Source organism: Callorhinchus milii, unplaced genomic scaffold (assembly GCF_018977255.1).
Source record: "Callorhinchus milii isolate IMCB2004 unplaced genomic scaffold, IMCB_Cmil_1.0 Scaffold9, whole genome shotgun sequence".
Classification (NCBI taxonomy): Eukaryota; Metazoa; Chordata; class Chondrichthyes; order Chimaeriformes; family Callorhinchidae; genus Callorhinchus; species Callorhinchus milii.
In genome coordinates, this window is record NW_024704750.1 from 17,135,326 (window position 1) to 17,207,414 (window position 72,089).

The 72,089-nt window shown below is 44.8% G+C and overlaps 1 protein-coding gene across 5 annotated transcripts; it reads left to right on the forward strand.

Annotated features, from left to right (window-relative positions):
• Positions 1-18,716: 18,716 nt before the first annotated feature.
• rgs6 (regulator of G protein signaling 6) lies at positions 18,717-58,306 on the forward strand. Of its 5 annotated transcripts, XM_007893251.2 has the most exons (17): positions 18,717-18,725; positions 21,237-21,336; positions 29,084-29,134; positions 30,027-30,133; positions 31,410-31,461; positions 32,528-32,592; positions 32,746-32,822; positions 33,339-33,420; positions 34,461-34,535; positions 35,864-35,962; positions 36,717-36,778; positions 37,973-38,083; positions 39,044-39,169; positions 44,296-44,482; positions 55,719-55,808; positions 56,505-56,558; positions 57,933-58,306. In XM_007893251.2, exons 2-17 carry the CDS (start codon positions 21,258-21,260, stop codon positions 57,981-57,983), a joined length of 1,368 nt encoding a protein of 455 aa, XP_007891442.1. In that variant the 5' UTR covers positions 18,717-18,725; positions 21,237-21,257; the 3' UTR covers positions 57,984-58,306. The 5 variants fall into 5 exon arrangements, with proteins under 5 accessions (XP_007891442.1, XP_007891443.1, XP_042193957.1 ...); XM_007893252.2 differs by lacking the exon at positions 56,505-56,558; XM_042338023.1 differs by lacking the exons at positions 18,717-18,725; positions 34,461-34,535; positions 56,505-56,558 and having other exon boundaries at positions 21,252-21,336.
• The last annotated feature ends 13,783 nt before the right edge of the window (positions 58,307-72,089 follow it).

Consider the following 72,089-nt stretch of genomic DNA (forward strand, 5'->3'; position numbering starts at 1 on the left):
CTGCCACCGTGGAGTCCTGTAGCATAGTGGTTAGAGCACTCGCCTCGCGAGCGAGAGGACCCGGGTTCCATTCCCGGGCAAGGCTAAACCTTAGACTTATTCCACACACCTTACTCCTTACTCCACACATGTCTGTCTACCTAGCAGTGAGCAGGAACCCGGTTGTTAGTCACCGGGGTTTGGAGGCTAGGTCTTATATTGTTCTATTGAAGTGATGTACGTGTGGCTCCCTGAAGGAGGCACAGTCAGACTTCTGCTGTTCTGAGAGGTATGTCACATTTTGAATAGGATTGAAACAGTAAACTCAGTACAATAGTTTAGAGTGCAGCTGGACAGCAGAACAAAAGGTTTAAAATTAGAAAAGGGCAGGACAGACACCAAAATGTATTTTCATTTATTTACCCTGAGGATATTGAAAGCCTAGAAAAGGTTGCCAGGAAGGGTGGTTGAGGCCAGGACACTGGACTCATTTAAGAAGTAGCTTGATGCTGGGATGGGAGGGCAGTAGGGTGGTGCTCTGGAGGGATAATAAGAATAAGAATAATCCTTACATTTGGTATAGCACCTTATCACATCATTGAGATGTCTCAAAGCACTTCACAGGATGTACTCTAAAATGGATTGACTGTATTTTGTGGGTGAATTTGCACACAGCAATGTGCCACAAACAGCCATGGAGTGAAACATTAATTCTAATTGGTGATTTTGTTGGCCAGGACTTCGGAAGAAGCTCTTTTCTTTTTGAATTGTGCCATGGGATCTTTAATGTCCACCTGAACAGGCAGACAAGATTTTGGTTTAACGTCTCATCCAAAGGACTGATGAGATCAGATGAAGAAGAAGGGCTTTCTCCAACCAAACCAACCTTGCGATCTTAGGAATACATTGATTGTCAATCCTATTGCTGTTTATTGACCTGTTTGCTCAATAATTATTGACCTTTTACAGTAAGTAATACTAAAGCAGTTCTTGACTGGTGGACAGTGCTGTAGTTTTTCATTGATTTTTTGGGTGTTTGTTGTTTACAGTGTTTCTTCCAATTGTTTTTTAACAAAGACCTCAACTGTAAGTTGTTTTACTAACAAGTCCTAGGTTTTGCTGCTACAAAAGTGATTTATTATTGAGGTCAAAGAGGATTGCTAGATCATTTGTACAGTCCAAATAAGTGCATTGTAATCCAGCAAAAATAAATATCCATACTATTGGGATTTATTTGTGGTACTTAACCAGTTTCATAAGGATTTTAATAATAATAATCCTTGCATTTGATATAGCGCCTTATCATGCCGTTGAGATGTCTCAATGTGCATAATATACTGTATTGTAAAGTGAATTGGCTATGATTTTACTTAAATTTACACAGATTGCAAAGCATAGAAACAGGCCGTTCAACCCAACTAGCCCGTGCTGGTGTTTATACTCCATGAGTCTTCACCCATTCCTTTATTCTCTCTAATTCCCCTCTATCCTTTCACCTTCATGTGAAGGTCTAGGTTCCTCTTAAATGCATCTTTACTATTTAATTCAACCACCCCTTCGGGCAGCGAGTTCCACACTACACTCTACGTGAAGTAGTTCCTACCAAATTCTCTTTTGGATCCCCTGGTCACTATCTTATACTTATACTGTCAATTCACTTTACAGTGTGTTCTGTGAAGCGCTTTGGGACGTCCTCCCGACGTGAAAAGCGCTATATCAAATGCAAGGATTATTATTATTATTATTATTACTTGTGTCCCCTGGTTACAGACTCTCCAACAAGTGAGAACAGCCAATTAATGTGAAGGAATCCTGTTGAAATTCCTGGTGATCTGTGGAAAACCCAATTAGGAAAGGGGTCTGAGACTTAGGAACTCATGATATCTATGGCATTTACCTATAATTATGCTTTATATCTTGTGAAGCACTTTGAGATGTCCTCCCAGTATGGCTGCTTCAAATGGCAGGATTACAGTATTTATTTATAGCCTCTTTAATAGTCTCCATTTTTATTTATTCAGTCATGACTTTCGTATCAGGAGGAGTTCTGCAAGGTTTTTTCATTCCATTTAAATACACATTTTCAACCTGATATTTGTAGATTTCATTGACGCCACTTGACTCTGGTATAACAAGGACAGTTACTCAGAGATTACCCGCGTACGGACCCTTTTATAAATCTGCAATTTGCATGGAGTTACTGGCACTCGAATAGACTGGAACATCATTGAGGTAAATGGGGTAGAAATTGGGAATTTTGCACACAAACAGACTTTGCATATAATCCAAATTGCGTGTAAAGCGGATTTCACTGTAGAGACTTTGAAACCAGTGGCGGATCCTCACACGTGAATTATTGGATGATTTGTCGTTTGGATTCCACACATTTCATCTTTATGTTAATTCTCAATCTTTCTCTCCCCCAGCCACCTCACCCCTCATTGTTGTTACCCGATGTGAGATTCACAGCTGTGCCTTATAGCCCCCCCAATAATAATCTGTAAAATACTCCTTGAATCTGTTTTAGGAACTGCAAGTTAATGTAAATCAAAATCTGCTCAGATACTTGGTGAGAGGGGTGCAGGTCAATGTGTTATCTTATTATTTCTCCCCTTGAATTGCTTTCTATGTGATCCCTTCCCCCTCCTTCACCCCCTCTCCCCCTCCATCACCCTTTCTCCTCCTCCTTCATCCCCTCTCCACCATCCTCAGCCACTCTCCCCCTCATTTGACCCTCACTCCCTCCTTCATCCCCTCGCCCCCTCCATCACCCATTCTCCCCCTCCTTCATCCCCTCTCCACCACCCTCAGCCACTCTCCCCCTCATTCGACCCTCACTCCCTCCATCCCCTCACCCACTCGCCCCTCCTTCACCCCCTCCTTCACCCCCCTCCTTCATCCCCTCTCCCCCTCCTTCACCCACTCATCCCCTTCTTCACCCCCTCTCACCCTCCCTCACCCCTCTCCCCCTCCATTGTGATCTTTGTCTCAGAGATACTCTTGACTCTAAGGGCTCCTGCTGTGTGGTTGCTTGGCCAGGTGTTACAGTAAAATATGCAATGTGTATATTCAACGTGGCTCACTCAGAGCCCAAACTCTATTTCCGCTCTAAAGATTTAATCTCGTTGCGCGTGAATCACCCATTACAGTTATCTAGCTGTCCAGACAGCTATAATGTATAGCCCAAGTATTCCACTGTATAAATTATAGGATACAAGACGAGCAGTGTTCCACCTTGGAACATGTTACAATGGGAAGATTGGTGTGAGCGTAAGCCTGGCCAAGCACCCTTTTCCCTCGAGCCCTGGCTTGTTAACGTGTACAAAGCTGCTACATTTCACACCCTATTGTAGACCCTACATCTCCACCCCTGAGAAGATTTATTACTGGTTGGAAGAGGCGTGTACACAGTGAAGTGAGTGTACATGCCAAAACTGGATCTAAGAAATAGATTATAATCCCTACATTTGGTACAGCACCTTTCACGTCAGAACATCTCAAAGCTTTTCACAGGATATACTGTGATGTGACACAGCAATGTCCCACAAACAGCCATGAAACGAGTGTCCAGTTTTATTTGGGGAGCTGTTGGCCAGGACGCTGGGAAAGAGGAACTCCCTTCTCTTTTAAATGCCAGATGTAGACAAAATCTGAGCATTATCCTAATTATTTTGGTGTGCTTGATATGCCATTATATTATTATTAGTAGTAATAGTAGTAGTAGTGTTATAAATCTTGCAGCTTTAAAAGCATTGCAAATAATTAGGCTGACTGTGTTCAGCAATTATTGAGCGCATTTACTAGCTTGTTTGTACACAGCCTTACTGGCGGTTTCTGCAGTGTGTTGAGTGCCTATCAGTATGTGTCTGTGTATGCGTTTATGTCTGTATGTGTGTGTGTGTGTGTGTGTCTGTGTGTGTGTGTGTATGTCTGTGCATGTGTATGTCTCTGCATGTGTGTGTGTCTGTGTGTCTGTCTGTGTGTATGTGTCTGTCTGTCTGTGTATGTCTGTGTGTCTGTGTCTGTGTGTGTGTGTCTGTCTGTCTGTGTATGTCTGTGCATGTGTATGTCTCTCCGTGTGTGTGTGTCTGTGCCTCTGTGTGTGTGTGTGACTGTGTCTGTGTAAGTGTGTGCCTGTGTGTGTGTGCCTGTTTGTGTATTGGCCTGTGTGTACTTCTTTGAATGGTGTGTGTGTGTGTGTGCGTATGCCTGTATGTCTGTGTATGTCTGTCTGTGTGTGTGTGTGTGAGTGTGGTGAGCTGCAATTTCTTTCTGCCTGTCTGAGTGCAGCACAGCTGTCAGTTACAATCTCAGCAGCTTCCTCACGCATGATAGATTGATATGTTGTCCGTGCAATGTGCATGTGCTGGATTGTACGTCCTATGGTTGCCTGGCATGACCGGTCCTGATGTGTCTCGGAGCTCTCATGTGTAAAACTGCATTGACCTGATCCAAACTCCTCCTCTGTCAATTGGCAAACCCCAAGAGATTCCTGGCCTCAGAGGCCATTAACTTTGAGACCGATGAGATTGTTTTCGAAAGCATCATGTGCGTGTGGCTTTGAAAGACAGATTTTTTAAATTAAAAATGCAAAGATTTTGAACTGAGCAAATGAACCTCCATGAGGGAACAGCACCAAGGTCCAACCACAAAACCGCAGTCACTGCATTTGACAGTAAATCCCGTGGAATCCCGTGGACTCAGGTTCGGGTCTCAGGTTCGATTCTCGGGCAGGATGAAACCTTAGGCATGTTTCCTTACTCTTTTAGAAGATGACACTATTGTAAAATTGGGAAACCTTAGCCCTGCCACACACTTAATGTTTCCAACCCTGGGATTCAGATAACCTGCAGTTAGTTGTTTCAGATAGTGGAATTCACGCCGAGGTTTCCATAGCGATTGAAGCTCTGATAAATAAGTACACAGCAGATTGCATCTCAAAGCTATTCCTGCAACTGTGTTCCCTCAGAGGAGCATTATACATGCTTCCTGTGGTACAAGCGTTGAATGAGTGGAATGGAGCATATATAATAATTAATAATAATTAATAGCAAATAAACTTCACAACTGATACAATATTTTCATGTCAGGAGGATGCCTCAAAACACTTCAAAGGACTTACTGTAAAGTGCAGTGTCTGTGTAATTTGTGGGTGAACACGGCAGCCAGTTTGTGCAGAGCAGTGTCTCACAAACTGCCCTGAACGTCAATTTTATCTGGTGGATTGCAGGACAGAACTACCGAGACTGCCACAGAGGGCTGGCTTCACTCCAACATTCCTTTGCCAAACACGTCACCTTGGAGCCAGTTCAACTCCAAGGAGACCCTCGCAATTGTGAGCGTGGGGCCCACACCCTGGGGTCCCCAAACCTTGGCTCTTGCCAACCTGCGCCTAATACTTCCCGGAATTAGGTAAGCAGGATGCGTTCCTCCAGGGAGAGAGTGCGCATCCAGTTCCAACAATCTACCTCTGGGATTTCCATGTGGAGGTGGGACGCGTGGAATTCTCAGTTGGGTTTGGAGACCCCCAAAAGACATAATTGTGAAGCAGGGAGTTTTCAGCTGCTGCTTAGGATCTCACCTCACCGTTTGCCAGTAAGCTCCTCTGTACTAGCGCTGCGGAGTGCACAGGAATGCTGACGCTTGCCAAGAGCAGATGGAACCTGTTTGAGGACACCTGGGCCCTTTTATTATCCTTCATTTGATAAAGAAATAAACCAGATGGGCACACTCCAGATTACCTTGATTATTCTACGCAACTAATGCAATAGTCTTGTTCCTGGAGGGGATGGAACGGAGATAACCAGGGCGAGAGCGATACACGACTCCAGTGGAGATTGCGTGCTGGCTGCTGTGCTCTATAAGAGCTTCATTGGAGGGTTCTCTCTCTCTACCTCCCTCCTCCCCTCCACTGCTCTTCAAAGTAGACCAGCAAATAAACCGCTTGTGGGGTTCCTGCTGAAATTGGAACCAAAAAAAATCACTCTTTGGCTGTATTGTATCAGTGATATTATTCCTGTAGGTTTTTAAAGTAAGTTCCACGCAGAGCAAGAGTGCACATGAACACATGTGTCTGTGCGTGTGTGTTCAGTGTATTCGTTGTGCGTGTGTGTCTGCGTGTGTTGCGTTTATGTCTGTGTGATAGTTCACCCACAACACACAGAGTCACTCCACTCTACACCATATCTTGTGAAGCGCTTTGGGTGTCCTTCGGTTGTGAAAGACTCTGGACCAAATGCAAGGATTATTAAGTAGTTGTGGATTGTGTCTATGCCATTGCTGTGAGTGGTGTGTGTGTGTGTCGTGCATACATGTGTATTTATGTTTGTGTGGTGCTTGTGTGTGGTGTGTCTATGTGTGTTTGTGTGTCGTGCATTTATATCTTTGAGGTAGTTGTGTGTGTAAGTGTGTGCATGCGTGTCTGTGTGGTGTTTGTATTACAGAGCATTTTACATTAATTCCCCAAGAAGGACTTTTGTTGCATTAGAGGCAATACATCAAATGCAAGCATCATTATTATTAATTATTCTTCATAATAATTACTGTAATTTATTATTGCTATTAATTGCCATTATTATTATTGTTTATTATTATTATATTGGTCTATTCAATTGCAACAATCAGCAAAGCGCAAATGGCTTTGAAAGAGATTGGCTGTTGTGTCACCTTCTGAGGTAGATTTCCTCCTTGGATATTTTGCTTCAATTGCTGTGAACCCGTGCAAGTGTCATTTCAGGGAATGGGGGGATGCAGCCAACATCTGGAAATCATCATCCAGATGTGATAGGCCATGATGAGACCGGTGTATGTGTATGTGCGGAGTGGGGGGGAAGGTTGAGTGTGTGTGTGTATGTGTGTGTGTGATTTCTATCTCTGTCCTCACTTGACTCCTGAGTTGCTTTCTGTAAATAGCCCTTGTTAAATGCTGACCGACCCTCTGTGCAGGACTTATATAATCAGCAATTAAAAGCAGAAGAGGACTGTATTGGTTGGAATATTTTTATACTCCAGCGTAAGCAGACCGCAGCATGAGATCGAAAGCCGAAACAAACAAGCTGATTTTTTTCTGTAGGTTTCCGAAGCAGCCTGACGAAAACATCAATAAAATGACAGCCAATTGAATAGATCCACGACTGTTTGTGGGACATTGCTGTGTGCAATTAGCTACCACCTTTCCGCCACAAAATATACAGTTATTCCACTTTACAATATATTCTGTGAAGTGTTGTGAGATGTCTCAACGACGTAATAAGGTGGCATATCAAATGCAAGGATTATTATTATTATCTCAGTTTATATAAATTGAACCATGGTTGACTGACATGTATTCTATTCACAGAATATCAGGTTATTATTTTTAATAATTATTATTAACAATCACCCCCAGATTCCTAGCTTCTAACTGATCCATGTTCCAACCTTTCCAAAACCCTCGCGCTTTGCATAGCCGCTACTCATTCCTGTCACTCCCCTTAATAACCGTCTTGTCAGCTCTGTGCACACCCCACGTAATTCACGTCTGCTAACGACTTTTATTTTATAATAATCATAATAATCCTTGCATCTGGTATATCTCAGTTTCACATTCGTCTCAATGTGCCTCACGGGAATCATTGTGAAGTGCTTTGACTGCATTTGTTTTGTGGGCGAACACAGCAGCCAATTTGCGCACAGCAATGCCATACAAACAGCCAGTGAAATGATGGTCAAATTGTATCTGTTAGCCAGGAGACCGGGAGAGAGAAATTCTCTTCTCTCGACTGCTTAACCGTTGGCATCCCAGAGTTTCGAACTGGGGGTGTATTGATTTAACATGAGAACATTTATCAATGACTGTGGGAATGAGTCATCCCAGTCAGCTCAGGCATGGCAACATTGATGTCATAGAAACACACTCTTTTGTGCAGACAGAGAAGATAGGACAGAGTGGTTTTAAAACACATCCTGAGCAAATATCTCAGGGCACAGCAAGTTTCCTTACTCCACGCACCTCTGTTTACCTAGCAGTAACTAGGAACCCGGTTGTTAAGTCGATTGGCAGATCGCTTTTCCGGGGGTAATAATCCCTTCCAAAAAAAATGTGGTCACTCAATCCACTACTGTTTGTATTTGGCGTTTCGCCCACAAAGTATACAATCAATTCACTCTACAATTTATACTGTGAAGCACTTTGAAACACCTCAATGACATGATAAGGCGCTAGTGTTATTATATATTATCAACGTGTTCGGTGCCTGCTGCATTACATGGTGTATATCGAGAGAAACATCACTGGAGTAACAGGCATCTCACAGCAACCTGCAGCGACTCTGCCCCTTCTCCTCCTCCACTCCTCGTGGGAGATTTATTGGCGTAGAAGGAGGCAGCGAGGCCCGTCGTATCTCAGGGTCCGTGGGAACAAAGAGGCACCTTTGACCTAGAAATGTTCTGCCGCAGCACGACATGTTCCCCATAGCCTGGTATCACCAATCTGCAGCACAGGACCCAGCGTCTCAATGCATTATTTATCAGCTTTACACTGAAAGAACTTGCTCTGCTGAACCCGAGAGAGAAAGGGAGAGAGAGAGAGAGAGAGAGCACAGTAATGGCTATGAGGAGTGGGTCAGTGAATTGTTAAAGCCTCCTCTCTCTCTCTCTCTCTCTCTTTCTCTCTCTCTATCTGTTACCTGTTACCAAAGGATAAGGGCTCTGTGCTATTCCAATACACCCCTTATCGTGTTCGTTTTACGTCTGTCAGCAATTTGACTTTGCATGTCAGAACTCTGTGGCAACCCAACCCATTTAGATGCCTCGCCTCCACTCACAGAGCAATGAATCAATGAGAGAAGTTCAGGCTAAGAGTTTAATCCCAAATGGAACTTTGATTTTCATACTCTGCCGGTGCGTGCACAGAAAACATATCCTCGAGCATAAAGGAGTAGATGCACCAAAGATTTAGCACAGAATGACAGCATTTAGCCCACTGGGGCTCTACTCTCTAATCCCATTGCTCTGCTCTTTCTCAATACCCTTTGATGTTATTCTTTTTCAATATCTCATTAGTTATTTTCCCTTTTAATTTGCTCGGGTTTTATCAAGCAGTACTGGGAACCCAGTTGTTAGCCTGATTGATGGATTGTTTTCCGACGTAATAATCCGTTCAAAAATAAATAAATATTTGGTCACTCAATCCAGGGCACTTTGTGGGACACTGCTATGCATATTTGGCTGCCGGGTTTCGCTCACGAAATAGACAGTTTACTTTACAGTATATTCTGTGAAGAACTTTGAGACGTCTCAACAACCTGATAAGGCGCTATATCAAATGCAACGATTGTTAATATTCTGGGAACTGTGACTGACATCTTCATATATAGAACATGGTACTTTATGTACTTTATCTGCTGAAGGCAGCCGGAGAAAAATAATAAACCAGTTGGGGATTGATTCATCATAATTCTTGCATTTGGTGTTGGGTCTATAACATGGAAATGAATTAGCACTTCACCGGGAATAGCTGTTACGTTGGGGTCACTGTATGTCTCTGGCAGAGCGAGGGAGCAAGGGAGGGAGTGAGGTGAGAACAAAGTGCAGCGAGTGTCTGAAGACATACTAATAATAATCGTTGCATTTGATATAGCGCTTTCCACATCTTCTCAACGTCACAAAGCACTTCACAGAATATACTGTAAGGTGAATTGACCGTATATTTGTGGGCGAACTTGATCAAATTTGATTCAGAACTCGGACCCATTAGGGATCCACTTAATGCAGTAATCATAATAATAATAATCCTTGAATTTGATATGATGCCTTTTATGTCAACAGGACATCCTTAAGTGCTTCACAGGATTTACTGTAAATGTCTTTGCAGACAAACGGCATTTGCACACAGCAATGTCGCACAAACAGCCATGGCGTGCCAATTTTATCTGTCGGGATTGTTGGCCAGGATGCTGGGAGAAACTCCCTTTTCTTTTCCCATCGTGCCATGGGATCTTCAACGTCCACCTGGACAGGCAGACAGGACCTCGAGATTTGGACCCGAGCTGGGGGTTGGGATCAGGAGGGGTGGAGGGCAGGGAGGGTAAGGATAAGAGGGTGACCAAAGGCAGGATTGAAGAGCCTTGAAGGAGGCAAGGGAGGAAGCATGGTGAAGGGATTGTGGGATGGAGTTCCAAAGGGTGGGGGCAGAAAGACTGAAGGCTCGACCGCCGATGGTGGGGCAGGCCAGAGCCTTAAGCCCTTCACTGCCCGCATTGTGAACAACTTGCAATTTAAAGGCTGTGCTATCTGCATTCTGAGTAAATAATCCTATTGCAATTACCAATTACCTCTCAGATCTCAGAGCACGTCTGATTTGTATAGTTTTCAAATGCAAATATATTATTATAAATAATCACAGCGGGATTTCTCGAGCATTGCAGACGAATTTGTTGAACTTTGCTCAAAATCTACAAGCAAAACAGCAGTCTGTCACTCACCTTTTACTCAGGTAAGGCCTGAATTGATTTTTTTTCAGTTGAAAATAATCAATTCTTACAAGAGTAAGACCAAGAACATTGATCACTGAAATGTGTAACTCTAGCGTGCAAAGAGCTGCAAAAAGGTGGACCCTCAAGCCTTGCTTCCTTCAAGACCTGTCTCAAGACCCTCCTCTTCGACCGTGCCTTCAGTCACTCTCCTTCCCCCTCTGTCCTTCACCCTCCTCGATCCTGACCCCCAGCTCAGGTCCGAAACACAGACGGACCGCTGTCCAGCGCCTTGGGACGGACGCCCTCCCGACGTGAAAGGCGCTATACAAACGTAATTTTGTTGTTGACTCGCCAGAATGCGCCTGCCCTTTGAGACGTCTTCCTGGTGTGAAAGGCATTGTATCAATGTAAACTGTATTGAATGAAGAAATACAATATGTTTTGTGGACGAACGAGACAGCCAGTTGGCACACAGTAATGTCCCACAAACAGCCTTGAAGTGAATGACCAGTTTTATTTGGAGGATCTTTTAGGACACTGGGAGAAACTGTCTTCTCTTTTCAAATAGTTCCATGGGATCTTTACGTCAAGTTGAACAGGTTAAAAATCTCACCCGAAGGTCGGCACCCCCAACAATGTAATGAGAGCTCCACCAGTACTGAACCGGACTGTCAGCCTAGACGATGTGGTGTTTGAGGTTCTGACATGGGGCTTGAACCCACAACCTTCTGACTCAGAGACGAGAGTGCTACCAACTGAGCCAGGCTGGCTCACTGAATATGAACTGACAGTTCTTTTTCCAGTCAGCCAAGCATCTTGTGATTACAGCTGCGCTTTCAGACCGAGAAAGATGATGAGGAAAAGAAGACAATGAATGATTTATCTACACTCGGTTAGTTCATGGCTCAGTGAGTCTGGGCTGCTGTGTGTCATGTCATATTAGACTTGATTGCTGTGCTAGTTATTAGCCAGTCATTTATTTATTTAATCTAAAACCAAGCAGAGAGTCTGAGCGAGACGGAGTGCGTGAACAAGCTTCCAAATCTATCAGAGCGCAATTTGTTACCTTGAACGTCTTGTCTCCAGCTGCGAAAGGGGAGAAGATTGGAATTTATGGCAGTAATGCTTTTTTTTATATTAAAGTCAAACTTCTGTACATTTACTATGTTCCAAATTGGTTGGGAGCAAGACGACAATTGGAAGAAGCGTGAGCAGGCTTAAGTGTTGCCTTGAGCAATAAGCTCTCAGTCTCCTAGGGAGACATCTATCTGGTCCCATTGTACCATGCTCACTGTGCTGGGAGGAATTGAGGTGAGAGACTAGAGTTTTAGATGAGACGTTAAACTAAAGTCCTGACTGCTTGTTCAGGGGGGATTTAAAGATCCCATGGCACTATTCAAAAAGAGAAGTGTGTCCTGGTGTCTTGGCCAACAATTCCCCAATGTAGAATTGGTCACTCATCCATGGCTGTTTATGCGGCATTGCTGTATGCAAATTATCTGCCGCATTCTCCCACAAAATACAGACACTACAGGACAGTATATTCCTGTGAGATGCTTGGAATGTTTCATCGACCTGCTGAGGCGCTCTATCGAATGTAAGGATTATTAGTAGTAATATTCATTCCTTACTTGTTGTTAATGGCAGCGGCGGGAGGAGTGGGTGGTGAGGGGAGCTTGAAGGGTCAGATTATCCGAACAGTACTTATATTTAGATACTATGGTACAAATGTCTCAAAGCATGTACCAATGGGAGTGCTGGATACCAAATGGTAGTGGCAGTGGTTTAGAGATGTAGGGGGTTTGGTGGTCACAGAGGTAGCAAGGCCATGGGAGGGCTTTGAAGGTGAGGACCAGGATCTGGAACTGTATCTGCTGTCTAATGGGAAGCCAGTGAAGGCGAGGATGGGGGTGATAGGGTCATGGAGCCTGGTGCAGGAGAGGACACCAGCTGCAGAGTTCTGGATGATCTGCAGCCTATGGAGGGAGGATTTGGGGAGGCCAACAAGCAGGAAGTTTGTATAGTCAAGCCTGGATGTTATGAATGCGTGTATAAGGGTCTCAGCAGCCTGCGGTGTGAGACAGCGGCAGAGCCGGGCGATGTTTCGGAGGTGGAAGAAGGCAGAACGGGTCATGGCATAGATGTGGGGTAGAAAGAATAGTTGAGGGTCAAACAAGACACCGAGGTTCTAGACTGGCTCAGTGAGGTGGAGTGTGCATCCTTGAATGGTGATGCTGTCAGCGGCTGAGGTGTGGAGGCGCTAACAGGAGCCAATCAGGAGGGCCTCAGTCTTATTGACGTTCCACTGAAGAAAGCTACCTCTCATCCAGGACTTGACAGACACTCTGTCAGAACAGCAGTGTCTTGGAGTCAAGGGTGGAGGCAAAGAAGTACAGTTAGGTGTCATCCGCATACATGTGAAAGTCCATGCCTGCGGATCATGTCATCAAGAGGCAGCATATAGATATTGAAGAGGAGGGCACCAAGGACAGAGCCCTGAGGAACACCGAACAAGACAGAGATGAAGTGGATACAGCAATATCCCACAAACAGCCATGAGGTGAAAGACCAATTTTATTTGAGTGATTGTTGGCCAGGACAAGGAATGGAAACAGCACACATTGGCTGTGAGAGAAAATAGTCCCATTTACCTACAATTGCACAATCCCTACATTTTACAGAAGCTCCTGTGAAGCACTCGACGTGATAAGGCTTTGTATCAAATGAAAGGATATTATCATTATATTATTGTTAGCATATTTTGTTTTGCTCTGCTGGAATCTTGCTCGGAAAATTTTTGCTTTTGTATGTAGCTTGTGGGTTCCCTGGAGTGACAGGCTGAACATTGGAGTGAGGACTTCTTCTTTCTCTCTTCTGGTGTCTTGACCAACAATCCCCCAAATAAAATGGATCACACACTGCATGGCTGTTTGTGAGGCATTGCTCTGCGTTAATTGATGCTACTTTTACCCACAAAAATACACGGTATCTACACTTCACAGTAAATCACTCTAAATCAAGCGTTCGGAGACACTAACCTGCATGAGGGGCGGGATATAAATGCAAGTTGTTGTTTTAAATCCTGTAAGGGACTTTGAGATGTCTGGACAAAGTGATAAGGCACTATGTTAAATGCAAGGATTATCATTATTTTTAATATATGTTGTGCATACAGTCCAGGGTCCAGGGGGAAGTGCACAGCGAGTGAGCATTTTAATGTATTGCACTGCGCTGGGAGACAGCTTCCTTTTACAGAGGAAGGTTTGAGAAATATCAAGGTGCAGCATCTGGCTTTCACTAATGGATGAACATGAGAGGATAGGGCACTCTACCCAGACCCCGTGTTGTATGAACCTAAGCTAATCTCCAAAGGCCAATGGAAACAATAACAATTCCCGGGAGAGCTACAGATTCAGGAGGAAAAGCAGAATCGAGGAGAATGAATTCATTCGTACACAAAATGAATTCACCCTTCCTATCGACTGGCCACAAACACGTGTGATCTGCACTGTCTGTTGTAAAGCGTTTCACAATTTTATCGTGTTTCACAAATGCACAGTTTTTTTCACGCTCTGTGTTTTGTAAGAGAAGTGTTCTGCAAACAGCGACGTCCCATAAACAGGCATGAAGTGATTTACCAATTTTACCTGGGGAATCGAGTGAGTCAGAAGGTTGTGAGTTCAAACCCCACGTCCGGACTTGGAATTGATATAGTCTATGCTGACTTTTCAACGCAGTGATGGGTGTGTGCTGCATTGTTTCCTTACACCACACACTTCTGTTTACCGAATTGTGAGAAGCAACTCGGTGCTCAGGCGATTGGTGGATCGCTTTCCAGGGGTAATAATCCCACCCAAAAAAAATCCACGGCTGTTTGTGGGTCACTGCTGCCATGCTTCGCTCGCCAAATACACAGTCAATTCACTTTACAGTGTATTTTGTGAAGCACTTTGAGATGCCTCAATGATGTAATATCAAAAACAAGCATTATTATTGTTGGAAGTGTTGTCCTTCGGATGAGACATTAAACTGAGATCCCATCTGATTGTCAGGTTGGATGTTGAAGTTCTCGGGCACTGTCTGAAAAAGAGAAGGGAGTTTCTGTCAGGGCCAACAATCTCCCAAATAAAATTGTTTGTTCACTTCATTGCTGTTTTGGCCCACATTGCCGTGCTCAAATTGGTTGCCGCATTCTCCCACAACATGCACAGTCACTATAGTAATAATAATCCTTGCATTTGATATAGCGCTTTTCACATCTTCTAGACGTTTCAAAGTGCTTCACAGAATATACTGTAAAGTACATTGACTGTACATTTGTGGGCGAAATTATTATTATCATTCCGTAAAGCTGTTTGAGACGTCCTCCTGTTGTGAATATAAGTTTTATTATTTTATTATCGTTGTTCCTGACATTGTACCTGTGCCTTTGACTGTCAGATGATGTTCTAACATTAAGCTATGAATAGACAATAGAGTGAATCCATAAAAAACATCCTTTCAAGTGGTGCGGGTGATACAGACCTGACCATAAGAGTATAGTGTACCCTGGCACATAGTTGCTGAAGATATTGCTGTCGAACTTAATTGAACTAGCATGTGTGCCTCCTCTATAGCGCTCGATTGCAGCAGTGAAGTAAGTGGACGATAATCAGATGTTCTGAGACACCCACACTATCTAGTGAAACACGGAGTCAAGACGTGTTAGGTTGGTGTTGTTTTTAGAGGCAGCGATGAGCAATTCGTTTGACCTTGACCCAAGGCTCCCGCGTTAGATGAGGACCTGGATCCCACCGAGTCTTTACAAAGATCCCAGGGTCCCTCAGCAAAGGAAATTTTTGGAGACAGATAACAATAATAATAATTTTGCTTGAGGCTGGTTAATTTTATATTCCTGTCCTGCAGCTCCAAGCTGAGTGGCGGGTCTGTATCTACACAACCAATCTTCAAAACCCGCGTCAGCTTTTCTTCTGATGAAAACAACTTGAATGCTGAGTATGTCTTTGTTATTATAGATCAAGGAGACCCATAGCGTAGTGGTTAGTGTCTCGCCTCGCAAGCGAGAAGATCCAGGTTCATTTCCCAGGTAGAACAAAGCCTCAGGCAAGTTTGCTTACTCCACACACTTCTGTATACACTTCAGCACCTTGGGACGCCCTCCCGATGTGAAAGGCCCTATACAAATGTAATTTTGTTGCATACCTAGCAGTAAGTAGGAACTCGGTTGTTAGTCGATTGGCGGATTGCTTTCTAGGGGCAATGGTTTCTGCCAGTGCGGTTAGCAAGTGGTCTGGTATTCTCAGCTATTCCCTGACACCAGGTTACACTGCTTGCTATCTAAGTATACAACTATAAACAAGTTCACCCACCCAGGTGTTCACATTGTGTGAACAGCCATCTTCGGATAAGAAGGACAACCGTTATTATCGAGTACTTACGGTCACCCTGTCAATCTGCTTTCAATCTCCAATGTCCTAATATCCTTTCAAAGTTATTATTTCTTCAGACATTGGGAGAAACTCCATTCTCTTTTCGAATAGTGCTACTTATCATCCACCTGAACAGGTGGTCAAGACCATGGTTTAACATCTCATCCGAGCTACAGCATCTCCGACAATGCAGCGCTCCACACCGTGGCTCTGGAGTATCGACCCAGACTGTGAGCCCAATGTCTTGACGGGGATTTGACCCCTTATCCCGCCCCCCCTCCCCTATACACGCACACGTGCACACACAGTTATAACATAGGGAGTGAAGATGGCGTGGTGTGACAATGCACAGGCAGTGGTTGTGGCAATATAGTGAGAGCAGCCCTGTATGTAATCAAGTGATCGAGGACCAAAAGGGCTGAGCCACCCTGAGTAATTTCCATTTGGCAGATTGTATATGAAATAAATCCACTTACCCAAAAAGTCAATTTCCACACAGAAACTAGCTTCTAATTGTTCCCATTTCCGAACGTTAAAGTAGGATTCAATTCCAATCTAACACTTCACAGTGATACTGATGGTCTTTCTCTCACACACACCATGCTTGGAGTGGCTATCCGGTTTGTTATCTCTCTCTCTTGCTCTCTCACATTAACTCTCTTCCTGTGTGAATCCAAGACAAACGGAGAAACTGTGTTTTTAGAGCAGGGGTGACGGTGGAGGCCAATTCTAAAGAGTTTCAAGCTGGGTTTTGAGTGCTGCTGTGTTATTATTTCGGAGGTATCTTTAATTCATTGCTGCTCTCAGAGAGAGCACAGCAAGAAAAGGAAAACATTAGACAAATACCCATCGCAAATTAAGCTCATTAACTCCAGTACAGTCCTGGGTCTTGCTGCACTGTTGGAGGTGCTGACTTTTGGATGAGACGTCAAACCAAAGTCCTGTCTGCCTGTTTAGGTGGTTAAATGGCACGATTCGGAAAGAGAAGGGAGTTTCTCCTGTTGTCCTGTACCTAGAATCCCCAAATAAAGTCAGCCATTGACCTCTTGTAGGATATTGCTCTGCACAAATTGGCTGTCATGTTTGTCCACAAATGCACATGTTCACTTCACACCACTTTACATGTAAATCCTGTGAAATGCTTTGAGATGATAAGGCACTAAATCAAATGTAGGGTGTATTATCCATCATAACAGAGGACATCCCTTTTTACATCATAATAATAATAATCTTTACATTTAGTACAGTGCCTTTCACATGAGGAGGATGTCCACAGGATATACTGTAAAGTGTAGTGACTATGGGTTGTAGGCGAATGTGGCAACCAATTATGCACACAGCTATGTCCCATGAACAACCATGAAGTGAATGACCAATTTAATCTGGGCAAGTTTCCTTACTCCTTTCTCCATAGATGCTGAGTGTTCCCAGCGACTTCTGTTTTTGTTTTCACTTTACAGTATATTCTGTGAAGCGCTTTGAGATATCTAGAAGATGTGATGAGGCGCTGTATCAAATGCAAGGATTATTATTATTATAGATCTATATATATATATATATATACAAAATGACCCTCACACTTAAATAATTAATTAAAATGAAGGGAGCAGGTAAGAAGGACGTTTGAGTTAGTGATTCTTTCCAAATGTTTGCCTTTCGAAAGGGTTTTGGGTGGTGCAACCCTCTTTTCTCTATCAGTTGCTAATGAAGTTCTTTAGCTGTTTGCACAACTGTTTGATTTGCCAAGATTGGAGATAATTAACTCAGTCTTCATCTGGCAGACACCCACTGCTACTGAAGCCTGTCGGGTAAGTAAATCAAAGCCCTGAGGATCAAAGACTCCCATTCATTTGCCAATCGATATCTTGCTGGGGGACTCTTGAGAGTTTCCCAGTGGACAAGAACTCACCAATTCAAAGCTTATGTTTTGAAGATAGGCTTGAAACAGGAGCTGAGTGGAACGATTTCCTGCTCCCAGTGACTGGTCTGCCTGTTCATGTCCTGCTGATGAGCCAGGCTGGCTGTGCTGTCATTTGAAATCAGATGTTTCAAGCACATCTTCAAAACATGCAACTTTTTCACATGCTATCCCTATAAGGAGGGCTGATATGGATAAACAACAATAATATTCATTCTCGCATTTGAAGCAGCGCCTTGGAGAGAAAGGGAATTTCTCCCAGCATCCTGGCCAACAGTCCTCCAAATAAAATTGGTCATTCACTTCATGGTTGTTTGTGAGACATCGCTGTGTGCAAATTTGGCTGCTATGTTTGCTCCACGTACCTTGTGGAGCACTTTCAGATGTCCTCCTGATGTGAAAGGTGCTAGCCCAAATGTTAGGATGACCTTTATAACTTAGTCACAAAAACAGAAGTCCCTGGAAACACTCAGCAGGTCAGGCAGCATCTATGAAGAAAGAAAGTGAGTCAAAGTTTTGGGTCCACTTCGTCAGAACTGGGGCATATTGGGAGGGATAGGCTTTTAAGGGATAACAGAGAGGGGGAAGGCAGGGTACGGAAGACAAGGGAGAAAATGGGATAGAGGATGGGATGATGAGTTAAAGAGGTGCTAATGATGCAAAACAATGTGGTGGGGGGGAAAATTGCAACAAAACAGGTAGACCAGAGAGAGAAAAAATGTGTCTGGGACCCACCTGATGTGGTAATGAACTTAATGCCAAGTGCACACACATGCCAGTAGCAGACTTTTAATATGTACAGCTACATAGCCACAGCTAAGTGCGCCACCTTTTGGACAAAGGCTCGTCTACATAATAATAATAATAATCCTTGCATTTGATGCAGCGCCTTATCACATCATTGAGACATCTCAAAGCGCTTCACAGAATATACTGTACTGTAAAGTGAATTGACTGTATATTTTGTGGGTGAAACGCGACAGCCAATTGCACACAGCAATGTCCCACAAACAGCCGTGGATTGAGAGACCAGATTATTATCTAAAATAAACACTTTGAAGGAATTATTACCCATGGAATGCAATCTGCCAAATGATTCATAACCGGGATCCTACTTACTGCCAGGTAAACAGAAGGGTGTGGAGTAAGGAAACTGGCCTAAGGTTTCACTCCACCCGGAGATCAAACCCGGGTCTCGCTTGCGAGGTGAGCGTGCTAACCATTACGCCACAGGACTCCACGGTTTGGTTGTTCTCTGCTCTGCACAGGGCGAAAAATCTTCAGAACCATTCAGGGCAACAATAGCAATTTTACTTTGTTCGAATAATTGAGGAAAAGGAAGGATCTGGATTGTTTCGAGATTATTTTTATTCTTAGCGGGAGAGGAAAAGGAGATAGAACCTTGATTAAAATAATAAAGTCAGAGCCACATAGCGGCTCTACGGAGGAGAAGACAATTAAAGCGAGGAGGATTTAAAGCTGAAAGAGAGTGAAAGGAAGCCCTTCCCGTGAGCATGGGTCAGAGCGAATCTACATAAACACTAGTTCAGTGAACGAACAGTGAACCTGTGGAACAGGCTCCCGAGGGAGATGGTTGAAGCCAGGAAGTGTTGATTCTTTCTTACACAGATTAGATAGTTTTCTTTTGGGAAATAACGTTATGGGATGCAGTACGTAGGTAATTTGGGACATATGTGCATGCGACTGCCAGGAAGGTGGAAGGCAAACTAGATAGACCTTGATCTTTCTTCGTCTAGCATTTCTTATGTTCTTAATGTGAATTACTGATGCAAAGGTTTTCCTGTCTGCGCCCGTTCAGGTGGATGTTAAAGATCTTATAGCACAATTTGACAGGAGAAGGGAGCTTCTCCTGGTATCCTGGACAACAATCCCCCAAATAAAATTGGTCACTCACTCACTTCATGATTGTGGAATATTGCTGTGCACAAATTGGCTGCTGCATTTGCCCCAAAAATACACAGACACTCCACTTTACAGTAAATGTTGTGTTCTACCAAATGCAAGGATTGTTAACAGCCGAGTGGGTTTAATAATAATAATAATAATCCTTGCATTTGATATAGCGCTTTTCACGTCGGGAGGACGTCCCAAAGTGCTTCACACAACACACTGTAAAGTGAATTGACTGTATTTATGGGCGAACGCGGCAGTCAATTGCGCACAGCAATGTCCCCCAAACAGTCGTAGATTGAAAATGACCAATTTATTATTGTTTTTTGCTCTTGGAGGGATTATTATTAGGCGGTGGAGTAAGGAAACTTGCCCAAGGTTTGATACTGAGTTGAGAAGGGAGGTGAGGTGACTGAAGACACGGTCAAAGAAGAAATTCTTCAGGTGTGATTTGAAGACGGGTAAAGATAGGGCAAGACAGAGATATTGAGGCAATCTCAACTCTTTACTCTGCATCTCACCCAGCTCTGCTAAACCTTGGAGTGTTTAATGCTCCCGAGATTAGAAAAAAAAGGGTTTCTCAATGACACTCTTCCTGTGCCTCCATACATAACAATAATATCCACTGGCTCCCCATCATTAAGAGGATAAAATTCAAAATCCTCGTCCTCACTTTCAAGGCCCTCCACTCCCTTGCCCCCTCCTACCTCCCTGACGTGCTAACCCCTTATCAACCTGTCCACACACTCTGTTTAGCGAGCTCCAGCCTGCTCCATGTCTCCCGCCCAACCCGTCCTTCCATCAGCAGCCGGGCTTTCAGCCTCTCTGCCCCCACCCTTTGGAACTCCATCCAACAATCCCTTCGCCTCGCTTCCTCCCTCACCTCCTTCAAAGAATGACTCAAGACCCTCCTTTTCGACCATGCCTTCAGCTGCCCGCCTATCTCTTTGGCCTCCCTCATCCCAACCCTGCCCCCCCACCCCTCCACGCTCGGGTCCTGATCCCTGACTCTTCAGCACCTTGGGACGTTCTCCCCACGTGAAAGGCACTTTACAAATGTAATTTTGTTGTTGTCATAATTCTTACCGGACAACATGAAAATAAAGATTGTTCTGAGTTTAGTAAATACATAAACGTGCGCGAGAAGAAGTGAGTTCCTCCTGGTGTCCTGGCCAGTTCTCGAAATAAAATTGGTCATTCACTTTACTACCATTTGCAGGAAGTTGCGGTGTGCAAATCGGCTGCTGCTGTTTTTCTATGAAAGCACACAGCCACTCCACTTTACAGTAAATTATGCTGAGACATGAAAGGCATTATACCAAATACTGATAAAAAATAATAATCCTTGCATTTGATGTAGCGCCTTATCACATTGTTGAGACTTCTCAAAGCGCTTCACAGAATATATTGTAAAGTGAATTGAATTAAACTAATTATATAATGGAATATATATAGTTGTATAAATATATATATATCAATTGAATTATACATATATATATATAATACATGCGGGAATTCACCCGAAACAACTCTCCTCTGTTTCAGATAGAAACTATCATCACACAAATGCAGGACGACAAGGCTGGAGGCGTGCCAATCCGCACAGTAAAGAGTTTCCTGTCAAAGATTCCCAGCGTTATCACAGGCAAGTCCTACTGTCGTTGAGAACACAGCCTCTGACTAGAATGTAGAGAGAATGAGGTTCCCGAGGTCCCGTCTGTGCCTGTCCAGGCGGACGTTAAAGATCCTGTTACACTATTTGGGAAGAGAAGATCTTCTGGTGCCCAACAATCCCCTAGAGAAAATTGTTCATTTTCTTTCATGGGTTTGTGGGACCTATCTGGCTGTGAGCAAATTGGCTGCTGCGTTCGCCTACACAATACACAGCACCAGTAATTACTGTACAGCACTTTGAGACATTCGAAATAACAGGCACAGTGTGAAATGTAAGGGATGTTGTCATTAACAGCGGGACACCAGCAGGGTCGGGGCGCGGAGCGCAGGTAAAGGATGGTACATTTGGTTATCAGTCCCGACAGCAGGCGTCTGAACCAGGCAGTGATGTGGGAGTAGCCCCTGGGCTGGTTCCCTCCCCTCTGACACCCACCACTGAGGTTGCCGATTGCCTGCAAAAGGCCAGAGAAATTGTCACGCGCTCTTAGTAACCAGGTCTCGGTCAGTCTTTTGTGGAGAAGCCACAGGCCATGAAAATAGCTGCTGTCCGAAATCTTTCGAGGTGTCCAGCATGTGGTGGCATAAATCCCTTCACTTCCCTATCCCTGTGATCTTGTCTCCTTTGCACAGCGAGAGAAGAGGGGAACAGAAGAGCGTGGGAGGGAGTAAGCAGGAGTAGAGACTTATGCGGAGTATAAATACCAACACAGATTGGTGGGGTCAAGTGGCTCATCTCCGTACTGTACAGTCTATGTAAATCTTTGTAAATATTGGAAATTATAGCTGTGGAATCTATTGCTTTCTCCATCGTATTTAGCATTGTATTTATTGTATCATATGTAGCATCGTAAGTGCTTTGGGGCACTACCCAGGGTGAAGGGCGCTATATAAATGCAAGTCGTTGTTATAATTACCTCCTCTACGGTCTCCAATAAGACCTCTCCTGGAGAAAAAAATTACCATCAAGTCTCCACTTTCACAACTTCCATAGCATTTAACAGTGTTGCTAGAATTTCGCACGTTCTCAAATACATTCTTCATTTTGTAACCTTTAGTGCAGCTCTTAAAGAATCTATATACGAAAATGTTATCAACTAAGTCAAGCTGACACTGGAGTCAAAATGCTGTAGTTCCATAATACCTCACACAGTTCTTCTCCACTCCCTCCTAACTCCTTCCATACCCTTCGACATCTAGCTTACTCTTAAATGAATGCAATTTCCAAATCTTATTTCTCCATTTTGATCATGTGTGTGTTGTGTGGGAGAGGCGTAGGTGATATATACTCACAGTACACCATTAAATTATTTTTTTTATATATATATTCTGTTACAATATTAGGTTACCTATTTTCATTGGAAGACTGAGTCCTATTCTGATGGCTTTGCTGTGTTGGAGTTTGCTGGCGTATAGGTTTATATTTGTTCCTTGCATTTCTTTTTGATATAGCGTCTTTTGAGGAAATGGTTTTAAGCCTAACACCATGTGAAATTTTGGGGCTCTGATGATAAGGACCCGGGCTAGCACAGTGGGAATGGGCGTGGGTTGGGGGTAGAGCTGGGTGGTGGGTAGGTGGGAGAGAATATCAAAGGAACGACATTTTAGCAGTATCTTAATGCCTTACTTTGGAGAGTTGAAACTTGCGGTTGATCATATCAGGCCTCCGTGTCCCCCAGGTAGGTTTACGATCATGAAGATTGTTGGCAGTTAATGAAACTCACAAATGAGTCTCCGGTGGGAAACTATAAAGTGATCTGTTGCAGTCAGAGAGAATAAAAAACAAACCACATGCGCACACACTCAAAACACACAGGACTTTTAAAATGTTGACAATTCGTAAACCCCAACCAGATTCTTAGCTAAAATTCAACAACTCCATTCTTTAAGTATCTTCTAACAATAGATCTGCTAGGAAGACACTGCCCCCCTAACACACTCCCCCACCTCTCCTTTTCCTAACACTCTTCCCCCACCCCCACTCCCCCCCATCCGAGGAAGTGGAGAGCACATAATTATAAAGGAAAAATGCCTGATTCAATCCAGGAGAAGGGCCTGAAGGAAGAAGCCCCGGGGAGGGGTTTGATTTGCGTGTTCGGTGTTAATGTTGACATTGCGACACACACTGGCTACCGTGACATGCAGAAGCCCTTAAACGAGGGGACACTCTGTACGCTGGTTGCAGACAGTGGACAAATGTGTGGGTGCAGCGGGGCGGAAGGAAGGAACAGCCTCGGGTTGTGTTATGATAGACAGCGCTGCTCCTGAAACAAACACAGGCAATTTATTCCATTCAGAACCATCGCTGAATGTCATACGGATGGCAGAAAGGACCCCGTGCTTGATCAGAGTCAGTCTTAATCATTTCTAAAGCGAACAAAGCTGCCGTGTGCGTATCTCTCTCTCTCTGGTGAGAAATGTAGATGAGGAACCAAAGCAGACAGTGCAGGAGAGGGCCAGGGTTAAAGAGAGTGGGAGGATAAGCAAAATCAATCAGTAATGATAATAACAAAATAAGCCTTGCATTAGATACGGAGCATTTTATGTCTCAAAGGGAGGATGTCTCCAAGTGCTTCCCAGTATTTACTGTAAATGAGTGCAAATAAATAGTAATCAGGTGCAACAGCAATTGCCCACAAACAGCCATGAAGTCAATGAACAGGTTAATCTTTAATAATAATAACAATAATAATCCCTGCATTTGATATAGCACCTGATCGAGTCGTCTCAAAGCATTTCACAGAATATATTCTAAAGTGGCTTGACTGTGTATTTCGTGGGCAAAACACAGCAGCCAACTGCGCACAACAGTGTCCCACAAACAGTCATGGATTGAGTCACCCAATTTTTTATTGAGGGCTTATTATCCCCAGAAAGCGATACACCAATCGACTTAACAACCGGGTTCCTACTTACTGCTAGGTAAACAGAGGCGCGTGGAAACTTGCCTATGGTTTTGCCCTGCGCAGGAATGGTTCAATCTGACACAGAGAGTGGGTTTTCTAGCCCTTGTTGTTTAATGCTGTTTTAGAGGCTCAGTATGAGAGGTAGCAATGATTCAATCTGTCACAGAATAGCTAACAGTGCTGAGCTTAGAATATTGACTCATTCTGATGCAGCGGGTACACTCCATATACCTGCCGTCCCATCCCCTCCTGCACTGTTGACTGGTGCTGTATGATAGTTTGTACAGGAGTGAGATAGTCAGAAACCCAACTCTCCACTGGTTGCTGAGGTGAGCCGTTCAGCTGAGGAAACACAACCTTTACACTGAGAGTGCCGAATAGCAGAGTGTAATCCCACTTTAACGTGAGAGCTAATAGTCTGTCACATGGCACAGAGTAACTAACAGTGCTGAGCTCCGAGTATTGATAAAGCAACACAGTGTATTCCCACCAAAACAGCTTATATAACAATATAATCCTTGCATTTGATATAACACTTTTCACGTCTTCTAGACGTCTCAAAGCGCTTCACAGAATAGACTGTAAAAGTGAATCAACTGTATATTTGTGGGCGAAATGCGGCAGCCAATTGCGCACAGCAGTGTCCCACAAACAGTCGTGGATTGAAATGACCAATTTATTATTGTTTTTTTTTTGAAGGATTATTATTAGGCGTGTGAGTAAGGAAACTTGCCCAAGGTTTCACCCTGCTGGGAATCGAACCCAGGTCTCTCGCTTGCAAAGCGAGTGCCCTAACCACTGAGCTTCATTCCTCCCAGCAGTGCAGGCACAGGCCAAAGTACTCCCAATCTTAATAGGACGACCTTTGCATTTTAACACTGCCGTAAATTACATTTTAGCATTGAAGTGATGGAGAAAATCCTATTTTAAGACAGGTACAGTACTGAGCAAACCACTGTGGCCCATTTCTGCTCTCAGGAAGCTATTGATCAAAAGCACATTTTTAAAGCCTTCCACCAATTAAAAATCCATTGCTCTCTTTCATCCTTTGATTTTCACTTCTATGTTCATAATTGATGGCTGACCGGCAGTATAAAGCACTGGGATCTGGAGGCACATCCAGGTCTGTGGCGTTAGTCACTGAACAAGACGGAATTGGAGCATTGTTGCTCCACAAAGCCTGCGTTTTGGTAACTATTAAATATTTAACCTGAGCGTTCTCACTCAGCCCTCCTCATAATGATCCATTTGGTGTCCGGACACATTTTGTTTTGTGAGGGTATAAATAAATAAATAAATCAATAAATGCGGCCAGAATTTGATGACTTAAGTGGTAGTGACAACATACGCCAGGGTTGAGTTATGAGTCATTATTGATTATAATAAAAAATCCTTTATAGACCATTCTTTTCAGTCCAGCTCCTTGGGACGTCCTCCCAACTTGAAAGGCGCTAAACCAATGCAACTTGTTGTTGTCGTGGTTGATTACAGCTGTGGGCGAGGTGGGGGGTGAGGTGAAGAAGGATTTGAGAAGGATGAGTTCAGGTGGGCCAGAGGGCCTGCTTCATTCAAATCTGAACCTTGGTGTTGTTCTGGCCTCCAAACCCCCAGGTAAAATAGATCATTCACTTCACGACTGTTTTCGGGAAATTCCAGTGCACAATTTGGCCTCTGTGTTCACCTAGAAGATATAGTCACTACACTTTGCAGTAAAGTCCTTTGAAGCGCTTTGAGACATCTCGAAGATGTGATATTTCAACAGCTTCAACAACTTGTATTTTTATAGCAGCCCTTCACTCAGCAAAGCATATCAAATGCAAGGATTATTAATTATAGTAATAGCAAGAAATGTATCTATATAATCTAATAAATAGTTGGATACTTTCTTAAGCACATGTGGGTATAGAGTATTAAGCAGCTGTGATTGAGTTTCCCATCAAGGACAGAGAGTAACTAAATGTAATAGACATTGAACAGGTTCCCTGGGCACTTCTTTCAACGTGATAGAAATCGTGCTCTGATAAAGATTTATTGTTTTAGTGGGAAATCTATTCCAACGCAATTCTTTTCAAAATCCACTTGAAACTGAATTCGATGCTTTTATTCCACAGATTAAACTAAACCAGACTAAAGGGAGTCTTTAGCCTTCCTCGTTTCTTACTTCTGCCAAACTGCGAAGTAAACCGAGCAAAGATAGTGAATAATAAATTGCACTTTATGATACACTTTTCACACAAAAATGAAATGCCTCAGAGTCCTTTTGTTTTCTGGGCAGCCGGGGGACTGACAGATAGGGAACCCCACCACCATACTTAAGAGTATCCAAAGTATTAGGTGCAGGTTGGCAAGAGACAGGTCTTGGGGACCCTAGAGTGTGTGTTAGGGTTCTGCAGGAGTTAAAAACGCATAGCCTGCCATTGAGAGCACTGTCTGGCAAGCTTTACCGCTGCTTGTCCAGCTCGGACCACCCTACCTGTTAGAGTTTTGGCTTAACAGAAGTGATGTGAGTGGGATGATTCCCTGCCCCCAGTGATTGGTCTGCTCTTCCAGGTCCCGCCAACGAGCTAAGGAGCAACTAAACTCATTTGAACTTAGGAGTAAATTGAAATCAAGGAGGCGAATAAAAGCCAGGTTAACTGGCAGAAATAATCCATGGCTCTTAATCGAAACCAAGGTGGTTTTCTTAGGTCTGCCCTAGTCGCAAGACGGTTGTAACTTAAATTTAATGAATATCAAAACTTCTTCCCACAGAGGGTGGTGAATGTGGAACTCACTCCTGGAGGCTGTGGTCAAAGCAAAAAGTAGCAACATGCTTTAAAAGACAACTTGATGCATAGATGAGGGAGGAGGCTCGTGTGGAGTATAAACACCGGCATAGACTAGTTGGGCCAAATGGTTTGTTTCCGTGTTGTAGTGTTGTATCGTTGTATGTATGTCGACAAGACTGTGAACGCAAGTGCTGACGTGGGGCTTGGACTCACAACCTTCTGATACAAGAAGTAAGAGTCCTTCCAGCCGCCCCAAGCTGACCTCTCCTAGGTTGTGCAAGCTGTGGCATGATTACACACATAGGTATTGGAAATACGCCACTGGGCACAAGCCTGTGACTCCAGCAATAATAATAAGAAGAAGAATTATCCTTGTATTTGATAAAGCATCTTATCACTTCATTGAGACGTCTAAAAGCGCTTCACAGAATATACTGTTGAGTTAATTGACTGTGTATTTTGTGGGCGAAACGCAGCAGCCAATTGCACACAGCAGTGTCTCAGAAGCATTCACGGATTGAGTGACAAATTATTATTATTATTGTAGGGATTATTATCCCCATAGGCTGTGATTAGTACAAGGGCGGAAGCAGCTCCGCACAAACCGGGAAATTCAACCAGATTATTACAACAACTTGCATTTAAGTCCCATAGCACTTTACATATCTGAAAGGCTCAATGTCCACTCTTGGCAATGACTTAATCAACTGAGCTATTTAGAGAATTTGTGCTGTTGCATTGGCTGAGAGGTCAGTGGGAAGCCTCTGAGCACTGTAGTTGCAGTGGAACAGCAGCACCCTCTTCTGGTCCAAACTCTATTTGGCGATCATTGGGCTTGGAACAGCCAATGTTCATCATGATAATAATCCTTGGCTTTTATTTAGCACCTTATCACGTCGTTGAGACATCTCAAACGCTTCAAGGATATATATACTATAAAGTGGATTGACTGTGTATTTTGTGAGCAAAATGTGGCAGCCAGCTGTGCACAGCAATATCCCACAAACATTGTTGGCCAAGACACCTGGAGAAACTCCCTTCTCTTTTTGAATGGTGCCATGGGATCTTTAACATCCACCTGAACAGGCAGACAGGACCTCGGTTTAATGTCTCATCTGAAGGACGGCACCTCCGACAATGCAACACCTCCCCACCCTCAGCGCTGCATTGGAGCGCCAGCATAGTCTAAGCGATTCCAAGTCCCCACGTGGGGTTTGAACCCATAACCTTCTGACTCAAAAGCAAGAATGCTACCACTGAGCCAGACTGACAAATACCAAATGGGCCGAAGTGACCAGTTGGTCAGGTGGTAAAAGCGAGCCAGCTTAAAGAACGAAAGGTTGGACAACACGAAAATAAAGATCGTTTTGAGTTTAGTAAATGCATAAACTTGCGTGGGAGAGGGGAGTTCCTGCTGGTGTCCTGGCCAGCAACACCCCCAAATAAAATCGGTCATTCACTTAAGGCCGTTTATGGGATGTTGTGTGCAAATCAGTTGCCGCTGGTTTTCCATAAAAACATAGTCACTTTTACAGTAATTTTTACAGTAATTGAGACGTCCCAAAGGACTTCACAGAATATACCGTAAAGAATATTGTCTAATTGTGTATAGACAACCCTAATTGTCCGTATATTTTGTGGGGGAAATGTAAGGATTATGATTATTAGTATAGAAGCACTGGTGTATGATTACTATCTGAAATGTAACTCAATCACTAGGAAAAGGAGATGTTCTGGACAGCTGAGATCAGATGGGTCCAGGGGCTAATTCTTCCTACTCGTGAATGAATGAATGCTCGCAAAAAAACTGTGCGGAGATCACAGGCAATAATGTACCTCTAGATGGCGCTACTTGCCTGTTTTGGAGCAAGGCACAGCTCAAACAGTGGTCAATGCCATGGAGATGAGGTAGTCATGGTACAGTCACCGCACTGAAGAGTAATTGATGTTTCAACGTTACAGTTGCTATATCAAATGCAAGGATGATTATCCTAACATGTGTCTCCCTGTTCAACCTCACTTTCCCTCCATTATCGCTCTCTTTCAGGCGCTGACATTGTGCAGTGGCTGATGAAGAATTTAATTATTGAAGATCAAGGTAAAGAGAGTGATGTTTTTAGTGTTTGGTGATGGCCTTAGGCACGCTGTGCTCTTCTTACATCACAAATGCTGTTCTAAATATTTTGACCTACTAAATTTAGTTGGTAATCATTACTTCTTTGATATTGCACTTTTTGGGGGGTGGTCAGCTGGGTGTCTGACACCTGCGGAAACCTGTCACCATGTGTAAGAGTTTCCAAACCAAACTGAGAATTCCACGCAACCCACCTCCACATGGGAATTCCAGAGAGAGATTGTTGGAATGGAATATGCACTCTCTCCCTGGAGGGACACATCCTGCTTATTAGGTAAGTATTAGGCGCAGGTTGGCAAGAGCCAAGGCTTGGGGATCCCAGAGTGTTCATTGGGGTACTGCTGAAGTCTAATCAGCTAAAACCGCATAGCTTGCCATGTATAGCACTGTTCAGCAAGCTTTCCCGCTGCTTGTCCAGCTAGGACCACCCTACCCTTAAGGGCTTTGGCTTGCAGAGTTAACAGGAGCTGAGTGGGAGGATGCCCTGCCCCCAGTCTGTGGGAAATAAAATCGGTCGTTCACTTCATGGCTGGCTGTTGGGCATTGCTGGGTGCAAATTGACTGCCACATTCACCCACAAGATACACAGTCAATACACTTTACAGTAACAACATCAACAACAACAAAGTTACACTTATAGAGCGCCTTTCACGTCGGGAGGATGTCCCAGCTTAAGTCCCAGTCCCAGCTGGTAAATCCAGCTTTGAAACTTCCTCCTGACATGAAAGACGCTGTACCAAATTCATGGCTTATTATTAAGTAAAATACATATTTTCACTTTTTTTTACACTGACTTTTAAAAGAATTCTGGTGCCTGTACGCTGTTGAAGTCATCTTTTTTCCCCTCTATTCACAGGTGAAGCCATACATTTAGGGAGTCTAATCGCTGCTCAAGGCTACCTGTTTCCTATATCAGATCACGTGTTGACACTGAAGGACGATGGGACATTTTATAGGTTTCAGGTGGGTCAAAACCAATTCTCCATTCCGATTCCATTGTCAGGGAAATTGCCAGTGTGTTTGCCAAGATGCCTCTGGGTGAAGAGCTCACCGTTCAGATGGGTCACAGATTGGTTTAGATGAAGAAGGCCCCTTCAGCCCATCCAATCTCATCCACCTGACCATCTCTCCCCACTACAGCATTGAGCTGTTTTTCAAATAAGTCCAGTGTCCTGGCCTCTACCATCTTTCCTGGCAACCTGTTCAGTCGTTCATTACCCTCTGAGCAAAGGAAAGCTTTCTGGTGTCTGAGCTGAAATTGCCCTTTACGCTGTAAACCTGTGTCATTCACAGATCAGGGCTTGGGTCAAAGACAAGCAGGTCCCATCCACCTCCACCTGCGGGTGTGCAGAGCAGAAATAGTCAGAGGTGAAAGCCATATATTTATCAGTGAGAGGGAGAAGCAATACCACCCCTTTTATCTCCACAGCGAGGGTGCAGGAAACGGTGCCTAGCTCCGAAAAAAAGAACCACAAAGTAGAAAGTGCACCTTCTGCAGGGAATCTCACGTCAACAGCATCAGGGTCTCAGTATGCTTGGCAGTGGTGGAGCACGATGCAGAGCCGGGGGGAGGTGGGAGGTGACCGTAGGCATGGTCAAAGAGGAAGGTCTTCAGTTGCGAACTGAAGATGGGGAAGGAGGGAGCAAGGCAGAGGGATTGAGGGAGAGCGTTCCAGGGTTTTGGGGCGTAGAGGCTGAAAGCGCGGCCACCGATGGTGGAAGGAAGAGCACGAGGGACCAGCAGGAGGCCGGAGGCAGCGGGTAGAGAATGGGGGAGTAAGCAGGTTGGAGAGGTAGGGAGGTGCCAGTGCATGAAGGGATCTGAAGACGAGTGTGAGGATCTTGAAATTAATCCGTTCGGTGTCAGGGAGCCAGTGGAGCCTGGTTAGAATTGGTGTGATGGGGGTATGGAGTTTAGCGTGGGTGAGTATGTGGGTGGCCAAGTTTTTATATGACACTGTCCCGATGGAATCCCGCGTACTTTGCTCCATCCCGAGGAAATCCCATATACGTGACACTATCCTGAGTGAAGCCCACGTGTGTAACACTGAGGCTCTGAAGCAAGATGTTCTCTGGTCACTGACTTAGATCCCTGATGTTCTACGAGCAGGAGATATACTTGACACCTGAGCTGTGTCAAGTATTCGGTAGGAGAAGTCATTCACTCTGTCACCCTCCGCCCACATGTACTCCTTCTCTGCGGTCAATTCATGCACTAACAGCCGTGTGTTAATTGTAGGCTCCCTACTTTTGGCCGTCAAACTGCTGGGAGCCAGAAAATACAGACTACGGTGAGTATGTTTTGGTTTCCTTTCGTACCCTCCAGAGTCTAACTAATCCGTAACATGGTGCCCGCCTGCCTGACAAACAGGCAGATCCAACACTTTGCAGACAGACGCTGACTGAAAATGGTCTGAACCATAGAATTTTACAACAACAACTTGTATTTATATAACGCCCTTCACATGGGGCAGCGTCTCGAGGTGCTAAACAGTGGAGGAGCCTGACGCCGAGACTGGGGGAGGGAAGAGGTGACCTCCCTGGTAGAAGAGGAGGGTCTTCAGTCTGGATCTAAAAGAGGGAAAGGAGGGGGCAAGGTGGAGGGATTGAAAGAGAAAGTTCCAAAGCTTCAGGGCATTGTGGCTGAACGCTCGGCCGCTGATGGTAGAGCAGAGAAGACGTCACAGATAATTGCACTTTTGATAATTCCTTTCAATCCTTGCCCTCTAGTGACCGATTCTCTGAGACAAAGAATAAATCAAGCCGTTCACTCTATTTTTCACGCACAGTTCCTTTTGCCGAACAGTTTCTCTCACGTAATACAGAGCGCAAAGTGTTGTCTGTGAGAATTTGCAGCACTTTGTTGCTGTATGCGCATGAATATTAGGCACATATTATCAATATTAATCTAATATTATTAATATTAATACCGTATTATTAATATAGTATTAATATATTATTATCAATATTAATGTAATGTATGAATATTAATATCATATTAATATTAATATAGCATTATTATCAATACTCATATAATATGAGGCACATCTCCCTGTTCGGGTGGACGATAAAGAATCCATGGCAATGTTCGAAAAAGTGTCTCACTCCCAGTATCCTGGCCAACAAATAAAATTGATCATTTCATGGCTGTTTATGGGACATCGTTGTGTATTGCTGCAAATTGCCTTCCGCGGTCAAGCACAGAATACACAGTCACGCTACTTTACAGCATATCCTGTGAAACACTTTGAGAGATCTCGATGACGTGACAAGGAGCTATATCAAATCCAAGGATTGTTCTGATTACAATAAAGGTTGTAATTTTTTGCTTTCGTGTTCCTTCTTTCCCAACCGCAGCCATCTACCTGTGCAAGCGGACAATGCAGAATAAAGCAAGACTGGAGCTTGCAGATTATGAGGCCGTAGGTATACCGATTTTATAATCAGCAGGGTGTGAGCGCAAACCTCAACATGATTGGCACTGGGTGCTTGCAGCAATGTGGATCAATATTTGACCATATTGCAGAGCACACATCTCCTTCTCCCTCTAACTCCAGGTCTGTTTATTTTCACAGGAGAATTTGGCCAGGCTACAAAGGGCTTTTGCAAGGAAGTGGGAGTTCATCTTTATGCAAGCCGAGGCCCAAGTAAAGTACGTGAAGAGGCATCTTGCACAACCTAAGGATATAGCGCCTTGGTCTGTCCTCCCAACGTGAAAGGCGCAATAGGATTGTATATACAATATGAGGTGTTAAGAGAAAGGGAGATGATACCTTTCTTTCACTGTGACACCAGTGGTTTGAGCTCCCTCTTTATAAAAAGGCAATACAAATTTACATTTATAAAACACCTTTCATGTTGGGAGGATGTCTCAGGATAGTCTAAGGTTTACACTCGAGCTAGGGGTGCGAGCCTAGGGCATGTGGCGAGAGGAAAGGGAATTGAAAGTTCTGTGAAAGAAATAGGTCTTGAGTCAGGTGGAAGGATGAGATCAGAGGGGCCAAAGGACTTTCTTCATCCGAACCGATCTTGTGATCTTATGAAATCAAATGCACGATTCCTGCCCCCCTCCCTCCCCAAGTGTCTATTAATATTTTTAGCACAGGTGGGAAATAATGCTGCTTTAAATTCAGCCTTTATTGTGGCAATTGATATTATCATCTTTTAGACTCGATAGGAAAAAGGATAAAACGGAACGCAAGATTCTAGACAGTCAAGAAAGGGCGTTCTGGGATGTTCACAGACCTGTGGTGAGTAATAATAATATTAATAATAATAATCTTTACATTTGGTACAGCAATAATAATAACAATAATGCTTGCCTTTGACTTAGCCTTATCATGTCATTGAGACATCTCAAAGCGCTTCACTGAATATAGTGCAAAGTGGATTGACTGTTTATTTAAGTGCTCTCAGACTCTACCCTGCGCGGAGGGTGCAATATACGTGCAAGTTGTTATCGTTTTTGTGGGCGAAACGAGGCAGCCAATTGTGCACAGCAATGTCACACAAACAGCCGTGGATTGAGTGAACACATTTTTCTTTGGAGGGATTATTGTTCCCGGAAATAGATCCACCAATCCACTAGCAAACGGGTTCCTACTTATTGCTAGGGAAACAAGGCGTGTTGAGTAAGGAAAAGTGCCCAAGGTTTCGCCCATTTCACGTCCAGAGGACGTCCCAAAACACTTCACTGTAAAATGTATTAACTGTTTTTTGTGGGTGAATCCGGCAGCCACTTGCGCACGTCAATCTGCCACAAACAGCAAGAGCAACAATAAATTGCACTTATATAGTTCGTTTCACTTCAGGAAGACGTCCCAAGGCGCCGGGCAATGGAAGGGATTTAAACCCGAGCTGCAGTTTGGGAGTGGTTGGGTGGAGGGCAGAGGGAGATGGGGAGGGTGGAGGAAGGAAGATGACCAAAGGCACGGTCGAAAAGGAAGGTTTTGAGACGGGCCTTGAAAGAAGCGAAGGAGGGGGACAAGGTGGAGAGGCTCCAGAGGGTGGGGGTAGAAAGGCTGAAGGCCCGACTGCTGATAGTCGGGGAGCAGGCAGGGCGGAGAACGTGGGGCAGGCTAGTTGCCTGCAGAGCGGAGGGAACCGGCCTGATAGTTTTTATAGATCGCAGAGGTAGGGAAGAGCAAGACTATGAAGTGAATGAGCAATTTTTTTTTTTATTTGGGGGATTGTTGGCCAGGACACTGGGACAAACCCCCTTCTTCTCTTTTTGTTAAAACTGAAGGATTACTGTTAATATTATAACAAATTTCTTTCTCTGCTTCTGTAGCCTGGTTGCGTGAACACCACTGAAATGGACATCAGAAAGTGTCGTAGGATGAAAAACCCAAACAAAATAAAGAAGGTATGAGCGGGGAAGCTTTACTGAACTCACTGTTTGAGATCTACAGTAACTGCAAGAGCAAATTAATGCCCAGTCAACTGCAGACCAATTCATGTTGAATTTAGCACTGCAAAATAAGGGAATGTTAAATCAAACAGAGTTTGAATTGTCATTCTGATATTTGAATTGTAACTAAATACGTCAAATTCCCAACAACACCAAAGCTGGAGTTCGGAATCAGGAAGAGTGGAGGTCAGGATGACCAAAGGCATGGTCGAAGAGGAGGGTCTTGAGACGGACCTTGAAGCAGACAAGGGAGGGAGTGAGGCGAAGGGACTGTGGGATGGAGTTCCAATGGGTGGGGGCAGAGAGGCTGAAGGCCCGACCGCCGATCGTGGGGCAGACCTGGTGGGAGACATGGAGCAAGCCAGAGTCTGCTGAGCGGAGGAAGTGGGCAGGTTTGTATGGAGTTAGCAGGTCACAGAGGTAGAGAGGAACAAGGCCTTGGAGGGCTGCGAAGGCCAACACTGATGGGCTAGCTTCCTTCTGTAAATCCAGCTTGGAGCAGCTTGGGCTTTGGCTTGCAGGGTTCACTGGAAGTAAATGGGAAGAATCATGGAATCGATAACAGCTTTCAAGAGAGAAGTAAATCATTATTTGCGGAAGACAAGTTTGCGGGGCCATTTGCTTATCTTCTGTATTTTGGACCTGACATTTATCATGAGTCTCCTTTTTCTGTTTTATTTTAATCCCAATTTCCTTATTCATCCAGGGAGGTTTGGATGTCCTACCCTTCCCCTTTGTGAGAATGTATTTGTTCTGTCCCCGAATTATCTCCTACTTGAGGGCTTCCCATTGCTCGTTAGCTGTTTTATCTGCCAATCTTTCTTTCCAGTCCACCTTGGCCCAGGTCCCTTTTTAGCTCACTGAAATCAGCCCTCTTCCAGTTGAGTATCTTCACCTTTGATTGTTCCTTTTGTCCCTTGTTTATCAGTACTCTAAACCTAATGATGTTGTGATCACTGTTGTCAAGATGCTCTCCTACTGAAACCTGCTCCACTTGCCCCACTTCATTCCCCAGAACTAGATCTAGCACTGCTTCCTTCCTCGTTGGAAATATACTGATCCAGAAAGTTATTCTGCACCCATTTCAGGAATCCTTCCCCCTCCTTGCCCTTTACACTGTTATTTTTACTTGTTTATGTTAGTATAATTGAAGTCCCCCATTATCACTACTCTAGTAGTAATCCCTGGCCTCCCAGTGACTGCTGCGATCTGAACGATACAATCTTCGCCTCTTTGTAGAATCTGAGTTGAGATTACACCGAGAAATGTTTCTTTACTTCTAGTCTGTCTACGGGGTTTCCGAAGATTCGCCTACTGCCAGCCCTGTACACACACCGGTACAGCCAGCCAGAAAACCTGGTAAAGAAGACCTGCTCAAAAAGGTAACACGTGAACAGAAGAAACGTTTATCACTTGCAATTTATACCGCTCCAGTCTGCGTACTGTGCAAAAGTGACTGTCTAACATGGACAGGCTCAGCTACTGTCCCCGGGCAATAGATGGCTCTCACCGACCAATTCTGGCACCAGTACAGTACTGGCAAAAGTGGGGTCTCATTTACGTTATTCCTTGAAAGATTGCAGCAAATTAGAGAATTCACAAGGTGGCTGTAGTCTCAAATTGTAGTTCTGTAGCATATTGGTTAAAGCATTCGCCTCGCAAGCAAGCGGACCTGGGTTTGATTCCCGGGCAGGGGGAAAACTTAGGCAAGTTCCTTACTTCACACACCTGGCAGTAAGTAGGAATCTGGCTGTTAGTCGATTGGCAGATCACGTTCCGGGGATAATAATCCCTTCAAAAAAAAATTTGGTCACTGTGGGACATTTCCAATCAATTCACTTTACAGTATATTCTGTGAAGTGCTTTGAGATGTCTTAGTGACATGATAAGGTGCTATAGCAAGTGCAAGGATTATTATTATTGTATCGCTGTGCGCAAATTGGCTGCCAAGGTTGCCCACAAAGAGTCACTACACTTTACAGTAAAATCATGGGGAGTGCTATGAGGCATCGTCCTGACATAAAAGGCGCTCCCCCAAAGTGCAAGGATTATTATTATCAATAATAATTTTATTACCTGTACAGCTAAACTACTGAGTGTCTGATTACTTGAATGGTTCTTTCTCTCTGTTTACAGATAATCTTTTTAAACGCCCAGCTAGATAGACATTGTCTAAAAATGTCTAAAGTAGCAGAAAGGTAAGGACCTTCATTTGGCAAATATCCCTGGAGAAGCCACCATGTTACCCAATTAAATTGCGTTGCCGCTGGCTTTGAAAAATACCCTTTAACAAAATCTTCCAAAAATGAGTTTTATCATGAAGCCACAAGATCCCACGTCAGCCCTAATCTGCCTGTTCAGGTGGATGCCAAAGATCCAGTGGCACTATTCAAAGAGAGAAGGGAGTTTTTACCAGGTGTCCTGGCTGACAATTCCTCCCCCGCACCCCCCCAAATAAAATTCGTCATCCACTCCATGGCTGGTTGTGCATGTATTGGCTGCCGGGTTCACACAAAAACACACGTTCCACTTTACACTCTACAGTGTATATTCTGTGAATCGGTTTGAGACGTCCTCCCAATGTGAAAGGGCTGTACCCAACGTGAGCATAATTATTATTCTGTTATGGATCGCTTATGAAACGTTCCGGGAAGATACCCCGCGCTATATAAATGCAAGTTGCTGTTGTTGCTTATCACTGATATATTGATAGTTATCAGTGGGTTAACATAGAACGTTTATCACTCCTTCAGGACTTTGTCCTCCTTATTTCTAACATCCATGGAACGAATGTGCTGAAAAATTAATTTGGCCTTGACTTAATTGCAAGCGATACGATAAACCTTCATTAGTACAGGTGGACTAACGTGTGCTAATTCGTTGTTTAATGTCCTGTTGCGCATCAATTAAATTGTAAAGGAAATTTAAACCTTGACACAATTTGATGTTCTGCTAAGGGACTGATCAGATGGACCTGAAAAAGGTTTCCATGGCAGAAATGAGTATGATTTGCTCCTGTGAGTCTTTCCTGATTTCACTCCTCAGCGGTTAAAGTGAGATCAGAAAACACTTCCTTCACACAGAGACCTTGTGAAAATCGGAATGCATTGCCCGGCCTAGAGGTCTGTAGAAGTGGAATCGATTGGGAATGCTTTAAAGGGAGATATGTGGTGTTGTGGGAACGAGGGTATTAAGGGAAATGGAGATAAGTCAGGGAAATGGTAAATTCGAAGATAGGCCATGATCTCACAAAATAGCAAAGAGGCTAAATGGCTTCAGTCAATCCTCCTTATGGTATATCCTGTCAAGCACTTTGAAACGTCTCAACAACGTGATAAGACGCTATATCAAATGCAAGGGTTGTTGTTGTAGTTGATGCCTTTGTGCTTTAGTTTGATCAGCTATGCAGAGCAGTACCTGGAGTACGATCCTTTGCTGACGCCCACAGAACCTTCCAACCCTTGGATCAGCGACGACAGCACTTTCTGGGACCTGGAGGCCAGGTAATTGGGACAAGGCTGAGTTCCCTGTCAATGAGTTGGGGCAATCAGTTGAATATAATAATCCCTCCAAAACAAAACAATAATAAGTTGATCATTTTCAATCCACGACTGTTTGTGGAACACTGCTGTGCGCAATTGGCTGCCGCGTTTCGCCCACAAATATACGGTCAATTCACTTTACAGTCTATTCTATGAAGTGCTTTGAGACGTCGAGAAGACGTGAAAAGCGCTATATCAAATGCAAGGATTATTATTATTATTATATACCAAGGATAAATTGTATTGAAGTGGACGGGATTAATAATGTGTCATGGTTGGAAGGGATTCCTGGGTTAGAATCTGCTAGGATGAATGTGTCCTCTCTTGACGGATGTAAGACTTGCCACTGAAAGCTGGGATCGGTGGTGAAAAAACCTTAGGCAATACAGCCTCCCCATGCAATCCCAGGTTGTAGCCAGCAAACTCAACACGGACCAACCGGCATTCGATCCAGCAAGCTCCTGGACATATCAGCTGCAGCTCTGCCCACTACACAGTCAGGAGGTGCCCCCTTGTTTTGCGGAGTCCCATAGTGTAGTGGTCCGAATGTTCGCCTCGCAAGCGAGAGGACCCAGGTTCCATTCCCGGGCTGGGCAGAACCTCAGGCAAATTTCCTTACTCCGCACAGTTTTCGGGGGTTAAGAATCCCACCCCCAAACTATAAATAAATAAAATTGGTGACTGAATCTATGACCGTTTGTGGGACACTGCTGTGCGCAATTAGCTGCCACGTTTCGCCAACGAAATACAGTCACTATATTCTGTGAAGTACTTTGAGACGTCTCAGTGACAAGATAAGGCGCTATATCAAATACAAGGAATATTGTTATTATTATTTATTTAATGGGTTTGGTGTTCAGCTACAGAGAGCAACTGTTTTTCTCTCTCTCTGTCTCTCTCTCTCTGTCTTTCTGTGTTAAGCAAGGAGCCCGGGCAGCAGCGTGTGAAGCGCTGGGGCTTCTCCTTCGACGAGATGCTGAAGGATCCCGTTGGTCGAGATCAGTTCCTGAAGTTCCTCGAGTCTGAATTCAGCTCCGAGAATCTGAGGTAAACCGAGCAGCATCGCGGGAATCGACAACAACCAAGAATATAAACACCTGTTGTACAAACACAACCAAACTCTCCTGTTAAACACAATCCCTTGGCAATGCAATGTGATCGATAAACTCTGGAACTCTCTGCCTCAATCCCTCAGCCTTGTCCCATCCTTTCCCATCTTCAGGTCAGGCCTGAAAACCTCCCTATTCGACCCTGTCTATGGTCATTTCTCCCCACCCCCTGCTCGGCATCTTGCCTGGCGGGACCTCAGTACTCTAGGAGACCTTGCTCATAGGAGCAAGGATTCTTCTCTCTCAGCTCATGTCTGTTAACCCCGGATGTGCTAACAGATAGAGCTGGACAAAGCAGCGGGAATGCTCCTCAGACAGTGCTCTCAATGGCAAGCTGTGCGGATTTACTTTCAGTCGTAGCTTGAGCTGCAAATTGGTTTCACAGCTGTGCCCGCAGATGGCCTCTCAGAGGTGCAGGACAGATGTGGGGAGCCTTTCCGACTGACACTCTCTCTCAGCTTTGCTGGGCTTGTAAATGGAATTCACACCCCGCTTCCTGCCCTCCTTTCGAAACTGTGCCCGATAATAACAGTCAGCGCAAAGTCTCACAGGTGCTAAAAACACGTCCGTCCTGAAGGAGTTTTTCAGGAGCTTGGCATCACAGCCTGAATTTCTTAATTAAAACACCACTGCACCCCACCAGCACACCCCATCTTCAGTACAATTGTTTAACTGTATTCTGCCATCATCTTCATGGCAGATAATGATCTGTGGCCATGTTCTGTGCTACATCTTCTGTAACATGGATGAAGTGAAGAGGAAGTTTACAGGTATCAGACATTCACAGCAAGGCCTCTGTTCAGACATTCAGACAAGCACATGCCAGAGGCATTGACCTGACCAGCCTCACGCGCATAGCTGCTGTCTGCATCTCTGATGTCCTTCAGAGATTGCAGCTTAGAGACAGTGCCCTCCATTCTCTCTCTCACTCTCTATATATATATATATCAGGACACCCATCTCCATATTTGCATTTTCCCATGAAATATGCAGTCAATCCACTTTATAGTATATTCCGTGAAGCGCTTTGAGACGTCTCAATGACGTGAAAAGGCGCTATCTCAAATGCAAGGATTATTATTGTTAGCACTGCCATGTCTCAATTGAACTAACCACATCTATCGCCCTCTGTGCATCTCTGATGATGACCGTTTACGCTCTTTTAAAAAATTGATCGGGCTTCTTTTTTATCCAATGCTGCGAATTCAGATCAGCCCAAATCCCTGTTGTGAGCCACAGAGATCACAGGCGGCTAGTTTGCCGGTTCTGGACCCTTGCGGCTGAGTTAAGTCAAGTCCCATTAGGTAAGCATCCAGTAAGTGACTAAGATTGCAGGAGGCAGGTTATTCAGTGCGCAGGAATTGAATGTCATACTATTAATAGACACAGAGCCCTGAGTAATCCTCCAGCAAAAATATTCCCTCTAAGACTGACCCTTTGCCGTGTAACACCCGGATACAGTTGAAGGTTCAGGAAAATAGGAACAGGAGTAGGCCATTCAGCTCCTCAAGCCTGTTCTGCCATTCTATTAGATCATGGCTGATCTGTGCCTCCATTGCATTGAACTGTATCTCAACTCCTGTAGCTCAGTGGTTAGAGCAGTCGCCTTGCAAGCGAGAGACCTGGGTTCGATGGCAGGGTGAAACCTTGGGCAAGTTTCCTTGCTCCACACGCCTCTGTTAACCTAGCAGTAGGAACCCAGTTGTTAGTTGATTGGCAGATCACTTTTCTGGGGGTAAAAATTCCTTCAAAAAAAAATTATAATTTGGTCACTTCAATCCATGACTGTTTTGGGACCCTGCTGTGTGCAACTGGCTGCCACGTTTCGGCCACAAAATATACAGTCAATTCACTTTACAGTATATTCTGTGAAGCGCTTTGAGACGTCTCGAAGACGTGATAAGGCGCTATATCAAATGCAAGGATTATTATTATTATTTACCATTGATCAATATCCCTTGCTACCCTTACCTAACAAAAATCTATCGACTCAGTCGCTGTTTTCGTAGTACATTGCAAACCAGGTCACTAGACTTGACAGCAGTTCGCTTTGAGACATCTCAAACTAATAAGCACTATATCAAATGCAAGGATTATTATTACAATTGACTGTTCTTTTGTTGTTACAGCAGTAAGAATAAATGTACACCTTTCTCACCACTAGAGAGCAGCCTCATCATCATCATATTCCTTCACTCCCATCCCCATCTCTTCCCCGTAGACAGAGCTTGGACACGCACTGCATCAGGGAGGATCATCAACTCACATTTCGTAGATAGTATAAGAGACTTGCAAGCCAATTTATTGGGTGGGTACACAGAGCCTATAACACCAATTATATCACCACAGCACCAACCTGCTGATCATTGCCGCATTCTGGCACAATATAGTAATAATATTAAATAAATAATCCTTGCATTTGCGATAGCGCTTTTCACGTCTTCTAGAAGTCTCAAAGCGCTTCACAGAATATACCGTAAAGCGAATTGAGTATATTTGTGGGCAAAACGCGGCAGCCAATTGCGCACAGCAGCGGCCCACAAACAGTTGTGGATTGAAGTGACCAATTTATTATTGTTTATTTTCTTGAGGGATTATTATCAGGCGTGCGGAGTAAGGAAATTTGCCCAGGGTTTCGCCCCTTTGTCGGGAATCAAATCCAGGTCTTTCGCTTGCGAGGCGAGTGCTCTAATCACTATAATTTTGTAGTTCCTTATATAATAATAATTGATAGAGTGCCTTATCACCAACAACAACAACAAAAAGTGCTTCACAGGATATACTGTAAAAGTGTAGTGATTGTGTTTACCCCTGGGAAAGCGATCCGCCAATTGACTGCTAGGTGAACAGAGGCGTGTGGAGTAGGGAAACTTGCCTAACTTTTCGCCCTCCAGGGAATCAAACCCAAGTTTCTTGTTGCGAGACGAGTGCTCTAACGACTGAGCTACAGGACTCCACGTGACTTCCTATACCCTGCATCGATGTGAAGTCGGTGCCTGTGACACTTTTGTCTCTATCGGCCATCCCGGAGGGATCCCAATCCCTGTTTGAGGCTGAGGGTTTGGGATAGGATCCTCCACTCCCTGCCGCTGACTGCAAGCCTCTGGGGAGTGCCTCGCTGAACCGGGCTGCTCTCCTTTACAAAGCTCCAGGCCCCCCCCCCCCGCCCCCCACGGTCCCAGCCTCTAAATCAGGTCACATGCCTGAGCTGCAGAGCTTCCAAGCTGCAGTGTTGCTGCTGAAAATAATGAAACCCTGGCAACCGGCACGAGGGGCATCGGGCACAGACGCTCGCGGCTGACTTAACTGCTCAGACATCAAAACCCACATATCAAAGTGACTTCTGCACGTGGCCACACTGTGTGCCTTGCTGTCAGGTGGCCTCCCAGCTCCTCAGGAGCCAGTGTAGAATTCACACACGTGTCTGCCTGTCGCCCGGTTCCTCTTCTCCTTTTTATTGTATTTTACTCCAGACAATTTATCTCCTCCGCTTGTTTTTCGCCCCCACTCCACTACCCGCTGCCTCCGCTCGGCTGGCTCCGGCCTCTCGCTTGTGCTCTCGTCTCCTCCGCTCCACCATCGGCGACCGTGCTTTCAGCCCACTACGCCCCGAAGCTTTGGAACTCTCTCCCTCAATCCTTCCGCCTACGCCCGCCTCATTCCCCTCCCACATTTAGATCACAACTGAAGACCTTCCTCTTCCAATGTGCTTACGGTCACCTTCCTCCCTGGCTCGGCGTCAGGCTCCGCCACTGTTTAGCGCTCCGAGACGTTGCCCCAGGGCGAAGGGCGCTATATAGGTGCGAATTGTTGTTGTTGTCCATCTGCTGTCCCTTCCCCTTGGTCCTGCCTCCTCTTCCTTCTCCTCCCATGAAATGCAAGATGTTGTTGTTCTGGTCTCAGCAGAGAATCGGATTGCAGGGGTTTGGGAGGGTGGGGGAGGAATGGGTCATCACAGACTGTTCTCACGCACTCACAAATAGAATTTTGTTTTCTCCATCATCACCACAGTCAGGAAAAACAAAGTAAGGCTATAATTTTCAAGACTTGTTTTCCTGGTCGCCCCGTGTTGTGTGTCAGTTTATGAGGCTGTTCGTTTCCCCGTCTCCCATCAGTCAGGCTGGATCAACACACACAGGGGAGGGTGAAATTCCATCGGGGAATACACAGGGAGCTTTCACTAACAATTGGCTGCCACATTTCGACCTCAAAATACGCAGTCAATCCAATTTACAGTATATTCTGTGAAGCGCTCTTGAGACATCTCAATGGCGCTATATCAAATGCAAGGATTAATTATTATTATTATTTTCAATTTCGGCAACTCTCTTGAATTCAATCTGAACATCTTTTTTGAAGCCGTTTTCAGTAATTCTTTATAAGAAGTACCGAAAAACACAGCTTCAAAATTGACCTCATTGAGGCTGAGTTATCGATTTTTGGAGCATCATAAAAAAGGCTGAGATAAAAGCCCAGGTTCAGACTCAGAGAAAATCCCTTCTTCTCCCCCCAACACCCCCTCCGTGGCAGATTTCCCAGAGGGATCGAGGAGGAGCAAGCCAACACTCCAGCTGGGCCCTTTTTTCACACAAACAGTGATCTGAAACAGTGTGAACCTCTCTTTCTCTCTCCCTCTCTCTCGTTTGCTCTCTTTCTTACTCTTATTCTCACACTCTCTCTCTCTCTCACAGACAGCCTGTCCGTCTCTCTCTCACACTCTTTCTCATTCTCTCTCACACATATTGTCTCCCTCTCTCTTTCTCACACTCTTTCTGTCTCCCTCACTCTTTCACATTCTCTGTCTCTCACGCACTCCCTCGTTTGCTCTCTCTCACGCCCTCTCACCCTTGCACTCTCTCTCGCTTGGTCCCTCCCGCACTCTCTCACTCTCTCTCACACCCTTGCACTCTCACACACTCACTCACAGTCTCTCTCACTGTCTCACAAACTCACTCTCCTACTCTCTCGCTCACATTCTTTCACTCTCACACACTCTCACTCACACCCTCTCTCTGTCCCTCTCACTCTCTCTCACTCATTCTCTGTATCTCACTCTCTCCACAGGTTTTGGCTAGCCGTGGAGGATGTAAAGAAACGGCCTCTTCAGGAGGTTGCGGACAGGGTCCAGGAAACCTGGAATGAATTCCTCGCCCCAGGTGCGCCCAGCGCCATTAACCTCGATTCCCATTCCTACGAGAAAACCAGCCAGAATGTCAAGGACCCGGGAAGGTACACATTTGAAGATGCCCAGGTACAGTACTGCTAATGGGCAAAGGGCCTTCGTCGCCCAAAACAATCGTCCAATGTTGTGAACAGTTTACTTCTGGGGCTGTACGGGATCGAATCCTATCTCACTGGTAGGCTGAGTAAGGAGCAGCCAAGGTTTTCAAAAGATGAAGAGCATTTTGGAAACCACACAGGAAGCGTTTCATGTGCTGAACTATTCGTCAAAGTGAACGTTATTAAGTCAACATTTCCATTTTGTGAAGTGTCTCTTGTCCCACATGGACGTAAGCCTGACTGAGCCCCATTGAAGCTTCAATCCCAGCACATAAACACTTGTCTCCCTGATCTAGAGCCAATTTTTCTGTGGCTAAAAAAGAATTTTTGGCACTAGCCGTTGCTTTACGAGTTTCTTAAATAGAATAGTTTATATAATAATAACCCTTACATTTGGCATAACACCTTTGTGACTGTGTGTTTTGTGGACAAACAAAGCAGCCAATTTGCTTACAGTAATGTCCTACAAACAAACAGTCATGAAGCGAATGAAGATTTATTTGGGGGATTGTTGTATATATTTAATATCTAAGTGTGTGTATTATATATACATTGAATATATATATAGTTCTCATATGTTATACTGAATATATATACACAACGTGTGTTTGTGTGTGTGTATATATATACACACACACACAAACACAGAAATACAAAAACACATACATTAAGCAGTGTGTCAAGCTGGCTCAGTTGCTTGCACTCTTGCCTTTAAAGTCAGAAGGTTATAGGTTCAAGCTTTATATTGGGAATTGGAACTCAATTAGTCTCAGGGGGTGTTGAATTGTTTGGGGTGCCATCCTTTGGATGATCCTTTCCTCCTCCCCCCCCACCCCTCCGCCCACTGTAAAATGCTCTGAGGCGTTATTCTATGTGGAGGGAGCGGTGTAAACGAAGGCTGTTATTGTTGTTATTACCAGCTGTAAAGCTCTCCGAGGGGCTGCCCTGCACGAAGGCCGTTATGTATATGAAAGTTATCGTTTGTTGTTGCTGAGTGGCTGTTCACTGTTACATTTTCCCCACTGAAACAACAAGGATTTGTGATGTTTGGTAAAGGTTCTCTCTCACATAAATGCCGGGGGGGGGCGGTGGGGAGGGGGGACACGTTACCAAATCTGTCATTCCTGCTCGAGGTTGGAGCTGCACAGCTGGCCCAGGAGCAGTGGTTAGCCCGAGCGACTGGTTAGAAGCTGACATTTGAATCGGATCCTGCGGAAAGGATCAAAGATCTTCCAGTAAAGGGAAAACGTGGATGGACGCCTGGTGCTGCGATGCGATATTCTGCCACGAAATGTCACCGTCAATATCGAACTGGCCACAGCAGGGGCAATCTCCACCTTGGGTTCAGAATCTTTTTGAATTATCATTTGGTCGCTCAATCCACGACTGTTTGTGACATACAATATCTGTGCGCAATTGGCTGCCACCTCTCTCCCACAAGATACGCAGTCAATCCACTTTACAGGACATTCTGTGAAGCGCTTTGAGACATCTCAACGACGTGATAAGGCTCTATATTAAATGCAAGGATTGTTATTGTTATATTATGGGGAGGGGGTGGAATTTCACTGGAGAAGGTATCACTAAAAACACAGTGAAAACAACAAGAACCTGTATTTGTTCAGCGGCCTTCGCATAGGATAGCATCTCGGTGCGCTTTACAGTGTCCGGGTTGGAGGTCGAGTAGGTGGAGAGGAAGAGAGAGGTGACCCTAGGCACAATCAACAGGGTAGGTGTTAAGGTGGGACATGATAGATAGAGAGGAGGGTGGGGCGGGGGGAGGGGGAGAGGAGACAGTGAGCTAGAGGGAAGCAGTTGCAGAGGAAGCAGTGTAGGAATCCGAAGGATTTCTTTTTGCAACAATTCAGTCACTATCAGCCAGGGGGCTGAGGAGCACAAGCCCTTGAGACCAGCTGTCAAGTGAGGAGATGGCTGGCCACTTGCTCACTGTCTTCAGTAGAGCACGTGAGTTTGATTCAGCCATTGACTGGTTTAGGCCCCTGTATTATGCCATGTGATTGGGTGGACAGGTGGATGTGAAGAGACTAACCTACCTTTCCCACCCCACCTCACCGCTCCCCCCTCCACTCCCCGCTGCTGTTTACACATTGGGTGGTGAGAATGCGGGTCATAAGCTGTGGTTGAAGCAAATAGCGCCAATGTATTTAAGAGGAGAGTTGTGGCATAGAAGGGAATAGAAAAAGGGTAAATAGGAATGAACCATAAACACCAGCACAGAGCGGTTGGGCCGATTGGCCTGTTGCCGTGCTCGTTGCAACTCAGTGTTCCACAACAACAACACCACCTTTTAATTTACTTGTAAGTGCCCTTCACGGTGGGTAGCATCTCAGAACGCTGAACTTGGTGCTGAGCTGGAAAGGAAGGGGAGGTGACTGTAGGCACGACCGAAGAGGAAAGTCTCTAGGTGCGAACTGAAGACGGGCAAAGAGGGGGTAAGACGGACGGATTGCGGCAGGGAGATCCAGAGATTGGGGGCAAAGTGAGTGGCTGGAAGGCACGACAGCCAATGGCGGAGCGGAGGGGACAAGGGACTTGCAGAAGCTCAATGTAACAGTAGAAATATGGAGCTTTTTCTCAAGACTGTCATAGCTCATAACTCCCTCCTCATACAAACTCACCCTAAAATGTTTTTCATTGATTGGCTACTTGATCACTGTTGAATGAGGCTGACACACGTTAACTCTGCCTCCCGGATAATATCTGCTTCGTTTCCGGATTATCTAATCCTGTAAAGGGTGCTTTGTGTCCTTCCAGTGTAGAGCATTGTAAATGGTCAGACAGAGCAGCTATGAGCCGTGGGGGTGGGATGGAGTCAGGGTGGGGAGGGGACAGGGAGGGGAAAAATGACCAAAAACCCAGTCACATTTTCCACTTTACAATATGTCCTGTGAAGAGCTTTGAGATGTCTCAACAGCCTGTTATGGCGTTATATCAAATGCAACAACTACAACAACAAAATTACATTTGTAAAGCGTCTTTCAAGTCAGGAGGACATCCCAAGGCGCTGGACAGACAGAGTTATGGACCCAAACTAGGGGTCAGCATGGGGGAGGATGGAGGGCAGGGGTGGGGGAAGCAGGGAGATCGAAAGTACGGTCAAAGAGGAGGGTCTTGAGGTGGGTCTTGAAGGTGGCGAGGGAGGGGGCGAGATGGAGTTCCAGAGGGTGGGTGCAGAGTGGTGGAAGGTCCATCTGCCGATAGTGGGGCGAGCAAGGCAGGGGACGTGAAGCAGGCCAGAGCGCGCTGAGCGGAGGGAGCGAACAGGGTGGTAGGGGGTTAGGAGGTCAGAGAAGTAGTGGGGAGCAAGACCGTGGAGGGCTTTGAAGGTGAGGACCAGGATGTTCAACTGCATCCTCTTGGTGGTGGGAAGCCAGTGGAGTTGGGAAAGGATGTGGGCGATAGGGTTGCGGAGCCTGGTGTAGGAGAGGACACGGACTGCAAAGTTCTGGATGATCTGCAGCCTGTGGAGGGAGAAGTTGGGGAAGCCGTCAAGCAGGGAGTTTGCATAGTCGAGCCTCAGTGTAATGAAGGCGTGTATGAGGGTTTCGATTGCCTGCGGTGTGAGGCAGTGTCAGAGCCGGGCGACGTTGCGGAGGTGGGGGGAGGCAGAGCGGGTCATGGGGCAGATGTGGGGTAGAAAGGATAGTTGATTATTATTATTATTTTCTTACTGTATTTCAGCTTTCTAAAATAACTGCTTTTTGATATGATGACAATAATAATATTAAGAATAATATTATTTGTTTCTGGGAAGGAAGGGAGGGAGGGAGGGACAAGGAATCTGGGATGAAATTCCACAGAGCAGGGGGCCCCGTTCCACTTGCTGACTTCCTGTGTGTTTTTTCTACATAATATATTGCTGCATAGATACATTATTTTGCTTCCTGTTTATTAGCCATGACATCCCCGACTGGGAGAGGACACATACCCCGAGTCACAGGTGGCGGCACGATGGGGAGCGAGGCACTGATAGCAGTCTCAGAGATTGATCACAGTGGGATTTATTGCAGCCCGGCTGGGGGCAGGCTCGCTGCTCTTACTGGGTAGATAGTCATAGCTTTGGTCTCCAGTGGAATCCGAACTCAAAGCCACAGTGATTCGAAATGAGCCCAGCCGAATGCCGACCACCCCCCCCCCCCACCCTAACCCCCACCTTACCCCCAAGGTTGTGGGTTCAAACCCCCCTCCCCACGTCAGGAGCTCACAGTTCAGGCTGAATTGTCTGTCGGATAAGACGATAAACCGAAGTCCCGTCTGCCTGTTCAGGTGCACATTAAAGATCCCATGGCATTCTCTGAAAAGACAAGGGAGGTTTTCCCGAGTGACTGACCCAACAATCCTCCAGATAAAATTGATTGTTCGCTTCTTGGCTGTTCGCGGGACATTGCAGTGAGCAAATGGGCTGCTGCTTTAGTTCACAAAATACACATTTTACAAGGAATCCTGTGAAGCGCTTTGAGATGGCCTCCTTAGGTGAAAGCCACTGTATCCAAGGCAAGGGTTATTATTATTATTATCCAATGCAAAGGTTATTTTTAGCAGTAAAGTACTGTGGGTGCAGTGACACCAACAAGGACCCCAACAACTCTGGGTATGAGCTGAGCAGAAATAACATCACCCGCTCTCATGATTAAATACCCTCCAATTACCCTGTTATAATGGCGCTAGACTGTAACCCAGTAACAGGAATTCCTACACAAACAACAACAAATTACATTAATATTGGTGCCTTTCACATCAGAAGGCTTGTCCCAAAGCACTGGACAGTGAAGGGATTGCACCCAAACTTGGGGTTAGAATCAAGAGAGGATGGAGGGCAAGAGGGTGGGGTGGGAAGATGACCAAAGGCACAATTGAGGAGAAAAGTCTTCAGTTTCAGTGGGTGGGGGCAGAAAGGCTGAAGGCCCGACCAACGATAATAAAGTGGGCAGAGCAGGGAGGCATGAGTCAGGCCAGTACCCGCCGAGCGGAGGGAGAGGACAGGTTGGCAAAAGTTTTGTAGGTCGCAGAGTTAGGAAGGAGCAAGACCGTGCACGGCTCTAAAGGTGAGGATGAGGATCTTCAACTCGATCCTCTGGCGGATGAGGAGCCAGTGGAGCCGGGCGAGGATGGGGTTGATCGGGTCACATGGAATTCAGTGCGTGAGAGTTCTGAATAATCTGCAGTTTGTGGAGGGAAGACTGAGATAGATAGATTTCTTATTGCAAAAGGGATTAAGGGATATGGGGATAAGGCAGGGTTAGGTGGAATTAGATTAGATCAGCCATGATTGAATGGCGGGGCAGGCTTGAAGGGCCGAATGGCCTACTCCTGCTCCTACATGTTATGTTATGTTATGTTATGGAAGGGTTGGGAGGCCGGGCGAGCAGGAAGTTAGCATAGTCAAGGCCTGGACAAGGACACGACAGCACAATCGCAGTCTTAAATCTCAGTCTATGACAGACCCCACGAGCTGTGTGAGGGAGTGAACATATATCTTCCCCTTTGACACGTGGATAATGTGACAATTCAGTCGAGTCCTCTTAACCTTTCCCTCTCAACCTCCCCCCCAACACATTCCCAGCCCCTCTCCCCAACTCTCCGTTTTAATATTTAACACTTGTGATATTGTGATGTGTGTGTGGGGAAGGGGTGGATGTGGGGGGTGGTGGGAGGGAAGTGAGGTGGGTTGTGAAGAGAGGAGATTTAGCGTGAGACCGGAGGGTTACTGAAGCCAACAGTATAGAAAGCAGGATTGACGTGAGGAAGAAATGCCCTCATTAACCCTGAGAGTTGCAGTGAGCGTATCATTTCTAACGTGTACGTTTTAATTACGCTTCCACGCACCACTGGCTCAGCAAGTTAGACATAGCCAGGTCCCCAGATAGTGCCATCAGCAGTCACTGCTGAAAGTACCGTGGGAAGGATAATCTAGATGGGCAGGAGACCCATGTGCTCCCTTGATATCTTAGCCACTGTAATCGGAAAATGTTTCCACCGAATGGAAGGACACCTTGATAAAAATTTTTTATAAAAATAAGAAGAATTTGGTCACTCAATCCAAGACTGTTTGTGGGACACCGCAATGCGCAATTGGCTGCCGAGTTTTGCCCACGTAATACTCAGTCAATTCAACAACAACAACAACGTGTATTTATATAGCACCCCCCCCCTCCCGCCCCACACACGCACCCTTTTAGGAGAGAGAGTTCCAAATTTCCACTACCCTTTGCGTGAAAAAGTGCTTCCTGATTTCACTCCTAAATGGACTAGCTCTCAGTTTAAGATGACGCCCCCCATTTTGTTCTGGATTCCCCCTCGCTGTTGCCTCAACATCTGCCCCAATCATTGAACGACTGGCCCAGCTGAGTTGAAGTAATTGAGCATCGACCATGGTTCATTGGATCGGCTGACAGGGGAGCCTGAAGAATGTACAATCCAGACCAAAGAAATAGGGACTGAAATTCACGAACAAAATCAATCAGTGTTTGCAGTCTGTCAGTTAAAACAGCAAAATCTCATCATGGTTGGCTAATTTAGATATTTGATTTATAGACGTAGGACAGTGGAAAAAGCAGCCAACAACCTGATCGATAGACTGTCACACACAATGGGCATCCCGGCTGTTATACTAACCCACCCCCCACCACCCTGCTGTCTGTGCACCGCAACATCCTAATGAGGGTGGACCGTGCGTTAGGAATTCAAGGATAACAACAAATTGTATTTAAGTAGGACCTTTCACGTCGGGAGGATGTCTCAAGGCGCTAGACAATCCAGGGTTTCGCACCCAAGCTGGAGGTTGGAGTCAAAAGAGGTGGCGGGCGGAGGTGGGAGGATGACCAAGGCACGGTCAAAGAGGAAGGTCTCGAGGCGGGATTGAGATGAAAAAGAAATGCTGGATTCAATCATATGGGTTATTTTAAAAAATCGTGGTCACTCAATCCATGGCTGTTTGTGGGGACACTGCTGCATGCACCCGCCTGCCGTATTTCGCCCCCAAAATATACAGTCAATCCACTTTACGGTATATTCTGTGAAGCGCTTTAAGAGGTTTCAACGACATGATATCAAATGCAAGGATTATTATAAGCATTCGTAGACTCCACCTTATTTGAGGGGTACTTTATAAATACAAGTTGTTGTTGTTGTAGTTGTGCTTGCGGTTAACCCACAGGAATCCCAACTCCTTCCGAGGCTGTATCCCATAGGATTTTGTGGTGCAGCATGATATACTGTATGCTGTATACTCGTAGCAGGGTCTCTGCTCATTTGCAGCGAGTGTCTTTGCACATTCATAAATTGAGCAGAGAGAGTTGGGCAGTGTTGGTGGATTGGGGGAGGTTGGAGAGAGAGCCAAGGCGGGGGGGGGTGCAGGGGGCGTGTGTGGATTTTCAGCAACAGCCGGTTGTGAGCAGACACCATGCTGTGGGAATAAGATTGCGCGCTGAACAATTTAAAATTCATGCTGTTGCTCACTCAGCGTTGACGGGTCAAACCCTCGCGTCTGGTCTCGAATTAATCTGCGATCTTGAGGCAATGCGTCAACAGAGAATGCGACCCGCAGTGCGTGCTGACAGAACTGCAAGGAAAGTGACAATGAATAGGACGTGTGACTGAGCAAACTGAGCAAGCTCAGGACTCGGAGAGTCATAATTAAAGAGCGAACACGGTGATCGGCAGGCGGCACTCGAGATTCCAGCATTCCCGACGCTGATAATAATGAGAATCCTTGGCATTTGATACAGCGCTTTATCACGTCGTTGAGACGTCTCAAAGCCCTTCGCAGAACATGCTGTAAAGTCGATTGACCCTATATTTTGTGGGCGAAACGCGGCAACCAATTGGTTGCACAGCAACGACCCACAAACTGCCAGTGATCTGCCAATTGACAAAAAAACGGGTTCCTTTCGGCGATCCAGGGATAAAAATCTGTCAAAAAAAAATCTGCACGTTCTCCCTCCCCCTTCTTCCTCATGATGTATGTACAACTCCACACATTCCCCAGAATCTGCAGCTCTGTGTCTCCCCCAGGATAGAGCAGCGTAAGCCCGCGTCGAGTGATTAATAGCACTTAACAGTACTTTCCCCGAGGTTCTTCCAAATTTATTTTCACTTGTTGGAATTTATCTCCTCCTGTTTTACTTTACTTTACAGGTGTACTTTGATGTAACAGTCTGAGTCTGCCTTCTCTGTGTTATTAATTATTGTATAGGCTTCAACCGGGAGCTCTCTTCCCTCTTCCTTAACATAACCGCTTTCTTTCCAGACCCCGAAAGAGTTTTATCTGCAGCCAGAAGAATAGATACAGAAAGTGTGATGGACATGCACCTTTCTTCCCACTCCACTACCTCCACTGGTTGGCTCGCTCCACCATTGGCACTTTTAGCCACTACACCCCCAAAACTTTGGAACTCCCTCCCCCAATCCCTCCACCTTGCCCTCTCTTTCCCTCCTTAGATCACGACTGACGACTGCTTTTGGTCACCTCCTCCCGGTTCGGGGTCAGGTTCTGCCACTGTTATGTGCTCCGAGATACTGCACCGCTTGAAGGGCACAATATAAACGCAAGTTGTTGTTGTAGGTTTGCAGTTAAGAACTTGTGCTACAAGCAGCTTGGGGTGGTTCGGGGTATGTGAAAGTTCACACCTTATAGTAAATGACTGTGTGGGGCATTGCAGTAACGGTGACATGCGAACATTTGGACAGGATGCATTTTGCGGTGCAGGAAGCACTTGATCATTGTGAAGGCCTGAATTCAGATTAAAAGATAACCCATGGCCACAAGGGTTCAAAAACTAAGTGTGAATCTACTTCTAGGTAATTAGATTCCACCTTGCAGCAAAGTAGTGAATGGTAACATCACAGAGATTGTATTTATAATATTTATAATCATTATTATTCATTTATAATAATCCTTGAATTTGATATGGCGCCTTATCACCTTGCAGAGACCTCTCAAAGCGCTTCACAGGATTTTACTTAAAGTGTAATGACTGTATTTGTAAGCAAACGCGGGAGCCGATTTGTAGCTCAGTCGTTACCTGCTTCCTGTTGACCAGTCACTGGGGGCAGAGAATCCTCCCACTCAGCTCCTCTTAACCCTGCAAGCATAAGTCTTAATGGGTAGGGTGATCCTAGCTAGACAAGCGGCAGGAAAGCTTCCAGACAGCGAATGGCAGTTTTAGCCGGTTAGACTCCAGCAGGACTCCCAACGCACACTCTGGGGTCCTCAAGCCTTGGCCCTTGCCAACCTGCACCTAATACATTCCGCAATTAGGTAAGCAGGATATATCCCTCCCGGGAGAGAGTGCCCATTCCATTCCAACAATCTATCTCCGCAATTTCCATGTGCAGGTGGGATGCGTGGAATTCTCCACTCTTGAGCGCAGTGATGGGTTTCCGCACGTGTCAGACACCTTATTGACTGAGAATGCGGAAGATTGGCTGGAATATATCCGCGGATTTATCTTTCAAGAACTTTTGTGACTCGTGCCATTCAGTGACCTGAACTCTCTGACGTACATCACACTGGCTATTTAAGTAATTTGCGCAGACGAAGATTTCAGGTGCTGAAGGAGAGAGGAAAAATAGAAGAGGTCCCACTAAGGCCTCATTAACTTGATGGGTTGTGTTCAGAACCACAGCCTTAGAGAGGATTCTGGCAGCTGCTGCTCGCAACGACCAGAGAAGCGTCGGTCACAACATCACATCGCAGATCAGCAATATGTTCACACTGGCCACTGCGAGGTGGCTGCTCATTTCTGCAAAGACTAGTGAGCTCAGCTGATGCAGAGTATGTGTGAGTTTGTGTGAATCGCTATGTGTTTACGTGGGTGTTTATGTGTACAGGTGTCAGCCTGGGTCAGTTAGTAGCACTATCACTTCTGAGTAAGAACCTTGTGGGTTTAAATCCCACATCAGGACTTTAAACTCACAGTCTAAGGTGACACCAATGCAATGCTAAAATGAGCCGTATTTCAGATGAGATACCAAAGTGAGTATGTGAGTGTATATGTGTGTGTGTATATATATATATATATGCGTGTGGGAGGGTGATCAAGATATGTGGATGTGAGTTTGTATTTGTGTAGGTATGTGAGTGTAAAAATGTGTGTGTGTCTTGGTATATGAGTGTGTATATTTGTATGTGTAATTGTATGTGAGTGTGTTTATGTGTGTGTATATGCATACGTGCGTGTGTGTGTGTGGATGTTTAAGCTGCACTGCGCTTTTCCCAGTCAGTTACCTGTCAGTCGCAGGTGGATGTGTGAAATTCGCTGCACCCTCTGCTTGTCCAGAGGAATGAGTCCCTCAGTCTCCTGAAGCTCAATCTGCCATCTCCGCATGTATAATGAGATTTGTCAACAACTCCACCATCTGTCAGGAGGGACGACTTGCCTCTGGTGGCACCTCCCCTCCCCCATAACAGACTCATGTACAAACGTTGTAAGGCTCCTCAAGCAGGCACTACCCGGATTTATATTTAAAACAAAGTACAGCTCTGCAAATAATAATTAAAATAATAATCCTTGCATTAGATACAGCGTCTTATCATATCGTTGAGACCCCTCAAAGCGTTTCGCAGAATATATTGTAACGTAGATTGACTGTGTATTTTGTGGGCGAAAAGCAGCAGACAATTGCGCACAGCAGTGTCCCACAAACAATCGTGGATTGGGTGACCAAATTATTATTTTTTTGAAGGGATTATTACCCCCAGAAAACCGATCCACCAATCATCTAACAACTGGGTTCCTACTTACTGCAGAGACGTGTGGACTAAGGAAACTTAATAATAATAATCCTTGCATTTGATATAGTGCTTTCACTTTCGCCCTGCCTGGAATTGAACTCAGGTCTCTCACTTGCAAAGCGAGTGCTCTAACCACTGAGCTACAGGACTCCACTTGTGTAAGGTTTCGCCCAGCAGGGAATCAAACCCAGGTCCTCTCACTTGCGAGGCGAGCGCACTAACCACTGCACTCCACAAGGTCTCAACGCCGTGATAAGTCACCATATCAAATGCAAGGATTATTATTATTATTATTATTAGCTGTGAACGTCCCTGGGTATATATATATATGTGTGTGTGTGTGTGTGGGAGGGCGATCAAAATATGGAACTGACTCGTGATGAACGTTCATGTTATTTGAGCAGCGACGGGCCGAACACTTGTGATAATTGCAAATCCTCTTGCCTTTCAGGAACACATCTACAAGCTGATGAAAAGTGACAGCTATACCCGCTTTCTACGCTCCAGTGTCTATCAGGAGCTGCTGCAAGCAAAAAAGAAGGTAGAGTTCCTGAGCTGCGACTGCCTATTTCTGCTGCTGACGTTCATCCTTCATCATGTCCCGTGGCAGGTTGAAAGCGAGATGAGACTCACCATATTGGATGGGGTCAAGGCAGTGGGGTTCATAGGCTCAGAAGGACCCTTGCTTCAGTGTCTAACTGAGAGCTCCTCACTCGTACCTCAGGGTCTCACTGTTGTCAGTCACTGGGAAGTTGCCTCCGAGACACTACCCAACGTGAAGGATGTTATATAGATGCACGTTGCTGTCGTTGGTGGTGTTGTTGTTGTTGTTGCTTGTAGTCATCTCCCCTTTCTCCCCACGCCAAACTAGGAGGAAGAGAGATGGGAGATGACCATAGGCGCGGTTGAAGGGATAGGTTTTCTGGTGGATTTGAATATAGACAGAGAGGGAGAAAGGCAGGGGAGTTGCAAGTGTAAAAACTGAAGGCTCAGCCATCAATTGAGCAGAAGCCTTGCTGGTTATCACCTCCCTTAACCAAATAGCACTCTGGCCAATTATACTGCATCAGTAATTCAGCTCAGAGCTCAACCTTCCTCTCTGTGTGGTAAGGAGGCCCCTCACACACCGAGCCAGCAGGAGAGCTGGCTTGTGGCTTTCCCGGATTTTGCTGTTACAGACTTGGGCCTCGGTTGAGACATTCCCTCTGAGTTTTCTCTTATCACTTTCCGATTCCAGCTGGAGAATGAACAGGGACGCAGAACCTCGCTCGAGAAGTTCACCCGCAGCGTGGTAAGTGTGGGCTTTAACAGAGGCAGGCGTGGGCACATGTACCTACTCACACGCACAACAACAACTTGCACTTATATAGCACCCTCCGCGCAGTTTAGCGTCTCAGAGCACTTAATACACACACATACACAAAAACATATACACAGGTGACTTACCTATCAAACCATTGACCGCTTCAAAAACCTCTTAACCTTCGCTTCTCCAGTAAAAACACTTCCAACATTTCACTTAATGTTGGGGCTTTAGAATGACGTCATTGTTAGGATAGTAGACAGTGACTGTCCCCGAGAGGAATACTCAGTGCAGGTTTACTGTGCAAATAATGATTTCCTTTTCAGGAAATCATCTAACTGGCGTGTGTGTGTGTGTGTGTTTGCACGTGGGAGGGGAGGATATGTGTGTGTGTTTGAATATGTGAATATATACATGAATGAACATGAGTGTGATTTTATGTGTGTGTTTCCATATATATGTGTGTGTGTGAGCAAATGTACGTTTATAAGAGTGTATTTTTGAGCACGTGTGTATGGGCTTGTGTATGTATGACTGTTTGTATGTGAGTGCATGTGTGTATTATCATTATGTGCAAGTGTATGTTTGTGTATTGGTTATTATTTGCATCAGCCAATTAATAATTAATTCTTTGAGACGTCTCAATGACGTGATAAGGCGTTATATCCAATGCAAAGATTATTATTATTATCAAACATATTCCAGTCTGTGTACAATGTATTTATACACTCCATTCAAAAGGATAATGAAAAATAAATAATAACTTGGTCACTCAATCCACGACTCTTTGAGACATACTGCTGTGCGTAATTGGCTGACTCATTGCGCCCACAAAACATACAGTCAAGTCAATTCACTTTACAAGTGCTTTGAGACGTCTCAAAGATGTGATAAGGCACTATATCAAATGCAAGGATTATTATTATTGTTTTGAGATGTATTATTATTGTTTTGAGACTACCATCCTGTTCGTTCCCTCCGCGCAGAGGGCTCCGGCCTGCTTTACATCCCCCGCCTCGCTCGCCCTACTATTGGTGGGTGGGCCTTCCGCCACTCTGCCCCCACCCTCTGGAACTCCATCCCGCAGTCCCTCCACCTCGCCCCTCCTTGCCTCCTTCGAGACCCGTCTCAAGACCCTCCTCTTCGACTGTGCTTTCGATCTCCCTGCATCCCCCCCACCCCCCCGCCCTTCATCCTCAACCACCCTGACCCCCAGCTCGGGTTCGTAATTCTGTCCGTCCAGAGCCTTGGTACATCTTCCCAACGTGAAAGGCGCTTTACAAATGTAATTTTGTTGTTGTCCTCCCGCTGCGAAAGGCGCTAAAAAAATGCTATTTGTTGATGTTGCTGTTTGGTTTCTAGGGTAAGTCGCTGACTGGCAAACGTCTCACAGGCCTCATGCAGTCATCTTGACAAAACTCCATCGCTGGCTGTTGGAGAGAAGGGGAAGAGATCTACAATTACCCTCCTGGGAGTCACACTTTTCAAGAGAACCACAAAGAGGAGAGGCTACTGTACACAGAGTCACAAACGCCCTGTTTGCATACTGTAATCTTTCCTCTGTAAGGAACGGGACTGCATCGCTACCCATCGCATTATCAAAGTGTTTTTTTGTTGTTGTTTAAAAGATGGATATATTCCCAGGCTCAGCGGAGAGTTGAGTTTCTGTCTGTCAGTGAAAACTTAAAGCCATTCTTGAGAGCTCGTTCCCACGACTAGTAAGTATCGCACTGAGACCAGAAGCTCTGAGGCAGGTTTGAGTTAGCTGATCTCAGCAGGAAACACAATAGGGTGCCCCACAATTGGCCTTAGCATTCCTGGGTTAGGGAGGGGGGAATCAGCCGAGGTTCCTGCTGCTGATTGCTATCCAGTGACTCCTGCGGGTGGGCAAATGGGTGGGAGGATGCACAGGTAAGAGGGAGGGAGGGATTGAGGGTGGTTGGATGGGTGGGAGGGAGGGAGAGGCACAACTGTAGACATGACCAGTCTCAACTGTGAAGCCCTCCGCAATCAAACACATGGCCAAAGCCAGTTGGGCTAAGTTACTGGTGGTTGCCTCGACTCTCAACTCAACTCTTGTTTTATCCCTTTCCCTTCCTCCCTTTCTCCCCCTCAGTGGGGCTGTTGGATAGAGCGTCATATTCCTAGAGAGTAGAGGCAGTTAGGGAGACCTCTCCTGCCATTGACAGCACACCTCCCCGTAGGCAGTAATGGGCAAAGCCGATGGTGATCTTTCCCTGGCCGGGGAGAGCGATCAGAAACCAACAGGAAGCTGGTAAATGGCTGTAGCTGGAATTAAGACAACTTTCACCCTGGATACAGGGCTGTGATCTGGGCAGAGGTTTATTTCTTTCTTTGATTGGTTGCTTGTTTAGAGGAGAGGGGGGGAGTGGGGGGTGCAGAGTGGGGAAGGGGGATGAATCATCCACAAACATTTGACATTTCAATTCATTATTTTGCATTGGCTGACGGTCGGAGAGGCAGCTGGAAAACAAAAGCCTTCTGTCCCTACATACGTATCGGCATGTGGGTGAGGCAATGGGTGAGATCACTGAGTGTAATGGGTGGGGATGGAGTGGGAAGTCGGGGGCAGGAAAGCCGGGCAGGGGTGGGGCAATGGGGTGAGCGATAATAATAATAATCCTTGCATTTGATACAGCGTCTTATCACGTCGTTGAGACGTCTCAAAGCGCTTCACAGAACATATTGTAAAGTGGATTGACCCCTTTATTTTGTGGGCGAAACGGGTATGGGAAATAGGGCATGGGTGTGTGGAGGGGGGAAGCAAAGCGCAGGGGGGAACAAAGCCAGAGGGAGCACCAGGTTAGAAGTGGAGGGTTGGGTTAGGATGGTGATGGTGGTGGGGCAGTAAATAAATGGTCTAAAGTCTTACTGACAGAACAAGAAAAAAGCCTAAATTGTTACAACCTGACCTTTTCCTGAAAATAATATTGCACCGAAAGTTCAGCCCACAGAAAAGAATCCTTGTGTTGCTTTTTTTAAAAAAAAGGCCTCATTCACTGAATGATCTCTTGTTTGAGCATGTTGTGTTTATTTATGACGAAACTTTTTTAAGGTGACAAATGCGTTCTTTTTTGCATTGAATTGCTTGCGTATGTCAGTCATTATTAGGTACAAAGCAGGGAAATCCTTCCAGTAGTGTCTTGAAGACCAGCGGTTGGCACTGAGGATGTCCTATTGGTGGCTGGAGTTACATAGTTACTGCTGCGGGCAGTGTTAATCAGAGCTCGTTCATCACCAATGAGACCCGTTACCTCAGTCCTGAAATGCCAACACCGCAGCTGATTGCTCAAGCCCACCTCATGTCACACGGTCAAAAGATGGGTTCGGAAGAAGAAGGCCCTTCACCCATCTGATCTCACCCCTCCAGAATCGAAACTAATCTGTGGAAAAACTATTTCAGTGAGCGAATGTTAAATCTATGAAACAGGCTCCCTAGGGAGACGGGGGAAGCAGAAAGTCTTGATTCATTCAAATACAAATTAAATAGATTTCTTTGAGAAAAAAATATTTTAATATATTACTTATAAATAATATATTAGTTATTTGAGATGTGATATATAGTAAGTGTAGTTGCTTGGAAGAACCAGGAAACTTTGGATCCCGTAGCTTTCCACTCTGTTGTAGACTAATCTATACAGAGTTAATTGCTACCAACATTATTGTAGCATGTGACTACCAGGATGGAGGATGGCGGGCTGGATGGATCTGATCTTTTTCGTCGAGCAATTCCTATGATCCTATCTCCTTCATGGCCTCCCACAACACCATTTTCCCATCACAGCATTGATCTGCAAAAGCTGCATGTGCAGAACATTCACCAGGATATGGGAACAATGTCCTGGGAAGTTGGGAATGATACTCTCCGACCTTGGGAAAGGTGCCCTCCGACCCTGGGAGAATTCCATAAATGGGGTGGTGACCGGGAAGTGGAGGAATGGTGTTATGCCAGGAAAGTAATTGGACCCTCAGGATGTTTCAGTAAATGTCAACCTGTTCAGAGGTGAAAAATTCCTCTTGAATTTGACGTCTTTGACGATAGGTCTTCATTAGGAGGAAACAAGGAATTTCATCCCCTTAAAATCCATCTGAAGTCACCGGTTAAGTAAGACTTCATTTTGAAGTGTGCGCATGTGAACCAAGGTGTAATAATTATAGCGTTAATGAGAAAAAGAGAGGCCCGAGCATCCGGATTCAGAGGTTATATAGATACAGAGGGAGAAAATGACCTGGGCTCTATAGAGCAGAGAGAAACCCATCAAATCCCAGTGGAGATTTATAAGTGACTGGCACTCCCCTCACTGCTTCATGACAAAACCTATTTATTTAAATGCCCTCGCAGTCTCCAGTCTGTATCAATCAGCAGGTTTGTATCAGGGGCTTGGAGGCAATTTCACACTAGATCCAGAAATGGGGAGGGAGCAAGGGGAGAGGAAAAGGTTCAGAAATTAGTTTGCTGAGGTGTTTTTTTTCGGCGTAGGTTGGTAAAAGCTAAGGCTTGGAGGCCCCAGTATGTGCTAAAACTGCATAGACTGCCATCGGTATCGCTGACTGGCAAGCTTTCCCGCTGCTTGTCCAGCTAGGACCACCCTATCCGTTAGGGCTTTGGCTTGCAGGGTTTGAATAAAGAGGGGGGGGGGGGGAGGAATGCACGTTGGGCACCAATGCATGGGACAAATAATAATAATCCTTGCATTTGACAAAAGTGATGGGAAGCAGGTTCAATCCCATGCGGAACAGATCGCGAGCAAAAAAAAGATGAAACACAAAGACGTTTGAGTCCATTGTAGGTGGTGTTACAGTAACTGATGAGCAAATGGCTTTGAAGACTCACCTACCTTTAACGATTGGGAGAGGATTGCCACGTACTGTTATAGCATTCTTCTGGGAGGGGTATGTGTGTGGGGGGAGGTGGGTAAGGGACTGAATATAATGTTACAACAGCTCTGGGAGTCTGACTGACCAAGGCTCATGGATTTATGTACAGTATAAGCCTCACAGCAGCCGCCATGCATTGAGTTGGAACAACCATCAGCTGGTGGAATTGGCTGACCTATGATCCTTTTCATCGCCATTAAAAAGCACAATATTTTCTGCACAAACTATGCATGTAATATATGTACAGGTATTATCTCCTACATTCTTGCATTTATAACTTACCCTTGAAGTCTCGAAACGCCTCATAGTGGCAGGCTTGGACACCAAGTTGGGAGGAAGGGTTGGGGATGAGGGGGGAAGGTGTCATAGACACAGTCAAATAGGTAAGTTTTAAGGTGGGATTGAAGAGACATAGAGAGGGGGATGAGGCAGAGTGATAGAGGCGAAGAATGCCTGAGATTGGGAACAGGCTTGAAGGTTCGAATCCCTTTGGTCTGAGTTACCTGTTGGTGTTCATTGGTCCTCAGCACTGCCCAGCTCCGTAAAATGGATGGAGCTTTGAACTCCTGTTGCCCGAATTCCAGTGGTTCTAGACTTATCTGTTTCCTAATATTCAGGAGCAGTAGCGTGCAGACTCTGACAATTTCTTAAATTCAGAGAGAGAAAAAAGAGGGAAGGTTCGAAAAAAACACATTGTGCACCTTCTAAAGTGATGGAGCAGTAAACATATCTCGCCTGGGAAGATGATTGGAGCTGTCCCCTCGGGCAACAGTATTAGTTTCTGATGGAGATGCACGGAGGTACCGGCTTGGAATACCTGCTCTGAACACGGCAGGAGACACATGTGTGGTCCCAAGGAGGTTTGAGGTTTGGTAAATATAAACTATTGAAAATAATTCCACTGCCAGTACCTCACATTTTAGGGCTTCCATAGTTAAATCTGCAGTGAATTACTACTTGATTCACATCGATCACAGTATATTGTATTTAACAGGCTTTATTGGATCCCATGTATAATGTGCCATATTGCACGACCTGAAATTACGTCTATCTTATTGGCATGTATAAAATGTTGCTGCTCGAAAGGGATCAAAAAAAACCTTTGATGGCCATATGATTTCTGCAGCGTTTGAATTGTGTATATTCTCGTGATAAAATAAGCACTGTAATAGCAAGATGTGTTATTTATGAACAGATGGCTCAACGCTGGCCTTTTAATGTAAGTAGATTATAGGAAATTAATAATGACTTTAACCTATGTATGAGGTCAGCCTCCCTTTGCAATGTGCATGCCCCTATAATAATATTATACAAAAAAGATTCTTTCTAATAAAAAAAACTGCTACCTTTGAGAGCGAGAGTTTGAATGAGTCTTTCAACCTGTAGCTTATTTCTTTGAAAGTGGGAACTTTGTGATGTCATTAGTTTGCTAACAAATAATAATAATAATCCTTGCATTTGACATAGCGCCTTATCACGTCATTGAGACGTCTCAAAGCGCTTCACAGAATATATTGTAAAATGAATTGATCGTGTATTTTGTGGGTGAAACACGGCAGCCAATTATGCACAGTACATTTATGAGCTTTCTGGTTTAAACTGATAAAAGCAGGGATTGGGTGGGGTGGGGGGGGGGGTTAGAGAGGAACAATTGAATTGTTTTGAAGTTTGTGTTTCTTTTTATTGGTTAGCACCCAAAAGTTCCTAATGCTCGTTTTTCAGCCTGGTCCTCAGCTCTGATTTTACATGGCATTCCCCCAGCACATTGTGTGGGAAACAACTAAGGTAGGCATCAGAGAGCCTGTACAATCCTACAGCCTGCTTTGTCCCCTGACCATCCAGGCTAATGTAATAATAATATTATTATTATTATCACACCGTTGAAACGTCTCAAAGTACTTCGCAAGATATACTGTAAAGTGGATTGACTGTGTATTTTATAGGCGAAATGCGGCAGCCAGTTGCATAGCATACAGCTATGTCCCATGAACAGCTAATGGAGTGAGTGACCAATTTTATTTGGGGGATTTGTTGGCCAGGACATCAAGACATATATCGTTTCAAATAGTACCATGGGAATGTGAGTTTATGCCCCGATCTGGGGGGTTGAACCCACAACGTTCTAACTCAGGCTGATACGTAATCCCAGATGACAGCTGTTTATTAAGATAAGAGCTTGGGTTCTGGAGGAATCACACGGAGTAGCCCTTGTGAGCCATTGTTTCAGCTTTCTGCTTTTTCTCACTTGAATTTGTTCCGAGTTTCGCATTTTTTCAAAAGCGTGAAAAGCTCAAAGTCACCGGGAGAACAATGCAATGGAAAAACGGCCAAAGTAAGCACCAGAAATTATCATAAACACCGAAAACCAGAAGTCCTAAATATTTAATACAACTTCAATTTGTAACTTTTACAAGATTATTAATGGTTTTGTTAAATGTTAACTCTTTACCATCACCCACAGGGGAAGGGGAGAGTTGTTCAGTGTCCTGGCTTAGTTTCCAATGGGCATATTTCATGCATTTAGACTTCAACAGTGAATGGGGATGGTCCTAGGTGACTAGGTGATCTTAGCTGGACAAGCAGCTGGAAATCTTGCCAGGGAGTGCAATCCATGGCAAGCAATGCAGTTTTAGCTGGTTAGACTCCAGCAGTACCCAACGCACACTTTGGGGTCCCCAAACCTTGAAGGCATGAAGTGAGTGATCGATTTTATCTGTTTGCCAGGACACCGGGAGAAACACAGGAGAAATGCAGGGGAGAAATGTTAAGGAGAAATGATAAGACTTGCATTTAAATAAATTTGGGATAAATAAAACCTTTTGTTATGATGGATGGTCCAATGCCAATTTTAACGGTCTCTCAGAAGACATCATTTACGCACCTCATATTTATGATGTACAATAATGCTTAATTATGGTAATATATTTCAGCCAGACAGCATGATAAAAGCCTCAGGTGGTATAACATCAATTACACCCTAGCTTCTCACTGAGTTTTCTCTTCCTGATTTTAACTGTAGGTATCTAACCCCAATACTGGAATTAATGCTATTTACAGTCAATATAATTTACAGTATATTCTGTGAAGAGCTTTGAGACATCTCGACGACGTGATAAGACGCTATATCAAATGCAAGGATTATTAGTGTTATAATGATAATTTAATAAATCTACAACAATGATATACACCCCTATGTGCCTCTATGTAAAATCTGTGCAAACCCCAACAACAACTTAGATTCTTTTTCACACAAAGGATAGTGGAAATCTATAACTCTCTTCCCCAAAAGGCTGTGAATCAATTGTTCCTATGTTCCTAAGAGGAAAGATCTCCTGTTCCTATGCCTATAAATCGTCCTTCACATAGGATAGTCACACTTTACACAATCGGAACGCTTAGAATCAACGTGAATGTGGTTAATCAAACCAAAGTCGCAGCAAATACAGGCTCTACAGTTTGTAAAATAAATATTATAATAATAATAATTACATTTGATATAGTGCCTTATCACGTCGTTGAGACGTCTCAAAGTGCTTCACAGGATATACTGTACAGTGGTGCGACTGTCTGTGGGTGAACCCAGCAGCCAATTTGTATACAGCAGTGTTCACCAAACAGCCATGGAGTGAGAGACGAGTTTTTATTTGGGGGATTGTTGGCCAGGACAACGAAAGAGAAAAACTCCCTTCTCTTTTTGAATAGTGCTATGGGATCTTTAACGTCCACCTGAACAGCAGATGGGACCTCAGTTTAATGTTCTCATCTGAAGGACGAGACAAAGGAAACCCAAACTCATAAAACACTTCAATTGGCAATTGACAAACATTTCCAATTTACGTTGATACAGTACAAGCCTATTGTATCAGGAGGATGTCACACGGTGCTGGATGGGTGCCTGATGTGGGGGTGGGCGCCAAGGGGCGGAGAGGGGAAAGATAACTGAAAGACCTGTCAAAAAGGTACGTCTTGAGATGCTGAAAGAGGTGAGGGAGGGAGTAAGTGGGAGGGACTCAGTAATTTGGTGATTGGGAAATTTCACTTGCCTTTTGTTGAATAGAAAGAAGCAATTTAGTAGGATAAATTTGCACCAACTTAACAAAATCAGCTCCCGCTCCCTACATCGTGATATAAAGTGCCGTTACACTGCTTCGTTCACCATATCGCAGTTTACTGTGGACACAAATATATTGCGTTTAATCTGCTGCCTTTAGAAGCTCTCCTCCATAGCAACTGCACCTGAATACTGAATTGGAGGTAAGTAACCAGCCCATCAATCCTGTTTGAAGTATCTGGCCACAGGAAACATTGACAGACGGATAGAGAGAGAAGAGAGAGATTGAGAGAGGCAGTACACACGGAGTTACTATGGAAACAGCACTGACAGAGGAACACAGGGGGGAGAGGGAATAAGAGGAGGGAAGCAATTATTAACTATTAAGCAGCTCAGAAAAAAACCTTCACCGAATCAGCATGGCATGGATTAAGAGAATTGAATATTAATACATGATAACATTGCTCAATTTCGCCCACAAATATACAGTCAATTCACTTTACAGCATATTCTGTGAAGCGCTTTGAGACATTTAGAAGACGTGAAAAGCACTATATCAAATGCAAGGATTATTATTATTATTATTTGTTGCAGTGTTTATTACACCGAAACATTATGTCACAAAACTTCACAGGGTTTACTGTAAAGTGGAGCTATCGTGTATTTTTGTAGAAGAATGGGGGAAGCCAATTTGCGCACAACAAAGTCTCTGAAACAGCCTTGAAATAAATGGCCAATTTTATCTTTTATAGGAACAATAAAATCATGACGGGTAGGGCGGCGTGTGGGGTGAGGGGGGGTGGTGGAAAAGGAACGACCACCTGTTTGTTACTCTGGTCTGTTCGTGTCTGCTGTCTGTCTGGGTCATTGTGAATCTGAAACTGTCTCGTCTCAATCTGACATCACGTTTTGTTGCTGGGTTTTCTCTGTGCCCTGCGGTTTCTCATTGCCCCCCCCCCCCCACACACACACACACCTTTCCTTCCCTTTCTGTGTATTATTTTACGTGGTTAACAAACTATTCCATTCTTTTTTTAAAAAATTGCAATGTTAAGGTCTGCGCTGTTGCATTCAGCACAGTCTGTGAGACAATAGCTAAACATCGAACCGAAATTAAGATGCATTTATAGTGTGGCCCTGGCGATAAAAGAGTTAAACCAATGTTGCTGTCACGCTGCTGTGGTTAGGGATTTGAACGCCAGCTGTGACCAATTCTTGAAGCTATTAAGCATGTGTATTAAGAGTTTCTCCAGCCCTAGGGCAGACCACCAGGTGAGACATCAAACCTCGAGGGGAAGGGGGTGAGGGGGAAAGAGAAAGAAGATAATGGCACTGCATCTGCTTCACACTGCAGTGACCACATCTCCTGTTTGCCTGGCAAAGTCCAGCAGCATTGACAGAGGAGGGCTGTAACTTGCTCCCCTGGCAGCTTCGCCCAACTCAGCTCAGCGCAGCGCAGGTGTGGAAGGGGGAAACATCTTATGCTTGAAGCTCTGTGCCTCCTGCCCGCACTGGGTTGGAGCGTCAGCCTAAGTTTGTGAGAGTTCAAAGGCCCAACATGACGTTCAACCACAATCCTCTGACCCAGAGCATTGCACGGATTCACGGTGAGCGTTGCTGAGCCAAGCCACACTGCTCAATCCAAGTGTTACTTGACGTTTCTTTCATCGAATAAATCAGAGAGATTTAATAATGTGAACGCTAAGACCTCGCCCAGAAACAGACCGGGAGAATTTCAAGTCAGCGTTTATTTTATACTGTGACAGTTTAGGGAGTTTGTGCAAGACAGACCTATAACCTCACCACTCCAGCAGGCAGTAATTCAATGCAACGATTAACTGTGAGAGCACCAGTAAACAAGCCAGAGAATTTAATTCAAGTCTCCAAAGAATTCAAAGCTCGGACTGTCAGAAGCTGGCTGCAGACATTTGGAGAGAAATTTCTCCAACATCTATCGTGTGTATGTGTAGATTGTATGGATTAGGTTACTGGTAACACAGCTAATTTCAGCAGCAAAGATACATTAAACTGCAGATTTCTCTCCCTGAAGGCCTGGTGATTATGGACACCACAGCAATCAGGGTGTCCACAAAGTCCTGTTACCTCCTGTTACAAAACAGCAATATGGGACTATGGAGGAGCTGAAACAAGCCGTCAGAGATGATTTCATCTCATTCACTCCATCCATGTTACAGAAGATGTCACACCGAACATGGCGACGGATCATTATTTGCTATGAAAATGATGGCGTTCGCACTCACACCGATCCCCTGGACGTCTAAATATAGTTAAACACTTGAACTGAATAAAATTAAGTACTTCTAAATAAAATTATCATTGTTCTTCCACACCTTTCAGTTTTGGGGTTAGCGAACTGTAAGGGGAAAAAAGATATGGGGGTAACAGGACTTTGTGAACACCCTGTGCAATCTGAAACAATGCAGCTTTGAATCCTGGAGCAAAATGAAGATAAGATTGGAAACCCTGTATGATTTCCCCCTGTTGTTCTCTCCTCTGCCCCTCCCTATCCCAGAGACCTATTGTACCGCTCATTGCAGTCTTGGTTGAGGAGTATCTGAGTACAGACTGAGGTTCCAGTGTATGCAGTTCTGGTGTGTATTGGCTTCCTTTACCCACTGTGCAATGATTAACAATTACCCTCATTGTTGTGTAAAGGAAGCCAATTCCTGAATAGAGGAAGTAGGTTATCAGATTTTTGGGGAAAGGAACTTGGTAATGGAATCTGGTCACCACGAGGCAGGAATTTCCACTTCCTGCTCGTGTCTCATGCCTACAAGCACTGTACCCACCGGTCACAGCTCTCGAAGGAACCCCAGTGACTGATCAGAAAATATCACTCGCAAAGTTTTGATTTGAACTTCGACTTCCCTGAGCATCCATTGGTTTGCATGCTTTTAGTTCTTACTCTCCCCAACCTCGAGAACTCCTCTATCGTCTCACCCCCCCCCCCCCCCCCCCATTTTCTGTCGTTAGGGGCTCCGAGATGCTGCCCTCCCTGAAGAGTGCTATATAAATGATAATAATAATTATTGCATTTGATATACTACGTTATCACATCATTGAGACGCTTCAAAGCCCTCCACAGAATATATTGTAAAGTGACTGTATTTTGTGGGAGAAACGGGGCAGCCAATTGCACAAAGTGCTCTAACCAATTCACTACAGAACTCCACAAAATGCAAGTTGTAATCGTTCTTTAAGCTAAATCTCAAACCCTAATTCTTTGAACACACCTATCATCACCTCCCTCTNCCCCCTTTCTCTCTCCTCTGCTCTGTGTCTAATCTCGTCCCTGCTCTAGGGCGTTACCCTATATGAAGGTTATATACGTAGTTATTTTCTTGCTCTTCCTGAATGCAAGAAATTACACGCCGATTTCATGCTACTCACCAAGACAAGGGGGAGGTTGCCTCTCACTCTGCATCTCACTGCTCTCTGTGAGACAAGTACCAAGATACCTCGGAAACTCAAGTCACAGCACTTGTTTGCTGAAGGAGTCGTGACTCTGTTTAGTGGAGCGAAGGTTTACACCAGCGAGGTGAGACGCCACTTTTTATTAAAAAGTCTTGTGTTTTCATTTTGCTCACCCCTTCCTCCTCCCTAATTTCATTAATTAATATTCGCTCTCTCATTCTCTCTCCTGTCTTGCCTTTAAGGCTCTCACGAAAAAGGCATCTTTTTAACCACTTGTCTTTTGGGCCTTTGGTCGAAGGGCGTTGATGCTTTTTTTCATACTTTGCTCACGCTCCCTGGGTTACGGCCAGATGACAAAACCCATTGTAGTCCCCAAGCCTTGACTTTTGCCATTCTGCGCCTAATACTTTCCGGAATTTGATAAGCAAGATGTGGCCCTCCAGGGAGAGTGGGTAATTCCATTCTACCAATCAATCTATCTCTGGAATTTCCATGTGTAGGTGGGTTTCATAGAATTCTGTTTGCTTTAGATATAAAAAAAATTAAGTCACTCAATCCACCACTGTTTGTGGGAAACTGTTCTGTGCAATTGGACTGCCAAAAAAAACAACAGCAAGAGTGGCCAATTCCTTTTTGTCACGAATGATTTCAATGCTCGAAAACATGACACTCAGTGAAGATAACACAATGGGGAAGAAATGACCTGTGATTGCGTGACTCACTGAGGCACATTCTCCTACAGCAGGAAGGTGTGGGTTAGATCTCATCCATATCAGTGGAAATATGAATGAATGAATCCAGCTCACGATTGGACTCGGGTTGTGGACTCCCATCTTGAATTATAATGATAATCTTTGTGTTTGATATAGCGCCTTATCACGTTGTTAATCCTTGCATTTGATATAGCACTTTTCACGTCTTCTAGACGTCTCAAAGCGCTTCACAGAATATACTGTAAAGTGAATTGACTATTTGTGGGCGAAACGCGGCAGCCAATTGCGCACAGCAGTGTCCCACAAACAGTCGTGGATTGAAAACGACCAATTTTATTATTGTTTTGTTTGAAAGGATTATTATTAGGCGTGTGGAGTAAGGAAACGTGCCCAAAGTTTCACCCTGTGCCTGGAATTGAACCCCAGTGTCGCGCTTGCGAGGTGAGAGCCCCAATCACTACGCTACAGGACTCCATAAATTGGCTGAGTAGCGGAAACTCCACAACTGGCCTCAATGTGATTGTGTAAAGTGCGGAAAAGGGGAAGTCAGCTGACTTCGCTGAGTAAACAGAGCAATAATAATAATAAATGTGTTCATTGACCTACCTGACCCTGCCACACCGATCATCACACACGTTACCGATTACTGTCCTATTCCAGCTGACTGCACGCCCTATGGATCCTCCCTCGCTCAAAACCATTGCAATGGGTACAGGATTTGGTGCACAATTCTCTTAATTCCACTGGGTTTTTCTTTACACCAAGACGTGAGGATGCGTAAAAATGCAACAATAATTATAAGAATCTAATTTGAAGTATTATGCACACATTTTGCTTTTTTATTAAGAAGGCGCCCTATCATCTCAGTAATACAATCGACCAGCAGGTGTGACCAGGAGGGAATACATCGAGTAGCAAGAAATAATAAACAAACATCCAAGTGCCTTTTTATCAATGCCCAGTGTTAGTGTGTAACATACTGTAGTAATTAAAATCCTTGTATTTGGGTATTGTATTTGTGAGCAAACACTGTGGACAATTTGCACTCAGCATTGTCCCACAAGCAGCCATGGAGTGAATGATCAATTTGATCTGGGAGATCCCTTTTCTTGTTCAATAGCGCCATGGGATTATTAACATCCACCTGAACAGGCAGATGGGACCTCGGCTTAAGGTCTTATTTGAAGGATGGCACCCCCTGCACTGCATTGGAATGTCACCTAAGATTACATCAGTTCCAAGTCCCGACATGGGTCGTGAAGCCACAATCTTCTGATGGAAGAGTGAGGGTGCTACAACCTGAGTCAGACTGACACACACAAGCATTTACACACAGCAGATCTGACACTCCATCGTGTTAGTGGTGAACTCATCACCTACATCCCCATATGGTCAATGAGGTTATGTTGAGTCAATGCTTACAAACTGCTTTATAGAGACTGATCATCATCAGCAACTCAGACCAGCTAAACAACGCTCACCTCTTTCCTCCGTATCGGGTCAATGATACCGACAGTAGCACCCCACCAAAAGAAAAATAATAATAAAAAAAGTGTTATGCGTAACATTAAGACAATGTGTTTATTAATTGTGAAAAAAATGCAAAGTGATTGTAAACAGAAGACTGTGATTTGGGATTTCAGTCAAAACGTTGACACTTCAGTCAAGTCAATGATGATCGGAGTCATTTGGCAATGCACAAGGCTAGCCAGCAGTGCAGACACAGGCTTTTAAGAGTAGTTAGCAAAATAAGGCTAAATTGGAAAGGCATCCAATTCAACACAGGGTCAAAGATTACAGGAATAACATAGTAACAATTTCTCCTTTCAACGCATTCTCAATAAACAAAACATTTCCCAATCGGAGGGCGACTCTCATTTCTGCTACTGCTAAATAATAATAATACTTAAGTTTGATACAGCGCCTTATCACTTCATTGAAACGTCTCAAAGCGCTTCACAGGATACACTCTAAAATGAATCGACTATATATGATGCATTAGGTTTGAGGAAATTCCTTACCTAATGAGCACACTGCTCTTATAAGGTAACCTCAGGACACTCAGTCCTCACAGATGTGATTCCAAAGAATGGTAGCATTTCAGGTATAACTTTAATGCATTCAGTCGCAATCTTCTAAGTTCCCTTCAGTCATTATCCTCCTAAAATGTCAACCAAATCACACAACGCTACTTTTTGAGTTCAATTTAAAACCCATCCTCAGAATACTACCATTCATTCGTGCAGTTCAATAATAATAATATAATAATAATCTTTGCATTTGATATAGTGCCTTATCACGTCATTGAGATGTCTCAAAGCGCTTCACAGAATATAACGTAAAGTGAATTCACCGTATATCTTTGTGGATGAAACACGCCAGCCAATTACTCACAGCAGTGTCCCATAAACAGTTGTTAAC

Excerpts from the sequence above, each read along its gene's own strand:
- rgs6 (XM_007893251.2), top strand. The coding sequence starts at position 21,258 with ATGCAGGACGACAAGGCTGGAGGCGTGCCAATCCGCACAGTAAAGAGT. Across the intron at positions 21,337-29,083 it reads GATTCCCAGCGTTATCACAG|GCGCTGACATTGTGCAGTGG; the intron begins GCAAGTCCTACT and ends GCTCTCTTTCAG. Across the intron at positions 36,779-37,972 it reads ATGTCTAAAGTAGCAGAAAG|TTTGATCAGCTATGCAGAGC; the intron begins GTAAGGACCTTC and ends TTTGTGCTTTAG.